Source organism: Hibiscus syriacus, unplaced genomic scaffold (genome assembly GCF_006381635.1).
Source record: "Hibiscus syriacus cultivar Baekdansim isolate YM2019G1 unplaced genomic scaffold, ASM638163v2 tig00110936_pilon, whole genome shotgun sequence".
Taxonomy (NCBI): domain Eukaryota; kingdom Viridiplantae; phylum Streptophyta; class Magnoliopsida; order Malvales; family Malvaceae; genus Hibiscus; species Hibiscus syriacus.
The window spans coordinates 4,923-76,893 of NW_024062921.1; the positions used below are offsets into that span (position 1 = coordinate 4,923).

A 71,971-nucleotide genomic window follows, 5' to 3' on the forward strand; every position below is an offset into this window, starting at 1 on the left:
AGACGGGATCATGAACTTTGGTTTTGCAAAGAGTTCGGGTGTTTGAAAACGTGGTTGTGCTCGCCTGAGGGCCAAAAGTTCAACATTGTTTGGCCTTGGATTCTGGTTTGGTTGATCCAGTTGTAGTTCTTGTCGTTCTCTCAAGGCATTGTTAAGTTGATCAAATTGAGTTGTGAGTCGTTCAAGTGCGTCTAAGATAGCCGTAAGTGTCTCATTGTTATTGTCGCCCATCCTGCAATTATAACACTCAAAAGAAGATTTTAAAGTAGAATAAAATAAAATAAATTCAACAAAGCAAGAAACCTCACAAGTCACTCCAAGAAAGTAACACAACGAGAGGCAAGTAAGCCGATCTTGTACTCTTTAAAACTCACTTTACCAAGTAGTCTTTCACAGTTCGTATCGGAGTTTGATTACTAGCAAAGGCGATAAGAAAAACCTAAAAGCTCTAAGAGGCCAAACAAAGGTTAGACTCCAAGAGAACGAGAATGCAAAGAAGGAAGAAGTATGAAAACTCTTTAGTCCTACTAACACAAAGAAGATAATGTGTTAGATAATGCAAAAGAACAATAACAAGGAAAAACAAAAGAACCTAAAGCACTAAGAGTCAAAGAAAAAGGGACCAAACCAGAAAACCTAGAAAATGCTGGATCAACTTGAGCAACGTTTTTGAGGGGGTTACCGGTGTCCAAAAATTCTGAAAAATTTCTTGAATGTCTTTCGATGCGTCAAGAAACCACCTGTAAAATTTCAGAACCAAATACCTTCAATAGTATCCAGTAGACTCTGTTGAACGGTGAGTCCTCAAACAATCTGTTTTTCTTGATCACTTTCTTCGAAGTTGTTCTTGATCTCCAAAAATTCTGATATTTTGTGTGAATGATCTCAATATATGAAGTTTCAATATGGAAATTTTCACCACGAAATTTCTCCTGTAAAATTTTCAAGAAATTCGACAAGATTCTAAACTGAATCTGCCAATGAAACTTGAATGATGTATTTGAAGGCTCCAATGAACTCCGATTAGGGTGAAATTTGGAATGGGGATTACTCTTAGAATGAAATATAATATATGAATAAAATCAGCCCTAAATACCTTCATTTGCAATTTTTTGAAATTTTGGCTTTTTTGGCTTTTTTTTGTTTTTTGTTTTTGTTTTTTTGGCTTTTTTTTTGTTTTTTTTTGTTTTGTTTGAAAAAAATAGCAAACTAACAAGAAGGATTTGAATCTAAATTAAAATTAAATAAAAATAACCTGAAACGATGAATCTTCTCTGAACTAGCTCCGTTGGGGTACCTTGACGGTGTTGTGTGCAAGAATCGGCCCAAATCTGATACCAATTGATAGGGAAGCGGTGGTGGATTGATGAACGTTTCTCTTGTTGAAGAATCAAACCTATAAAAGCTCTAGACTCGATGAAGAACAATAAGGAATGAATGAGGAAGGTGGCGGTAATAGTTAGGGTTCTTTAGGGTTTCTTTTAGTGCTAAAAACAAGAAAAGAAACAAGATTAAAATAAGATAAACAAAAGATAAAGGAATTAATAATAGAGAAAATAACCAAGAAATCAAAGATCTCCCTTATGAAAGTGAACGGTAAAGATGATTGATGACGTGGATGGATGTGGAAAATCGATGGATAATGTCCTATCGAGCCCTCCTAGTCGCAATGAAAAGGCAAACACGATAATATGGCTCTAACCAACCCTCCTAGTCGCGATGAAAAGGCAAATTGGAGTGTGAAGATTAATCTCCCTCACAAGAACTTGAAAGAACTCCAGGAGAAGAAGCTTCGAAGGCACAAGGCAATCAGCACTTGCAAAAACAAACTCTTGTTGTATTATTGATTAAAGAAATATGATTTACAAAGTTGAATGAAGCCTCCTTTATATAGGGGCTAAATTCTAAATGTCCTAAATAACTAAAGAATAAAAATATTAATAAACTAAACATGTTTTAACTCTAATTCCTAATAAAATAATAATAACTAAAAAATATTGTTTTAACCCAACCTTAATTCCTAATAAAATAATAAATCTGATCCTAAAAGATAATTAATCATCCTATATTAAATTATATTACAAATAATCAATATAAATATTGAAAATTCGTAATATTTACAAAATAACGTATTAATCCCGTATAGGATTTTCTGCATACACCATCTTCAGTAAAATGACCATATCTTGAGTTCCCGATATCGGATTGATGCGATTCAAGAACCGTTGGAAAGATAAGAGACAGAAGGTTGTATCTCCAGAAGACATGTCGACCGGATAACAACTGGATCCCCTTCAAAAAGTTGTTGCAAATCTGCTGCTATTAGACCCTTCCGGATGAATGCTTGAACTGCGATTTGAAGCTTGTCTTTAAGAAGTTTGATCCGGCCTCGTGTGATAGGGCCAAGTGGTATAGTAAATTCATCATCCTTAGCTTTAGGGCATGTGGTGCATGTATCAGTTACAGTCTAAATTCAGAGCTAGATGTTATTGCATCAGATATAGAGTTGATCTTTTAATTGAGGAAAAATTATATTGAACCATTAAATTATTACCGGAAGAGGTGGTTAACTAGTAGTATAATATAAAATAAGAATAAAGCATTATATTATTTTATTACTTATCAATGCTAAAAACGGATAATACTAATAAATAAATAAATTATTCACTTAGATTCAATTATCAGGGTTAAAATTGAGTCGAAGTTCAGTTCGAATCGGGAATGAGTAAACTAAATTCATGTTACTTTCGGTTCAAATTACTTTCGATACATGTTTTTCGGCTCGGGTTGATTCAGTTCAGGTTGCTTTTGTTTCAACTAAAATTCATATCAGTTTCGATTCAATTCAAGTTATTTCGTGTTTCGGATCCATTTTAAATCATTTTGTTCATATTTGTATCATGTTTTGAGTTAGATAAATTAGTTCAGACAATCAGATTAAAATAAAACTTGCCAAAGTCTATTCGAGGATGCATCAATGATAAATATATGATAGGATAGTTTTGTCTCCCATGCGATCTTATGCAATTTGAAGGGACTAGTTTCTCTTGAACGGTTAAACGAATAAGCGAGGACACCCGTAACTTTAATAAAATAATAATAATAATTTAAAAAGTTTCTTTGAAAAATATTTTTAAAATATGATAAAATATTAAAATGGGAAAATGAACCAAAATATAATTTTACAAAATAGATGTTTTGTTAACAACAATTCAAAATTAATAAGAAAATAAAATTATTGTTTTAAGGATTCTTTTCAATTCTTATTATTGTTTTTTTTATTAATTTCAACTAATTTTTAAAATTTCAATTTAAACTATAAAACTCAATTATCAAACTAACTCAATTTTAATTTAACTAATCTGACTCGAGTTTTTTTCTCCTTACGAAAACAACAATATTAGACACAGAAATCCAAAGATTCCATAGGTCAAAAATGTTTCTACTTTTGTTGAATCCGAAAGCAATGGAGTTGAAAGCAACGAACCACATTCGCCTGACGAATTGCAAGATTGAGCCTAGGCCCGAAAATGAAATCGTCGTTAATCGAACTATGCGTGAATCGTTCGATAGAAAGTTAGTTTATCTTCGTTTATTTATTAAATGAACGAATACAAAAAATATTTTATGTTCATTTATTTATTAAACGAACAAATATGAATAAGATTTTATGTTCGTTTAATTAAATAAATGAACATGAACAAATGTCTCGTTCATTCATTTATATTCGTGAACGTTCGATAATATGTTCGTCCGTTTATATTTGTTTATGTTTGTTCGTTTATATTCAACTCAATCTCCAACCCCATTTAAAATATTTAAGGCATAATAAATTTTAAACTTAAACCCATTAATATTTTAGAACTTAATTAATTTTAAACCCAAATAAAAAAATATCCAAATCAATTAAATAAAATATAAAACCTAAACTTGTTTAGAATCAAATTCAAACCCCATTAATTTTATGTTCATTCATTTGTGTTTGTTTATGTGCATTGGTTTGTGTTCGTTTACGTTCGTTTGTTTGTGTTTATTTATCATTTTAACAAACGAACACGAACAAGTTATATTCTTTAACAAACGAACACGAACAATAAATTTTGTTTGTTTAGTTGTTTTTGTTAATTTGTTTGTTCAATTAAAATTAAATAAACGAACATAAACATATCATCGTCTACCTTCGTCTATAGGTCTAATTGAACCAAGCCTAGCTACCATTGTTACAGCTAGGCAGGAGGGAAGATACAAAAACCAAATGTTGGTTACCTAATACTGCTAGGGTAGTTCTGCCGTGTGGTATGTTAATTTAATACTTTTTTAATTTAAAATATTGACTTGTTCAATTTAAAAATTTATAATATTTTCTGTTATAATAATGACTACAATTACAATTAAATCATTTTTTTATTAAAAATCATGATTAATCTACCGCAATGTTTCAGCAATCTACCTCAAGCTTCTCCCACTAAAACTTTAATCGTTTTTAGTTTAATTTTAAAGTCCTATATTGATCATAATTTTAATTAAAAAAAATAAATAAATTCCACTACTTTGTAAGAGTTTTTTTTTTTTAAGGGATAGTTTTCAGTTGTTCCGTTTAAAAGAATAAATTAGTTCTCATATATCACATTGAATTGGGCGATAAAAAAGAATAAAAATTTAAATTTAGTGACGATATTATTAATTTCATTCATAATTATAGAAAATAACCCTAAATATTTTCATATCTAATCTTTAATGCATTGAAGGCTATTTTTTCTTATAATCGAGACCAAACTGAAAAACTATAAAAATATTATAAATTTGATAAATATAGATAAAAATAATAAAATTTATAGGCATTAATGATTAACTATATTATTAACCTATTCACATCATTCTCTTGTTAAAGTGTATAAGGATTAATCAAGTGACAAAAACGTATTATTAATAGTTTAATAAACGTCAGTGAGTTTAAGTGACAAACTTATTATTAATAATTTAGTAAATGTTAGAGAGTTCAAGTGACAAGCGTGTTATTAATAGTTCCAGTGATTAAAGAAGACTTGGGCTGAAGTTTTAAGCTTGTTCATTAATTATATAAATTTGGCAAAAACATACACAAAGGCAACTGAAAACTTCATTATACCTTTAACTTTCATGTACACTTCTGCATCAAAACGATGCAATAATTATGCTACAAAGAATAACACTGCATATCAAAACATAATATTGTGGGGTAGGGGTAAATTCAAACTAATGTATCAATGGACGATAATCGAGGTTTGAAACTCCGATCATTGTCAGCACCAACACTCTGCTAATCTAAAACGGGAGACGAGGCTGTACAAAATATTTCATTACTTCTCATGGTATCCTACACGATTCGATCACTTCACTCACTGCTTTATGAGTCTCTGGAGAGATCATCTTTAATGTAAAATGGAACGCCTGCGATAGGAAAAAATGGAAGTTTTAAAGTTAATGGAATTGCATAAATATGTTTCCAAAGTGCAGTAAATTGCTTAGCAGTCAACATACCACAAATCTATCCAACACAGGTACCAGAACCGACAGGCTGCGCTTCGGAAGACAGTCGGCAATTGCATTTCGTGTGCTCCTACTGTCGATGACAAAGTGTATAACAGTTTAGTAAGAAAACAAGGAACAGGGCACTGGGAGATATATCGACAATACTAGCCTCTCAGTAGAAAGGAAAGCAAGCAGTAGGGCTGCGTAGGCTTCTAAAATCATTTTCTCCGCTTCTTTCTCTTCTTGTAACATAGAGGAGTCATCATTCTGTATAATCGAATGTACAAGGCAAGTAAATGATGATAAATTCTTGCTAACGCTAAAAAAATGCTGAGTCATGAAAATTAAGAGGAAGATAAGACATTCAGTGAAAAAGGGGGTTCCTCACCCAAGAAAGAACTTCTCCAGTAGCATCATCTTCTCCTTGGTTTGCAAGGAAGATAGCACATAACAGGGGAATGACAGCCATGTGACTCCCCTCTCTTAAAACCTCTGAATTTGGTAAAGAAACAGAAGCTGCTGCAAGCTGTGATCTGCATAGAAGTATGACATGTAATTGTTAAAGTGCCTGTGATTATGAATATAAAAAAGGCACATAATGAACGCAGCTCTACTTTGAAAGCCACACCACTGAGTGCAAAGAAGATAAATCAACCTGTTATGTTCATCCTTCTCTACTAGGTTCACAAGCAAACCCAGAATTGCTACAAGGAAATCCAACTCTGGATCGGTAAGAGGTCTGTCCTTCTGGTTGTGAAGTTCTACACAAAGAGAATTCTCTTCCATTTCACTGCTGCAAGGCAAATATGAGCAGAATGTAGGATAGTGGCAGGCAATTAATGTAGACAATGTCTCTAGAGCCCCTGAAGCCGCAATTTGCCGACAGCCAACTGGGTTGTCATTTGTTAAATTCATCAAAACCTGCCAAAGATAACACCATCATTGATCAAATCAACCACTAGTCTAAGAGAGAACGTACAGAATATCAAAATGTTATACACAGCAAAGCCAATTTTATGCAGTCCATTACCAGCCACTATTGAAGGATTCATGAACAGACGAAGGAAAATAGGTAACCTTCTGCCTCATTGTAATAATACGTATTATAACACTTGAAGCCAAAAAAAAGCACTGCAAAGGTTGGGTGAAATATGAACAACATATTTAGGAATACCTTGACAGCGGCAAGAAGACAGTCAGAAAGAAGGCTGGAATATTCTTCTTCAGCATATTGAGGACTAGATGTTACATTTGAATGATTATATTCTTCATTGATGGATTTTCTCTGGAAATTTTCCACACTTGCCGATTCCTTTTGGCTCATTGTAAATTGGCATTGATGCTCAACTTGGATTTCTCTATTTTTAGGTCCTCGTTTCTGATGTTTCTTAGCCTGGGATGTTTTCTCTCTCCCAGATAGTAAGTCCCATTTTGACGGCACAAATTCTTCATCAAATGAAAAAGGATCCTGACTATCCTCTAAAGGTTGCCATTTTTCATCCTTTGAACCATTGCTTGTTACAGGCAATTCATCAAATGAACTTCCTAATTTCCCCCTTCGTATGCTGGCCAAGGAAGAATGGGTTCTCATCTTTAATAAACATCTATCATTCATGGAAGCACTTTCAGCTTGAAAACTGGGTTCAAGATGACCCAACCACTGAGTAGAGAGCCCTGGATCATTCTGAGATGTATTGAAGCTCTTTTCACAGAACCACTCCATGCTTGAGGATTTATTAGAAGAACTGATGTAGATAACATCATGTCTATCCACTGCAAAATTGAAAAGAATCAATCAAGTCCAAGATCAGTCACTAGAACGAAATATTTCATTTAATAATCTCAGACAGTCTAATACCTTTACAATTTGCAGTTAGAGCAAATTCAGCAACATCACCCATTGCTTTAGAATTACCACAAGCCTTTTCAGTACTTGACGATCCACAAGAACTCTTACAATAAAACACTGGAAAAGACGACATTGATTAATCAAATGAAATGAATCTTTCAAAAGATAAAAAAAGCATTGAGAAAGTGAGAGAGAAGACATTTTGAGGTAGTAATTGCAACACCAGTAACCTGAGAGAATCTTGATTACACTTATAACAAGCTTCGTAAAAGATAGTTGAGATCCACAAGACTTCAACTTCCCTTTCATTTCTAGCAGATGACTCTACAGTAAAAGTAAAGAAAAACAGTCTTAACAGCTTAATAAAAGTGGCAGTTTGTTATACAAATCAAGCTTAAAAGGAAAATGAAATCAAAATAACTGAAAATCACAACTTAAGTACCTGATTATCACTACTAAGGAATGCAGCATTTTCCATGATTTTCAAACATTTTGAAAGCAGCACCAGGCTCTCCAGATCCTTTTTATCTTCGGTAAGAGGAGAAGATAAACTCTGCTCCACCCAACCCTGCAGAGAAGATAATGCATTATATGTCGCCGATGAATGTCTTCTTGTAAAAGTAAGAGATGGAACCAGATGACATTCCCAAAATTTAAAGCAGTATTTTTTTTAATCTCCTTCAGTTGAAATGCAAAAGAACAGAAATCAGATACAACATACAAGCTCACACCTCCATAACGGAATGGCACTCCATGGCCACTTCAAAGACAGCATCAAGTCCTCCAAGCTCTCTTAGTTTCTCCTTGAAATTGCCCCCAGTTTTTCTTACAGTACCAGTTGCATCTGAATAAATGATAACAAGGAGAAAAACATGAAAGCAATCAGCAAAGAGTGAAAAATCACCTGACTGTAGGGTATGAGTGTGTATTTTATATGTAGATATGTAGTTGAGTTTAGATCTAGATTGAGCTCGCATTATAGTTCCAGGAAAACAATCTATAAATGAACACTTATTAGATATTTCCGTTAGATACCTTCAAGAGAAATTTTAGACAAACAGGCTTTCTCCAAAGACAACAAAGCTATCCATTTTTGGCTTAACTCTGGCCTTTGTAAACCAGTATAATCCCCGCATTTTGGCTTCATTTCCTTGCAACTAACAAGAATTTCCTCAACTTTGGAAGCAATGGCTGCAGAGCTCGAATCCAACAATTGAGTTGTATCCCGTGAGATGTCAGCATCCTTGAGTAATGCCAAAATCTTAAAGCCCACTTTCTCTGTTTTGTTTTCTTTAGAAGTAGGGGTAATTGGCTTTAAAATTTTAATTAGAAATTGGATGCAACAAGGTGACTCCAGGAGATGGTCATCTTGACCCTGACACAATAAATTCATACAAATATTGAAGAGTATTGTAATTGACATATTCAAAACATTTGTTTCGACTATATCCAAATATTGGTCCAAGGGACAGAAAGAATAAAAGCTAGGCATATAAGCATGGATCTCTTGACATTCAAAATTTTAAAATAATGAATAAAAATCAACTGAAGATAAAAGGAGAAAACCAAATGTGTTGCACGGCAGATTAACATGTAAGACTCCAATACAAGACACAATTAGACATTTACAGAGTTTTTTTGTGCAGAAAGTAATAGTACTAATAAGTATTGAATCTGCACCTTCTCACATGAACCTTATGTGTGCATAAAATCCTCAACTATTAAACAGAAAATACTTCTAGATTCATAAATAGTAATTGAATTGCAACTTCAAGTTCTGTAAAACTTACATCATACGTTAAGACATAGAAAATGGCCACAGCAGCCAGGTTGCTAGGGATGTCATCAAAGTTGAGGCCCAAAATAGCATCAATTATTGTCTTAGCCATCCTGAAAAGAACATATTTGCAAAGCCAGTGTAAGGACAACAAAGTGAATACAGTAATTCTTAAGGTAAAACCTCTCCATCTTTTACAAACTCATTCTTTTAGAGTGAAACAAGCATTGACCCAATAAATTTAGAAGATCAAATAAGCTGAAAATTTCGATAGGCAATTTCAAAAAGGAGACCATAGAAAATTGACAAACTACAAGAGTACAATCAATGACATTATATTTTTATACTGACAGTGTACCAGATTCCAGTATGGAAAAAAATAACAGAGTGTAACAGACCTTCTAAATGCTACCGGAAACACAAACTAACCACCGAAGGAGATTTTTAAAATTAACAAATTCAAATGCCATCCGAAAATTACAGGTTCTCAGAAGGGAATTCAAATTTTAAAACTCTTCCTGTAATTACTAATCCAATTAGGCCAAGAGCCTAAAACAAAATATCAAAAGAAGCAAAATGCACTTTTAACCTAATTTGAATTCATATTTCAAAAATCTATCCAAAATTAACACTACCCATATGCCCATATCAAGATATTTCAACGGAAAGAACCTTAAAACTAAAAACCCAACAAGAATTCAACATACCCATGAGTTCTCAGCAGTCTCCTCTGTTGGACGGTGGCGCAAATCGAAAGCAAAGACAAGAGACTAGCTCTCCTGATCCTCACTGGCTGGCCTTTCTTTAAGCCATCGAGCGCGAAATTAACCTCGTCCACGTGCTCCATCATTTCCCCGAATTCTTGAGCCTCCATCAGACTCGAAGTCGACGAAATCCATGGCATAGACGAATACCCTTCCTCTTTCTTGCTCTGGCTTTGCTTCTGTTTCTTGGATCTTCTAACGATGTCGTTTCTCGAATCGTCGAATTCAAAAATAATTCGGGTTGCCGTTGTTTTAACGGACGTTTTCGTTTGGTTTTTGCAGCCGTTGTCGTTGAAATCTTGAGAGGATGGCCATAAAGAAGAGGATTCTTGAGTGGCCGTTAGGGGGAAATCGTAGATGTCTTGAGACGGCACCGTTTCTTGGGACAAGGGGAGGGAGTCGGAAACGTCGTCGCCCAGGGAGCCGGAGAATGTCCGGGTCAAACCACGGCTGCGGCGACCGTAGGTTCGGACGATCATGGTTCGGAATCTGGGTTTCTTTGTTGTGACGGTGGCGTTTTAACCTGGATTTGGCATTGAAAAGAAAGATGGGGGTATTTTGGGCAAAACGAGAACAAAATTCGATATTTTGAGATTTTGAAATGAAATGGAAGCTTTCTCTCACTTTCTTAGATGGTGAGCTGAAAGAAAAAAAGAAAGGTTTTAGGACAAAGAAATTAGAAGATGAAAATCTGGGTCGGGTTTGGGATTTTGATTTGGGTCCGGTTTGGTCTTAAAATTGGACCAACAACGCAAAAGTAGGGGTGTTCAATTCATCGATTTGTTTAATCGATCTAATTGAATTATCCAAAGTTTATCCATCGAAATTATTTTTAATCGTTAATCAAATTTCAAATTTTTTAATTAAACAAATAAAATTCAGTCAGTTAATTACCTCAAAATACCATAAATGTGTACGGGTAGTTTGGTGATAAACGTGCTTCGGCTGGCCCTGCTATTAACTTTGGGCCTTGAATTAACGGAACTCTTTAGGCTTATTTAGGAAAATAATAATAAAAATAAGATACTACTAACTAAGAAAAAGGCTTATATCACAAATAAGTACTTAAGAGTATATCATTTTTTTCCTTTTAAGTACTTAAAGTATTTGTTGGTCAAAGTAAGTATGTAAACTTATTTTTTTAGTCAAAATAGGTACTTAGAGTATTTTTTTGATCAAAATATGTATTTAAAGTATTTAATTATTTTATATAAGTACCTAAAGTATTATTTAATTAATATCACATGTGAACTATTTAGAATCTCGATAAAAAAAATTGAATACTTTAGGTGTCTATTTTGATCAAAAATGAGTTTAAATACTAATTTTAATCAAAAATATTTTAGATACTTGGATAAAATAATAGTAATATCCTTTAGGTACTTATTTATAATATAAATCTTAAGACAACATATAATTTTGAAACACTTTTATTAACTTCATTTCATCTATCGATGACTTTGATCAAATCATTTTCTATTAAGTAAAAAGTTTTGTTTGTTTACGGCATTGTAAAGGTCATGAATATTTTTGATCGTATAGTAATGAAATAATATGTAGTATGTGTATGTGTACGATATAAATATATAAGACATTTGTAATGACGATGTATATGAAATTAAAAATATATTGCCTTTGTTAATTGAACTATCTGAATATAATTAATTTATCTTCGTTTTTATATGCTGCATGTATATATCATGTATAATGTATGTTTTTAAATATTTTTATTTTTATGATAACTTATCATTTTATAATCCGAGATATAATATTAGTTTTTAATTCTTTAATTGTATTCTTAGTTTCTTTTAATTATTAATTTTTAATAATTTATTTTTATTTTTAGTATTTTATATTTTAATTTGAATATTTTAAACTTTAAATAATTTTATATTAAAAAATAAATAAGCATTTCAACTTTCAAAAAATATAATTTGACCCTCAAACTTGACATAAAATGAATTTAACCCATTTGTCACATTATCATCCACCATGAACCGTCACATCAATATTGTAAATTGTCACGTCAACATCATCACAATCAATATTTGTTTGGTCAAATAATCAAATTATTTTTCTCAATTTTGTGACTAGTAAAAAGAAAATTATAGTCACATTAATTTTTCGAAAAGATTTGAAGGCCATATCCAAATTATTTTTACTTTTAATGTAGTTAGGATATCCGTAGTCTCGTTAGCCAATAGCATTTGTAACAATTGATGTTGAAGATCTTTATTAATATTGTATATCTTTTAACGGTATGAGGTGATTACATGATAATACATATTCTTAATTTTTTTAATCATTGACAATATATGTATACCATGCAGACACAACTACTCGAATATAAATCCCAAGAAATAATAACATTCCTTTTAAACCGTTGAGTCCACTCAATTATCCACATTGCATTTCCATTATTGAACACCATTTACTCTATAATATGGGAATATGTCTATCATTGTGGTTGGTGCAAATGTTAAAAGTAGCTTTTCACCACAAACACAAAGTTAAATTAGCGTACGTGTATTTTAGGATGGAACATTGAAATTTGAATTTTTTATATGTTAGTTGTTTATTTAATTGAAAATACTCCACTTGAATTTTTATTTATGCCTATCACCTATGAAAAGTTTCTATTATTAATATTGTGTACCCACTATAAAAAATATTTTTGGATCCTCAACTAAGTTAAATGAATAACAAGCACTTAATTTAAGTCATCATTTTATATAGTTGGAAAGAGCTATGCTTCCACATGATTTATTGGTAGGGGTTGAAGAGCTTGTTTTCTTCCATTCTTTTGATAGATGGAGGACATAGGTATAAGTTTCATAAATTACATGTAATTATCTCGTTTAGATCTTCCACATGCTTCCACTTTTTATATTTCTTCAAGTGCATACATTCAATACATATATAGAAATAAAATATATCGTAATTGATTAAGATGACATTTATTAGTTATCTTGTTGATTTTCTATATTTTGGATTATCAAATTATATTGATATACACAACATGCGTTTGTAGATGATTTTCTCACGATGCTTAGCTCTAATTTGTTTTTTTTGATGGTCTTTCAATAGTTTAATCCCATGTTATGGTTCGTTTGCTGTAACAGTCAGATCTGTTTGTATCTATCTATTGTTCGGGATTTTTTGGATGGGTTTTTCACCTTCTCATTGTATGGTCCATATATGATCTTAATTGTCCAATTTATTTGTCTTAATGGTTATAGAAAATATTCTAATTATGTGTTTAATTTACGATTGTAGTTTTTTTCTTCTGAGAAAGCTACTGCCGAACCAAATGCGACGTCAACAGCCTAATTGCTGACAATACAAATTACCATCCTCGTCTCTTGCCCTGCTCCTTTTCTTTTCCTCAAGTTTACAATTTTTTTTATTGCATTTGCATCCATATTCCCATGGGACTCCACTCACAAGGATATTCGTTGTAGCATTAGTTTTACCAAACGTTAGATGTTTATATTTATATAAATTTCTGATATATTTATATTTTATATACCTTCAAAATAAAATCTAATATTCTTCGATCAATTATTATCCTTTGATAAGATTTTTGATAGACTTAAGAGATCTGATAAGATTCGATTATATTTATTCATTTTGTTGGTCTATAGGCATCAATCATGACCTCAGGTCAACAGTTGAACCATAATTATCTACTTGAATTTTATAAACTCGACTCAATTTAAAAAAAAAACTTGATTTCATAAAATACGATTAATTAAATCAAATCTTTTTAACCCTAGTTTATTAAATATTGACCTCTACATCAAACAACAATATTCATAAATATTGACCTCTACATCAAACTCGAATTCGGAGCTTCAAGGGTTAACAGCAAATCTATTAATCACTAATATCGTTTAATTCGTGTAGAGAATTTTAAAGTCATTTATTACATATTCATAATCTTTGAAAATATGATCATTATAAAAATAACACTTAAATAGATCACATAAAAAAATGTGTTAAATTAGAGATTCATTTAAAATGTATTTTTTAGAAAAGTATTTTTTTAGTCAACAATCTTGAAGTATGCGTTAAAATCTCTCGATTCACATCTTGTTTAAGGTAGTTGAAATAAAGAGCAAGACAAGTAAGAAAGAGACTTCTTATTTACAATATTTTATTTTTAGGAAATTATAATTTATTTAGCCTTAATTTGATCAAAAAAAATATTACTACTTATTTGCACTTTTAGCAAATTACAATAATAAACAAACATTTGGAGATTTTGAATTTCAATAATTAATAAAATAAAACAAGAAATATTGCAAAACTAATACCTAAAACTAAGGGAATACATTGCGCCAACATCAGGCTTTCAACTTCATTTTCCTATTAAAAGGAAGGTCCAAAATGCCATGCCTTCATGCATGCACAGCGAGAACAAGAAAAAAGAAAAACGAAGGAACACTTGATTGTTAACCGGGGGGTAACCTCAGTGACAGTGACAGTGACAGGAACAGAACTCATCTGATAGGTAGCCGATTGGCCGATGATTCAATCAACTTTTTACTCGAAGATGCCTCCCCGTCTTGGAAGAATCCCGGTGCCGTTGGTTCTCTTTCGTTCAGACGAACATTTTGTCCCAACATTTTAATAACATGGCTAATTAAAGGTCTTCGATTGACTGCTCCTTGTGTGCAGAAAAAGGCTACTTTCATGTACCTAACGACTTCTACCTCCGGGAATTCTCCGAGCTCAGGATCCACGAGCTCGAGGAGCCCGCCTTCCTCATGAAGCTGCCATGCCTATCAAAGCAAACAATAATAATATGATTTTTAATATTTGAATAAAAGGATGCTGTGCTGATTTATGGTTAAGAATTATAATTAAGTTTTTTATAAATAAAAATTTCAAAATTTTATAAACGCTACACATGGTAGATAATGAAATTTCTTTAACGACTGTGATGAATGAGACACTTACTTAAATAATAACATTAATAATGTTAAAATCTAAATTGATAAAAAAATAAACATCTAAACGAGAAAAGAAATATAGTTTAAAGAATTTTTTATTAAACCATTCTAAAACAATGTATTTTATATGTATTTCATTTTTTTGATTTATTTTCCAAAATATATATTTAATGTGTTGGGTATAATTTGTTAATATTATTTGATCTGATTTTTATATATGAATTATAGATTTTATTTTTAAATTATGTAATTAAAATAATCTTTATGTAACCAAGGTTTCATTTTATTTTTATCATATCATTTTGTTTCTTTGTTTGGTAGACGACAACATAAGCTTTAATGTTGATCATTCATCGCCAATATTTCTTCTTCTTTTTTATATCATACATTTTTTTATATTCTAATAATTATGGCCTTTATGATATGATTTCTTTTGTCTATTGGTATGTTTTCGATCTTTTTTGTTGATCTTTTGATCATTTTTTTATTAGTTTTCTCAATATTGAATTTGACATCATTTCGACTGATCAAAATGATGTTTATTTGTTATCTTATTGATCTTTCTTGCTTTGGACCCTCGAATTAGATTTGAATATGCAGTTTGCGTTCAAATGTAGTTTACTCACGACCCTTGACTTTGATTTACGGTTGTAGGTGGTCTTTCAATAGTTTGATCTCATGTTGTGGTTCGTTTGTTGATGCAGTCAGTTCTGTTCGTATCTATCTTTTGTTCGAGGTTTTTAGATAATTTTTTTACATTTCTTTGTATGGTCCTTTTATGATCTAAAATGACTAGTTTTTTGTGTCAGTGATTATAGGAATATGTCATAATTATATGCTTAGTTTACATTTATTGTAATTTTCGATGTTTATTTTTTATAACCATTGATATACAATTTATTGGCCAATTAATCTAGATCGGATATTGCAGAAGCAAGGACGACCCTCCCAACCTAGTTGATTTTATTTTCAAGTTGATTTTATGATATGTTTGTTAGTTAAAATATAAAATTTAAAAGTATTTTTATTTTAAATATTGTATCTTTAGAGTAATTTTCTGGTTAGAATTAAAATCCGTGGGTCCATTATTTCCAAAAGAGCTTCGCACAATTGATGGCATGTTGAAATGTTGGGATCTAATTTTTTCAGGTAAACTACACGTTTAGTACTTCAATCATTATTTTTGTTTCATATTGATCACTTAACTATTTTTTATTAAATCATACATAACATTATGTTTTGGTTTCGTTTTGGTCACCTACCGTTAAAAAATTAATAGAATTGTTGTCTTGATATTTTCTTTTATATTTTTCAATGATGACTTAACATTACCTTATAGTGGCATATCAACATCACCATTATTTTTTTACGACAAGTGATTAAAATGAAACCAAAACTAATCGTTAAGTGTGATTTAAAAATAATTAAATGATCAGACCGAAATAAAAGTAATAGTTGAGGTACTAAAAATATAATTTACCCTATTTTTGGTAAACTACTTTTTGACACTTTATCTATTCGTATATTTATGTCTTGATCATATAATCAATTTTCTTTATAAAATAGTACTCAACTTTCATTTTTTTTCTATTTCGATCTCTTGTCATTAATAACAAAGATAATGACTAATAAATTTGATCTTCAAAACTTATATATTTTTACCAATATGATATTCATTTAAAATATTTGATAAATTTATTTAATTTAATTTTAACCCCGGTACTCTTTTACGGCATACCTTCTTCTTCTTCTTCAATTTCTCTTCAAAATTTAAACTATTCTTCATTTCTTTTTTAGAAATTCAGAACTCTCTAAACATTTTTATCTTCTAAAATATGAAAGTAGGAAAGTTGTAACAATTTATGTTATTTTGTATATTTTAATATGACCGATAATACTTAATTTATTATTTCATTAATTCAGATTAAATATTATAAAAGTTGATTTTAAGAATAACCTTTTCAATTCAATTTTATCATCAATAACGTTAAAATTTAAACCCCTAGTCTTATTTAAAAAATCTAGTACTTCATCTTGTTAGATAACTGATAATTAATTTTATTATTTGATAGAGTAATATCTTGTGTAACCAAGTATTACACGAAAATATTATGAAGTTATAGCAATTTATATAATTTAATAATATTTTCTATAATTTGTCGTTAAATTTGTATTATTTTTTAACTCTTGTACTATAATAAAGTTCTCACTTTAATGATTTTATTATTATTTTTTGTTAATTTATCGCATAAACTTTCATTTTATTATTATATTAGTCCAATGGCCACTTTAGTTAATAATATTAAGCTTCATCTTATTTTATGATACATAGAATTTTCCCCAGTTTTGGCTAGCGAAAAATACAAAGTTTTCGGATCGCGGTCCGATCTGACTCAGCCCATAAACACAGTATTCAGTCCCGAGTCCTGACTCCGCATCACGCCGTCACCCGATAATTCCCACGAGAAAGGAACATAGAGTAACAAAGCGTCGGATTTTGAAATCGTTTAAGCCATGAGCACGGCTCCACAAGGAACCCACTCCCTCGCCTTCAGGGTGATGCGGCTTTGCAAGCCATCTTTCCACGTCGATCCTCCGTTCCGCATCGACCCCGCCGATCTCTTCGTCGGAGAAGACATCTTCGACGATCCACTGGCCGCTGCCAACCTTCCCCCGATCTTATCCACCCAACTCAGTAAGTCCATGGACTCCTCCGATCTGACTTACGGCAACCGATTCCTCCTCCAACATCCATCTGATGCTATGGGCTTCTCTGGCCTCCTCCTCCTCCCTCAATCCTTCGGGTCATTCTCCTTTCTTTTGTTAAATTTCTTTAATTTCGGTTTGTTTAATTACTATATTATTTACCTATTTATTAAATTAATGTAGGGCGATTTACTTGGGGGAGACATTCTGCAGCTATATTAGCATCAATAACAACTCTAATTTTGAAGTTAGGGACATTATTATTAAGGTCAGTATGTTTAATTTGTTGATGAATTTGCCGAAACTTTTAGCTGATTGCAACTGTTTATCTGTTGCATTGATAATTACCATTTTCTTCCCCTTTTCAATTGAGTTTGATTAAGCTTTTTTTATTACTAGTATGGAATTTGAAAAAGGATTATATCATGTGCTTCTTCTTAAGCTTGTTTGAGGATCAAAAATCTTATTTCCCCCCCCCCTTGGTTTTACTTAATTTCATGTATGCTACGATAAAGGCCGAACTGAGATTTAGATTTGCTGTTCGTAGTTCATACACGCATTTGCACTAAAAAACCACGTGGTTTTGTTTGATAAAAAATTTCAAGAAGTCTTTGTTTTATTGTAGGCTGAAATTCAGACCGAGAGACAGAGGATCCTCCTCTTGGATACCACTAAATCACCTGTTGAATCCATACGAGCAGGCGGGCGTTATGATTTCATTGTGGAACATGATGTCAAGGAACTTGGAGCTCATACGTATGTAGTAGTTTGATTTTTCTGTATCCTTTTTATTAATTAATTTCCTCTAACTTCATCTTTATTTGTTGCGCGAAAAAATTTAGGCTGGTATGCACTGCATTGTACAATGATAGTGATGGTGAAAGAAAATATCTTCCACAGTTTTTCAAGTTCGTTGTTGCGAACCCTTTATCAGTAAGGACAAAGGTACTGTCCCATGCCATTCTAAAGAAATGAGTTAATATTTAGTGTATGCTGCCCTTGGCTAGCTTCAGAGCCATTTTTTGCGTCAACTTTGTTATTTGAGACTCTCTCTTCACTTTAACTTTGGATTTTCCATTCAAAATTATAATGCTTTTATCTCTGTTGTGCAGGTCCGCACTGTCAAGGTAGGTTGAGATTGACTTGAATTATCTAATGTAAGTTTGGTTGAGATTGACTTGAATTATCTAATGTAAGTTTATAAAGCCTATATAGTCATGCTGCTGCTATAGCTTCTTTTTATGTCATGCAAACTATAGAAATAAAAAGGCTCAAAATGGCTTGAAATATATAAATTGCAATGTGATTTGTAAATGAAATTGATATCAAATAAATTCCTACAGCCTCAGTATTTTATCCCTCCTTCACTGATCATTGTGCGAGGGGAGGGCAAGGCAAGGGACACCCTTCACTATGCACCCGAGCCTCTGAGTCTTCTGTTTCTTTTTGTTGTTTCTAATTCGTAGTATTAGAAGCAAAGTCAGATGTGTGTTTTTCTTTTGCAACTCAGTTTCTGCAATATGTAATCTACCATCTGATGATTGGAGTATCTCGTTTGGTTTTGTAGTTGTTGATCTATGAGAAATGCAGTCTATACTAGCACCGCTGTCTCAACATCTGTTTAAGTCCACCTTATTAATTGTAAAAGTTGCAAGTCAACTTGGGTTTTTGTCCTTCTGTAATAGCTGCATTTTTCTATCTCAGGAAATTACCTATTTAGAAGCTTGCATAGAGAATCATACAAAAACAAATCTTTACATGGACCAAGTTGAGTTTGAACCAGCTCCTCATTGGAGTGCTACAGTACTAAAAGCTGATGAACTCCATCCTGCATATAATTCTTCAACCGGGTAAGTAGGGGATATATCACATGGATGCATAATTTTTATTTTTTTTACTATTATTAGCAGCTCGCACGAGCAACCCTTATAGTTCTGAGTTCTGGTTTTTTTTTTAATTATTACTAATTAACTAAAACTGATAACCATTTTGTTGCAGAGAGGTATTTAAGCCACCTATTCTTATCAGATCTGGTGGGGGAATTCAAAATTACCTTTATCAATTGAAATTGGCTTCACCTGACTCTGCACAAATGAAGGTAGAGGGGACTAATATTCTTGGTAAACTTCAGATAACCTGGCGTACAAATTTAGGTGAACTTGGCCGGTTGCAAACCCAGCAAATTCTTGGCACAGTAAGTTAAACCTTCTCACAGCTTTAGAAGACCAAGTTTTGTGTTGTCTTTCCTGAAGTCTGTACTGTGCTGAAACAAATAATTCAATTTTATTCCTTTTTCTTAAATGGAAAAGAAAACACTGTTGAATCCCCCGTCTTCTGTCTATTCTGCAAGTTTGAGATATGCATAACATTCAATAGACAATATTGAAAAGAAGTAATCAAACTCATTCTGATATGCATTCCTCGTTTTCAGCCAATCAGTCACAAAGAGGTTGAGTTGCAAATTCTGGAGATTCCATCTCTAATCAATTTGGATAAGTCCTTTTCGGTATGTTTGACTATATTCATTTTATTTTGCATTATGGAAAAATCTTTTAAGAAACTCTTTTCATCCTAATGACAAAACTTAAGATCTCTGCTGTTATGGGTTTATTTTTCAGCCTAGAGTTTCTCTCTTTGCTTCTAAGTCTTTGACTTCATTTTCTAAGTCTTTGAATATGTTAATTGACTTAATAGCCACTTGCAGGTACATCTGAATCTCACTAACCATACAGACAGAGAGTTGGGCCCATTTGAGGTCCGGTTATCACAAGATAGTGTACATGGGGAGAAGAATGTTATGATTAATGGGCTTCAGACTATGGTAATTGACTTGTTGGCTGCCAACATTATTTTAACTTTTTTTTCTCAAACTATTATAATGTACTTTTGGCGGCTTATATACCTAAAGCCTTCCTCTATAGAGAGAGGTAGAATTAGAAAGTGATAAGTTAGAATTGGTCTGGAACTTGTATTCTTACAAGTTCTTCATAAAAGAGATTTATGGTAGGTGGTTGCTAAAGTGACGTGTCACACCATTAAATGCAATCATGAATGGTTGGTAGGTATTTTTTTTGAACCATGCATTCTTAGAGCTTCTTGATGAAGAGGAACTTATGGTTGGCGGCACCTAAAACTATCTGGTCAGTTTGGTGAGATTTGTGGCATAATGGAAATTAATTGTGTAATCATGTCATGTAGATGAGGATCACTTCATCCTAACCCATCAACACAAAAAATAAAGATACTGGTTTGTGTCTTAGATACTGCTGTTTGAATTTTCTGTTTTCATTCCCTTTCCCTATGATGTAATTTGTACGGTTCACAATGTGGTCGCATGACTTGTGCAATGTTGAACCTCAAGCATGAATCCGATTATTTTCTTTGGTTTGTCTTCTTCTAAGATTATTATCACTTCAGTGACATAAATAAACATTTGTAGTAGTGCTTTTACTTTTTTTTTGTATAGCATATAAAAATTATGATTTAAAGCAATAGTTAATAAAGATTTTACACTTGTGTAGGTATTGCCACAGGTGGGAGCTTTTGCTTCCAGTGACTTCCATTTGGTATGAAGAAAATTTCTGGACCATACATTTTCAATCTGGTTGTTTTAGTTATGGCTCAGGCCTGAACTTTAACATGCAATTATTTACTATCAAATGGGGTTATTTATTCTATTTGGTTCCCTTGTATATGTTGTCATGGACAGTTAGATATCTGCTCATAGATTCTGCTTCCATTCCTTCTGCAACTACACATCGACCTTTTTGATTCATTTGTAATTATCTCGTTTTACATTTGCAGAACTTGATTGCAACTAAACTCGGAGTCCAGAAAATTAGTGGAATTACAGTGTCCGACACAAGAGAGAAAACTTTTGACCTATTGCCAGATGTGGAGGTTGGTATCATGTTTAATTGCCATCTCAAATTGGTAAATATCGGTTATGAATAGGGGTGTAAACGAGCCGAGTCGAGCTCGAGTATTGCTGAGCTCGACTCGACTCGAAAACTCGCGAGCTTAAAATTTTTAAGCTCGACTCGAACTCGAAATCCTGAACTGAAGCTCGTGAGCAGCTCGAAAAGGCTCGAAATGAAAAAAAATTCTTAAACTTAATAAGATTGAATCCTCAAACTAAAACTCAAACCTAAATCTTAAATACATGAAATCCTTATTGTATTTTTTTTAAAAAAATCAACACATAAATATTAATATTATTAATAATTTATTTAAAATAAATAAATTTTTAATATATTATATTTTCGAGCTGCTCACGAGCTCTTCGAGTCGAGTATCAAGTAGCTCGTTTTGGCTTGTTAAGAATTCGAGTCGAGCTTGAGTTCGAGTCGAGTCCATTCGATCCGAGTATTTATCGAGCCTTGACCGAATCGATCTCGAGTAGCTCGTGATCTGTCTCGTCTCATTTACAGCCCTAGTTATGAATAATTCTTTTCATTGCGTTGCAGATCTTTGTGGAGTCTGACTGATTTATCAAATAGTTACCAATTGTTAAGGCTTGCTGAAGGAGTCATCTCTCAACTGACTGAGCAAAAGATGTTTCAATGTGTGTCATGGGCATTGATTAGATCGAGCAGCGAGCTTAATTCGTTGCAACTGTTACTGACGATCGAACTGGTGTTGCAAAGGACGGGTGGGTGGGTGGCCTCCCTGACATGTGTCTGTTTCGGTTCCTTAAACTCCGATCTGCTCCATGTTTTCCATTGTCACATATACTTTGGATACAAGCAAGCTTTATGATGTTGTACTTGTTTAACTTGAAGTCGAAATTTGTGTTTCAAATGATTTTTGCAACATATTTCTAACATTACGAAATTGAAATCTGGACTTGTCATGAAGAATTCCCTAATCATTGTATTTTATTTATCATAAAACCTGCCTTTTCATTCCTACAATTTTCAGTGTCCTGAAGCCAGTTTGACTTAGAACCTCGAATAAATGAAAATAAGACAAAAATATATGAAAAATATACATTATATAATTAAAAGTTTAATAAATTACCCAAACTCAAAGCTCAATTTGTTTTGTTTAACTGACTAAATCAATTGAACCGACCCAAGTTACAAAATGATAATCATTTCGGGAAAATGATGAGTTTAAAACATATAAATAGTTGAGTGTTTATTTTTTAACTTTTAATAATCAGATGACTCCACAAAGCAATACCTTATAATTGGGGATCATTTTATAAACGTTTAACAGTCAAATGACTTAATAAAACAATGTCCTATAGTTGGTGGATTGTTTGTGTACTTTACCCTAATAATTTTTAAGTTTAAGTTTAACTCGAATTTGATTAGACCTATTTGCTGATTTTTATATTAAATTTTAAACTCAAGCTCGATTAAGTTCGTTTTTATTCAATAATATAGATAGTAAGGGTAAAAGTGTACTTTTTGTCATCAACAAGTTTATTTTGTCCGTCGTTGGTGGTTTAATCCTTCTGATTTGGATAAAAAATCATGGTCGATGAGAGAACGACTATTGACTGAAGTTTCTCGAAATGTGAAAGGTGATTATAAGAAATAAGATAAAGATTGTAATATGGATTATGGAAGGTTCTTTTTCGGTCTTAGTTGGGAGTATTTATAGTAACCTTTAGTGTTTGTCAGACACGCGATAATTATAACTATATATAGGCCAATGAACTAGATAAATCTGATAGTTAGAAATTAAATTTTGTTCAACCAATAACTAGTTGATCTAGTGAGAAGAAACTAAATTCCTTAAACAAAGTCAAAGTTTTGAATCTTGATAATTGCGTATAGAACAAACTGAGTGGGGATGATTGCCCTCATAATAATAGACATGCAAAATCCTAGATTTTGATTAAGCCTAAGTTTGACCAATGATCCAAATTCTGATCACTGTCTTAACTCTGAGCTCCCTGTATAAATCAAAAAGGCTAAATTATAACCAACACCAACCACCACTTTTCCCCAATGTTGTAACCTCAACACATACGACAAGTATGAGAGATCACCAAATTATGGCTTACCCACCTAGGGACCAAGTAGGGGCTAACTTTCCTTAGGGTCTTAATTACTCAGATGTTGAGAGCAACATTTGGTAATCTCTTGATCCACCTTCTCAAGATTAAAAAATGGGTAAAAGGAAAAGAGCAACACTCGGTAACCTCTAACACCAGCATGTACCGCACGGTAGAAATCAAATTGGGAGCACACGTTTTACTATCCAATCTTTCATATAAAATATTAAAAATATAATGTCTCATCAATAGCTTGAGTTTTATCATGGTCAAAGGTAAATTTGGCCAGATAATGCACTGGGTAAAAATTTCCCCAGTCAATGGCTCTACTAATTATTTTTTTCAAATGGAACACTTGTTACAGTATCATTGGAAAAACATGCAGATTAGATGACGTCTTCAAGAAGAAAAGACGACTATACGGCGTCTTATGCATGAACCATTGATGATGTCGCTAATGAAGATTAGGAAGATGAAGAACACAACTATATTCTTAACGGGTAAGACGACGTGTCTTCCAAGCGTCTTTCAGAAGACACCAGATGATTTCAATGACATTATGGCGTTCACTCTATTTGAAGAAATAATTCATCAAACACTTTATATTAAAAAATCCACTATATTATCCCAAAAATTTTACCCATGATAAAAGTTCTTAGATAATGTTGGGGAAAAAGATTGTCTCATTTAAGATGTTGAAGGAATTATTTGTTGAGATAGGATGCTAGTTACGGTGACGGTAGGAAGACATGTGAATTACCTAATATATTTGGGAAGACGTGTGAATTACCTAATGTCTTTGGGAAGACGTCTAGACCACTCGGCGTAGTCTGGATTGCTACTCTGTGAGACCTAACGTTCCGACTGAATGCAGACACGGGTCGGGTCGAACCGGTCAACCTGGTTCAGACTGGTCAAAAACCAGTCAAATCGGTTGTAAGCAGTAGCCGAACCTTCCCCACGTGCAGTGGGGGCGCGTGGGACCGTTTCCGGCAACGTATAATTCACAGAAAAATTCTTAAAAATTATTTTGAGCGATTTCGAAATACTTACAAAGCTCGGTTCAAATTTTTGAATGGCGGAGATATCGATTTCAACAAATCGGAAAACTTTGACCGTCTGACCTCCTCACGTGCCGCCATCGACGGAGACCAAGGATGGCACCGACAGACTCGGAACGGCACAAGGAACACGATGGTGCAGGAGGTGTCGTAAACAGAGCAACGATCGGAAAAAAACGTCGAGACTTTAACTTGAAATTCACGGCGTTTGGCAGCGTTTTACTTCAATTAATTTAAGGGATTTGTTCCTCGCTCGATGATGAACACGATGGTATTTTCAAAACAACAATTGGAGATCAGACGGCGTCGGGATCATGGTTGGAAGTTGGGGCTTTGAGGGAGAAATTTTGGTAAAATTCATTTTGATTTCAGAATGAATTTCACGCTTATAATGCGTGAATGCCGACACTCCAGGGGTAAATTCAGGGTTTGGTCCCTAATTTTTTCATCTCTAAAATAAACTATAAATTTTAAAAACTTTCAATTTAGTCCCTAATTTCATCAAATTACTTAATTAAATCCTCAAATTTCAATTAAATATTTTTTCCCAATTTCTGGGTTGTTACAGGATCTACCAATATTATAACAAACACCTTATCTCAACAAATAATTTTTTGAACAATATGAGTCAATTTTTTTCTCACCAAGGAATTTTGCTGTTTTATCATAGTTTTCTTACCAATCTCTTGAATTGTACATTATTTATCTTAATTTTCTTGCATGTCTATTAAATGATTCGTCCACGTTAGTAATCTTCGCCTAACATTCTATATTTATTTTATTATTATATAAATATACTATATGATATAAGAATAACCATAATCCCAATAATAGCTATAACTTGAGCACGGATTAATTAATTCAAGCAGCGGTTGAGTTAGGTACATTCTGTGGTGTTGAGAGAAGCCAAATAAGACCATTAAAATGTCTTGGATCGGATCTCCACATTAACAGGGCCTATCTAAGTTCTTTAACACCATTTATTATTTACCTCATTAAATTAGTAAGAATATTTAACTTGCTTTTTGAAGCTTGAAAATGTTGTTAAAGATGATTTAATTATGTAGATTGTTTGAATAAATTTTGACAACATCAACTCAAGTGACACTAATTTAGTTAAGAGAGTTTTGAAATAAAATGATAAGTAAAATATATAGGGTTATCTTCTTTCTCTGAAATAATGTTTAGCAGTACATGTTTTTGAAATTATTACTCATCTACTAAATTTAGTTTGTTTGACGTCATAAATGGTGAAACATACTATAGAATGTGGGATCAAGAAAGTTTGAACGTTTAATAAATATCGCACACACACCCTACAAATATATTGTTTAAATATCTGATCTCTAGGGAGAACAACACTCCCCTTTATCATACAAAGAAATATTAAAACCTACCCAAGGAAACTCAAACAAAGACAGATACAAATATGTCTGATTGTATCATAAAACGAACCACAAAATAAGATCAAATTACTAAAAGATCACCGACAAACCGCAAATCAGACTCGAGCGACGTGAAAAGCTATCCACAAACGAATAACAAGTATCCAAATCCAATCCGACGGTCCAAAGCAGGGAAGATTAACAATATAATATAAGAGCCATATTGATCAGTCGTGGCGATGTTAAATCAACCCTTAGAAAAAAAATAAGTGAAAACAACAGCCAAATGATCGAAAAACGAATCAAAAGACAAAAGAAAACATGCCATAAAGACAGACTTATTGAAAATAAAAAAGACATAAAAATAAAGATGTAATATAAGGAAATAAAAGGACAATAAAGAATACTAGAAGTCGACAACCAACATTAAAATTGATGTCATTGCCGATCAATAAAGATAAAAGAAAAAGGATAAACGACTTATCAATTAGAGAAAACTAGAAGAGAAAAACTATTCAGATTTAAAATTAGTAATCAATTTAAATATATTTTTATACGGAAATTAATCTAATGTAAAAATAATTAAAGTTGATTATTAAGAAAAAAAATCTTACCGTTTGTATATTAAATAATAATTCACATATATTTAAAACTTATTTTCTTTCCATCCTACTCACTTGCCAAATTTTAGTTTATGGTCAGAATAATTTAAGGTGGAATAGGAATTTATATAATAAGTTAATATATTTTACATATTAAACGTGAAGAAGAAGAAGAAGATATAAACTGAGTTTACACGTTGTTTTAACCCTCCAAGAAAATTGCTTAACTTAATTGGTAAACAAGAGGTTGTTAAAATTTAAAAAAGTTCCCAATGTTAATCAAAATTCAAAATCAAGTTGGCCAAATATTATTAATTACTTTTATTTCTTAATTAATTTTAGGATAAATTATATTAGAGGTCTTCTGTTTTTTATCTATCCTATTTTGATTATTGATTTTAAAAAAGATGTTTCGTTCATTTATATTATCAATATGTTACATTTTGATCATTGAATCTTTAGTTCATATGACTATGATGACGCGACATATTAAAAAAGAGATTAATTTTTAATTTGGCTCGTAAATTTTTAAAATTTATTTTTTACCCTATTACAAAATGAAAACTCTCACAATCTTTTTCTTCGCTACTCTAATTTGACTTATTGTGCCACCAACTTTTCGTATTATCTCCGACTTCACCCTCTGATCAAAGACTTAGAATTCAATAAAAAAAAACAACATAACATACAATAATTAATAAAATAGAAAATAACTTCATTGACCGAAAATGTCTTATAATATACGATTTTAATCATTTTTTTTGATTTGTCAAAATGACCAAAAAAATCGCAAGGCGATCTCGAATTCGCAACGCAAACTCCAATTTCGCAACCCAATTTCCAAAATCGTAGCGTGAATAATAAAAATCGCAACGCGAATAATAAAATCGCAACGCGAATTTAAAAAATCGCGTTGCGAATTTCAAATGGTAACTCTCTGCTTCTAGACTGGGATTTTAAGTGGAAAATAAAACTTATCTATATGTGTACAGGAATCAATTTTTTCTTAATATAATTCAAAATTTAATTTTTTAAATGTATTTCATTAGTATGAGTTTTTCAAATTTTAATTAATTGAATTTAGAATAATTTATAATGAAAATTGACAAATGAAATAGATTTGTTGTTCATTTACATATAAATTTTTTCACGTGTACGAATATTTTTTATAAAAATTATTTATGTATTTTTCCAACAAATTATTATAGATAGATGATAAGAGATAATTTACATATATATTCGTTGCGATTTTACTATTCACGTTGCGATTTCACTATTCACGTTGCGATTTTTACTATTCACATTGCGAAATTGAAGTTCGCGTTGCGATTTTACTATTCACGTTGCGAAATTGGAGTTCACGTTGCGAATTTGACTTTCGCGTTTGCGTTGTGAATTTAATTTTTGTATTGCAAATTTGACTATCGCGTTACGAATTTGACTTCTGTGTTGCGAATTTGACTATCACGTTGCGAATTTGTTGGTCATTTTGGCAAATCTAAAAAAATTTAGTTAAAATCGTATATTCTAAAACATTTTCGGTCAGTGAGATTATTTTCTCTTAATAAAAATAATTTTTCTTTTTATTTTTTCCGGGAAAACATCTCGAAATCAGTTCTTACTCTTGGGTTTCTGTTTACATGGCAGCTCACATTGCCGTTTCAATGAAGCCTAAGAGCAATAACTGTAACAAATGTTGCAGTAATAGCTACATTGGCGATGTTAGTAACACGAGGGATTTAAACTTAACATTTTCGGTTACGTTATGTTTATTGTAATTACAGATATAACAAGTAATATTGTGATGATTACGGATATTACCGTTATACAATAATAATTACGGATGACACCACTACCGTTATATAACAAAGACTGCTATTTAAATCTCAATAGAAATCTCCTAGCCCGCCTCATTTGCCGCCCAAGCCTGGTCTTATTCCCACTCTTAGGTGGTGTTTGTTTTTGTAGAGGTAAAAGGTTTGCAGTCTGCGGATCACATCTGCAGCTGAAGAGGTGGACCAAAAGTCTGCAGTCTACAAGAAGAAGACTGTTTGTTTTTTAACGTCTGTAGATTGCTAAAATGAATTGAAATATAAATAAACTGATTTTTTAAACTTAAAAGAGTTTTGTAATACTGATATTTAAATAATTTTAGTTTTACAATACTGAAATTTAAATAATTCATACATCTACAATAATAAATTATTTAAAATAAATCAATTCATACTAATAAATTATTTAAAATAAATCAATCCATACAACTACAATAATAAATCAATCCATATTTTAAAATAAATCAATTTATACTAATAAATTATTTAAAATAAATTAATCTATATTTTAAAATAAATCAATCTATACTAATAAATTATTTAAAATAAATCAATCCATACAACTACAATAATAAATCAATCCATACTAATAAATTATTTAAAATAAATCAATCAATATTTTAAAATAAATCAATCCATACTAATAAATTATTTAAAATAAATTATTTTAAAATAAATCAATCCATATTTTATAATAAATTATTTTAAAATAAATTATTTTATAATAAATTATTTTAAAATAAATTATTTTAAAATAAATAACTTTATTAAATTATTTAAAATTATTTTAATAAATAATTATATTTTATAATTGTTCTTGAAGAGGTTTGAAGACCTTTGAAGACATAAAACTAAGTCTGCACCAAGAAGAGCTCGCGCAGACGTTTGAAGAGCTTTTGTCTTCTAAAAAACAAACAGTCTGCGAAGCCTAATATTTGTACGTGGTCTGCGCGACGCAGACATAAGTAGTTTGAAGAGCTTGCACGGTGAAAACAAACGCCACCTTAGTGTCAGCGTCGACTGCGTTCCGGGACCAAATCATTCGTACGCCGTGAAACCTTGGGTCCGGCCTCAACTTCCAGCGTAATCTCTCATACTTGTTGCTGCTGCCACTGTTGTACGTTTTCCAGCTTGTTAGCGTGCGTCGGTCTGTTTTCTGGGCTTTTAGGATGTGCTACTGTTCCTGGATCAGTTTACCGTTGCTATGAGAATTTTCAAAGGCTTTGGGATGATTTTCACTTTGATACTGCTTCTGCTCTTTTAGTCTTCTTCTTCTTCTCCATCTTGCTAATTTTTTCCGTCGTAGTGAGTAGGTAATGATTTTTGATTAACTCTATATAAACTTAGATTAAGATAAACTACATATTTATTCAACTAACTATTATTGCTCTGTTTTTTTACATAATTATTTTTTAAATCATATTTAATGTTACATTTTGATCACCCACTATTAAAGAATTAACAACAATTCTTTTTAAAATTATCACAATAATATAATGTCATGTTACAATTGAACTTCTTTTTAAAAAATTATCACATTAACAATCCTGTTTATTTTTTAATGACTGATAATCAAAACATATCATTAAATATGCTTTAAAACAAGTTGGATGATCAAAATGGAAGTAAAGTAATAATTGGATGACAAAATATGTAGTTTCCCCTCTAAATTAATGTCTCGAGCGTTCTTTGATTAAAAACGATCGATGACACAATTTTGTTCTGAATGAAAACTTGGCCTGTCGTAGTTAGGGACGAGAAAAACTCGATTCGACTTGAAAATTTAATTTTTTAATTCGATTCGAGTTGAAAAATTTGACTCGAATTGATTTTTAATTATAATTTCATAAACTCGACTCGACTTGAAAAGATTTTAAATTCAAGTCAAGTTGTAAAATACAACTTGAATAGTAATTCGAATAACTCAAAATTTTAGTAATTAGTAGATTGACTTTAAAGTTTGAATTGAGTTTTTCAATTCTTATGATATATGTATATAATATTTACGTATGCTTGAATTTTTATCTTGGTGACAATCAAATTAGAAACTCAATTGATATTATTATTATTATTATTATTATTATTATTATTAATAGGAAACAAATCCAATCCAGCATCTATATACGAGTTTCTTAACAAAAAAAGGAAAAATCTCCAACTTGGTTCACAATTTTATTTATCAAGTTGTAAACCGCTCATAAATTGGGGCCACCCGTTTTTGATTAAAAAAACCCGGGCTGACAGGTTAAACCCGGTTAACAACTTCTCTAAATACCACACCATCTTCCCATCATTCTTGCTGCTCCTTTCATGACATTTTCATTTCCTCTAGAAGCATCCATTTTCCCATTTTTTTACAATTCCCTATCTAATTTGGTTCAGCTCTTCGATCCCTTCACTGCTGCATGGCAGCGACCTTACCGGCGCGTCAGGTATCTGACCTATGTCTCGGCAAGCTGCCGCTGCGCTCCCTCTCTATCTCCGCCACCGTTGCAGAAGCCTTGGCGGCGTTTAAGAGATCGGGGAATAACTGTGTCAGTGTTTGGAGCTGTAAACATGGTCAGTTATCGGAAGACTCCACGGCCGCCGAAAAAGTCGACGCCGCCGGTCTTGATGAATGCCGTTGCGTAGGCAAAGTATGCATGGTTGATATTATCTGTTTCCTATGCAAGGAAGAAAACCTTTCGAATCCTGGAACTGTTCTTCAAGCTCCGGTTTCCGTTTTCATTCGTAAAACAGGAGACGTTGTCCGTCATTTAAATCCTAACGCAAGGTCGGTTTCTTTTCCGATTTGTTTTCTTGTTTAAATAACGCGTTTTGATTTTTCAGTATCTATCATACTACTAAATTACGGTCGCGGCTGCAATATAGCGCTTGTGGAGATTACGGAGAAGTAATTAGAACGTGATTTACTTATTAAAAATAATTACGTTTCATACAATTTGCTGTGTTTTTCTCAGTTTGGTGGAAGCTATAGATTTGATTCTGGGAGGAGCACAAAATCTGGTGATACCATTGGAAAACAATGGCAGGAATTCAAGGAAAAAGCTTCTTCAAAATGCTTTGTCGAATTCAACCTTCCATGATAATCGACAATATTGTTGGCTAACTCAGGAAGATATAGTTCGTTTCCTTGTGAATGCCATTGGTGTTTTTACTCAAATTGCTGTTAATCCAATCAACTCCCTAGGCGTCATCGATGCTCAGAACATCGCAACCGTTCATTACGATGAACCGGCTTCATCGGCCTTGCCATTGATTTCTCAGTCCCTTGAGATGCAAACTTCTGTCGCTGTTGTCGACGGTGATGGCAGGTTGGTTGGGGAAATTTCGCCCTTCACTTTGAATTCTTGTGGTTGGGATGTTGCGGCGGCCATCGCTACGCTTTCGGCTGGTGACTTGATGGCTTATATCGATTGCGGTGGACCACCGGAGGATTTGATTCAATTGATGAAAGAGAGGTTGCAAGAGAGGAATCTAGTGAAAGCCCTGGAATTGGTGGAAGAAGATTCGGGGATTTCTTCAGGATTCTCATCAGTTTCATCGTCGTGTTCGTCGTCTGAGGACGAGGAGTTCAGGGTTGGGATGAGAAATGGGAGGTCAGGAGGGTATTCAGCGAAGGTGGCGAGGAGATCAGAGGCCATTGTATGCCATCCGTGGAGCTCGTTGGTGGCGGTGATGATTCAGGCACTGTCGCACCGTGCAAGTTATGTGTGGGTTGTGGAAGAATATCAAACTTTAGTCGGGATTGTTACCTTTACCGGAATGCTAAAAGTTTTCCGGTAACGAATGAGGACCATGGCTTAGGGTAGCATTGAAGGAATCCGTAATAGAAAGAAAAAAGAAAACTATATTTGGTGACTATAATTCAGAAATGAAAATCAACCTGAAAGTAATGAATTAAATAAGGGAATGTTTTTCTCACTGCTTTGTTCCTTATTTTCCCAACAACCAAACAGATTCTAGACCATACTACACATCTAATTAACAGCCAGTAAAAACTGAATATTTTGGTAACTTAATGAATGAATGTTTGAAGCAGTGGATCCTTTAAAGCATTACTACTAAACAGGATTTAACGGGGAATCGCATGTGTAATATAAAGTTAGATCAATTCTGATGATATTATAAGCTTATTGTTCCATGAACGACAATTAGTAGGTACAATTATCATTAAAATAATATTTTAAAATTAATTTTATTTCTTATTTTTTTAGAAAATGATTCTCTTTATTAGTTGGAAATGTCACGCATGATAAATGTGCATTGAGTAAAAAACGACTTTATCTTACATAACATGCTCAATTAACGAAAGACGATATCTTATTAGTCGAAGGAAATGTATAATTGATGAAACATGTGTAGGGATGTCAATTTGGTGGAATAGCTGCAGAGTGTTTCGCATATGACTCGTTAGATTAAAATTATTCTCGTTCTATCATCTTTGTGAATCTCGAGACTCATCTAATCTTCATTGTATGTGTCCCACAATCTGCTTTATGTAATATATATTATCAGTTAAATAAATATAAATTATTTTTATAAAAAAATATAAAATACATGTTCTATGAATTCTCACGGTCTCACCACATATGTATTGTTTCATTTGTTAACATTTTGTCGTGATCCTTTAATTAGTAAATTAAAATATAACTTCAACACGGTTTAGAATTTTTTTTTACATAATATCCGAATACAATATCTCAAATATACCATAAAAATATACGAAATACAAGTACAAAAATCAATCGATACAATTTACACTATGTAAACTCATTTTTTTTTCTCTGAAATCTAAAACATATGTTTTTCTTATATAGACGAAAATTTTATGAATAAACAATTATCTTAGTTTATATAAATTCAATTTCCAGACTATTTTTCCAATTTTGCTCCAAATTTGTCATTTTCACTGCATCAATTTCAAGCATTTTTCAGCACTGCTTCAAATAGATAATTCTTCAATTTCAGGCAGTTTTCAGAAAACTTTAACTCCGATCAGATAATTGCTGAGAGGAATCAAAGCAAAGGTGTGTTTTGTTGACTATGCTTTATTTTTTATTCAAACCTGTGGAAGACATGCTTCACCAGCCTCATTTTTTTATGCTCGAACCCAGAACTTCAAGAGATAACAATAATACTTTAACAATTGAGGTCGATTCGTTTGTGCAATCGCGTCTTTCCCTTCAACCAATATAATTCTACCTCTTAATGACATGACATTGTTGAAAATCAACTATCCACAGAAAGGTGGGAAAAACAAATCCACCGAAAATTTTAGTCAAAAAGGAGGAAGATTTTGTTGATTTATTGTATGGTATAATTACAATTTAATCATTGTACTTTAAGATATTTACAAGTTTAGTCCTTAAACTTTAACCATAAATTCCTTAACCTATTTAGCTTCAAAATCATCCCAAATCATTCTAGTTTTTTCCCAATACTAGAGAATTTAGAGAGTTTTCTTGAGAGTTTTTTTTCCTTTTTATTAAGAGAAAATTGTTATTGTTTTCTCCTTGTTAGATCGAGAGAAGTTATAATTCATATTTTCTTATAGTGAAATTCTTTTACCGTTGCCCGTGGTTTTTACCTAATATTATTTATGGGTTTTCCACGTAAAATTTGTGTCTTCTTTACTTTCATTTTTATTTTCTCAAATTATCAGTTGCGATTTTACTCTATCTAATAGTTGTATTCCGCAACAGACAAGCCATGTAGGGCAAAGGTGCACCCAATCAACAAAAAAAAATATCATTTTGAGAATTAATAAAAAATGAGAATCAATTTGAAAATGATTATTTTAATGGTAATGTTTGGATAAAAAAAACCCAAAATTATATTTAAAAAATGTATTTCCATTTTGTATAATATATATAAGCAATATCACTGTTTTATCATGCACATTGTATTTTGCACGTAGTAGGTAAGAAAAATGCACCAAAATAATTACGTGAAAGGAGAAAGTTCACTTACGTGAGAGGAGAAAGTTCAGTGTTCGATTTGTTGAAGTTTTCGTTACTGCTACTGTAAATCGTAATGACTAAAATTATCTATACTTCAGCTCGGATGTACATGATGATAAGGCATCTCTTACTTGCAGATTTGTGGAGTCCATATGGAGTGCATCTTCATATAACCTCTTTGCCTGCAGTAGTAACTTCATCTTCTCTTTACTGTTACTAGGCCTTAAGTGAGATCGTTGATGCAACATGGCTCCCCATCTAAACAGGGCTGTAAATCGAACATATGCAGTAGTAAGGTGAATTCCATATTCGCTATTCATTCAACTCATAATCCTAAAGATATACAGAAAGCATGATCATAATAAATTTTATGGACTTCTATATTTGGAGCTTCATGCAAGACAAAAATGGTTTTCTTATCTCTATCAAAAACTTCATCGATTAACTAGCACCATTGTGGAACACTCAATTACATGGTTATGATTCGGTAAAACTGTCGGAACAGCTATAAATGAGCTGTCAATTGTCATTCAAGTTTCATTCAGTTAACATATCAACATTGTGACATCAATTCCACTGCACAAAAGAAGTTAGACGTACCATCGGGTGCATGAACATTGCCTCGAGTCATCATAGCATCAAATTTATCAATTGCAGCCAAGAATAGTTTGTCGGCATCATAAGCTGCTTCCTGGAATCAAAGATGTAATTCAAAATTTAAAAGTTCTGCAAATAACAATTGAAATACCCCACCACAAACGACCCCATCCTCCCTAACACCTTATGAAGGTAACCCGTATAAAGTTGATCAAACTGTTTCCCTTTGACCAAGAAAATTTATACAACAGTCAAGAAATTAAATTTCAGTACCAGAAATGCTTACCGGGCCAATATCTGCAATCAACTGTGGACGAAAAGACAAAGCAAGACCCCAATTATACAGGGATCTCACATCATCTCCATCGATTGATAGTGCTAACCGATATTTTTGCCCATCCCTCACAAGGAGCTCTTCACACTCTTCACAAGAACTAACTAAGAGGGATATAATTTCATCTCTACTTGAAAATTGATCTAGTCTGTTAGTGTTAACTACTCTTCCTTGTGGCTTCCCACCGGCTATGGGATCATTTTTAGTAAGAAGAGTTCTAAGCTCACAACTGACTTGCAGTTTAAATTCTCCGTGAAGAAGATAAGTGTTGCCTAACTGGCCCACAGCCAAAAGGCTCATAGGCTTCATTGAAATGGCCTGCGAGAGTAATGTGGCGGACCTATTCGAGATGACTTCTACACGCTCTCCGTCATGCCTTCCCCCCATACATTCTTTGGCTTCGTTAAGAAGACCGCTAGCTTCTGTAAGATACTTATCAAAGACCAAGTCATCGACAAACTTTGACGACAACGACAATGATGAAATGACCTCATTCTCAGCTGCAGTTACATGATCAGCTAGGTCGTAATCATTTTCATAGTACTGTCTCTTTCCATATGCCTCATTTTCTCTCTTCTCTTGGTTGTGAGAAGACCTGTAAGATCTGCTAGATTCATGATGCAGATGCTCGTGTATAAAGGAAGCTTCAGTTTCCAATCTGACACTGAAATCCATGGAATCAAGCAGATTATCATTGAATTTCCATGTTTTCCTCTCATTCGCACAACTTGAGATGAAAGAGAAGTCATAAGTATTCGTGAAATGCAATCTTTTGCTCTCGTAATTATACTCTTCACTGTCAACAAATCTCTTAGCATTTCTACCCAGAAAACCAGACCTTATTTTCTCATTCTCCAAATCAAAATCTATTTTCCTATCACTTTCTCGATTCAAATCAGACTTATTCAAAGAATCTTGAGTGAAGCCTCGATTTGAAACTCGCTTGCCATTATTATATGAACTAAAAGCCTTATCATCAACAGCAGGCAACGAAACATCTCCTCGAGTTTTGTTATTTAAATCAGTATTCACACTCTCTCGCTTAACATCATCTTTTACTTTATTAGGCTTTGATGGCACCGATTTTTCGCCAAACATATCCCCAATAAACTTTAACAACTCAAACCTAACTTCACCAGCCTCTTTTTTTTCTACCTGATGGTTTCAGATTATCTTTATAAGAGTCCCCAACGTTATCCATAGAATCTTCAACAACAATTATAGCATTTGAAGCTGATAACCTCCTCGATTCCAATAAATTAGCATAATTCTCCAAATCAGCTACAGTAATTCTGTTAGAATCGAAAGCTCTTTGTATAGTATTCTTAAAATTATTAACTTTAACATCAAAGCCATAGAAAAGATCAACTAAATTCCTCAACTTTTCACTATAAACTCTTGAAATTTCATTCGTTGACCTCCTTTTATTCGAACTTAGCTCATTGAAACTCCCGCCTTTAACAAACCCAAACGAAAATCCAATACCGAAAACCAAAATAGAAGCCAGAAATAATATAACCGTAGAAACCCTAACCCTAGTAATCACCAAGGCACAAACGAGCCCCAATAAAAAAATAAATACATGTTTCTTATCATAAATTCCGATAGAAACAAGGAAATCACGCAACCGAATTGACTCACCCGAGTTAGAAGACCATGAACCGGGTTCAAAATCGTCCAACCCGCCGTATCTCGAGGGTTCAGCCTACAAAGAAGCCTTGGCGGGAGTGACATTGAGGCGTCCATCGATTCGGAAGCAGCTTCTACGGGAGAAATGACGGAGTTTGATCCTTTGCCGTGAGGGGAAATGGAAAGGGAAAATCGAAGGAGAAATTTGAGAGTTGAAGAATTTAAATTTGGTTGGAGTTTTGAAAATTAAGGTTTCCATTAGAAACAGATTGTCCCAAACAGTTTTAGTAGTAATCACTGTTGAAGTAATAACTTCAGGCTTAACTGGAGTTTGAACAACTGAAAGGCTATTTCCTGAAAACGGTATGAGTTTTTGGGATAATTTGGTAATTTACGTACTTGAAACGAAATGGGATTGACTCAATTTGGTTTCATCCTGAATAATATTTTTTAAATTAGAAATTACATCAATTTAGGATATGGTCATGAATCAAACTAGCACAATTCTCCTGGAGAAACGAAGTAATTTGCTTTGAGAGAAAGTACAACATCATACTGCCAAGAGGGGCACTATTTTGGCCCATTTTAGTCTCTCTCTCTCGATTGTCTTCTTGAACCACATGCACAAAATTCACCATCTATTCTTAAGTAATCAGTCGTCAAATGTATTGCGACAAAGTAAAGATCTAATAGCATTCCCGTGTCTACGCAACAGCTCTACGGCAATAAAGTTGTCCAGCTCCACCACTAGATGTTGGTGTCTAAGGTTCCACGCATATTATAGTCTCTCAAACACTCCCCAAGGTTCTGCATCATTCGTATTTAGTTTAAGTCATCCCGTGTCCGGAGGACACCGATGTACTTTAGAGCGATTCACAACAGCATTCCTTGAATTTAGGAATCACGGACGAAGATAATGCAGCCTTTGCTTCCTCCACTAGTCATCGACTCTTTGTCAAGATAGGTTCCCTTCCAACATTACCGGGTAAAAAATAAAACAATTCATGTGTAACCATAGAGACTATATAACTGATCCAAACATCAAAGGCCATTCATCCTTATCATCTGAGAATCTCCCCCTTACCACATTAATATGAAGGAGTATCTACTCATGAATTTCCATCGAGAAAAAATCTATCCAATTATTTGACGTAATCAGACACATCCAAATATTCTTAGCTGTTGAACAAGAACGAAATAAATGTCCTTCAGTTTCTGGTTTCTTTCGACACGTCCCACAAGTAGCATCCGATGCAATATGCAGTCGGACTCTCTTTGTGTTAGTTAAAAGACGTCCACACGCTGATAGTCATAAAAGAATTTTAATCCACTGGAGACCATTATACTTCGCAATTATTGTCCGTACATTCTCGCTCGTCGATGCTCCTTGACATTCACGGAATGCATACGTAGATTTAACTGAAAAAGCTCTATTATCATTCCAACTCCAGCCAGGAACATTTTCAATTTGCGAGGGAAGAGGTGACTTGATTGCTACAATTTTAAGCACGATATTAATAGGCAAAAGGTGTGTAAATTCATCTATCATATCACGAATAACAGTTGACCTCCTGTCGTGGAGATTGTCGTTCACAATGAACTCAGACGAAGGATCAATATCATTGATCCAAGGGTCCTTCCAAAAGTCCACATTCATTCCATTGCCAAGGTTCTATATAATGCTTGAGCGTATATCGTCCCACGCCATATTTAACCCCTTTAATAAGTGCGAGCAGTTTCACTGATCTATAGAGGTCGGGATACCATCACTCCATCTATATTTAGTCCGCAAAACACGAATCAACAATTGATCCCTATTAGTAATCAAGCCAAAGGCGATCTTCATCAAGAAAGCAACATTTTGGCTCATCAAATGCTTGAAACCAAAATCCTCCCATTTAACTAAGTGGATGTCACTTTTTTCTAAGTAGTCTACATATTGTATGACCGAATTGCTGATAAAACAACTTTAGTTAAAGTTAGCCAACCAGCCAACATAAGTACCTTCGCCTTCCCAAAGGTCTGAGCATTTCACGTTTTCTTAATTTTCTTCCAACATGATGACGATATGTGTTGTCATTTTATTGGAGAATGTTACTTTATAATAAAAAATAATTCATGGTCATATCACATCGTCACACTAATGAGATTGTTATCCCCATCACCATGTCATTAAATTTTAACAATCTAGTAATACAATTGAAGCCTAAACTAAAATTCAATGTTAAAATAATATTAATTTTTAGTTTAATGGTAAAACCGATACAAACGTTAAAATTAGTGGTGTATGATGTAATTTCCTTTCAGTTAATTTGATACAATGTGTAACATTTGAGCTATTTAAAAAAAATAAGATCAAATTGAACAATACATAAATGTTAAAGACTAAACTTTTTATTATATTAAATTTAAAAATTATCACATCATTATTTTGTTAGTCATTTGATGGGGATGACTAAAATATAAATTTAATATTTATTTTATAATTTTATAAAATTTGGTGTAAAAAATCTTATTTAAAATTGAGTGTCCACGTGGTAGTTTACCCAATAGATTGCGATATGGCTCAACCCCATACGTTGACAAGTTAGAATTTAGTTCAACTAGATAAAATGACCCACTAGAAATTTACTATTTGATTAGGTTCAATGGTGGGCCATAGCAAATCTTAAGTAATGGAATATAAAAGTCATAGTTGTTGATTAAGTTTGGATTTTGTTTTCACTTATTTATGGCTAATAATGCAACTTACCAACTCCTCTTGTTAAACTAAGTTTTTATTCTCTTAAACCAATGATTAGATATAATAGTGTTCAAGGATCTTTTATATATATATATATATATATAATTTGTACTCCCAGTTTTCAAGTTTTGTCGTAATTAATTTGGATCGACCCGTACCACATACTTGGTTTTGGTAGATAAACCTCATAACTAGAATTCTCTGCATACATAAAAACTTAAACTCAATACCTTAAACTACTTGTCACTTGAACCAACCATCATTAGTATATTTTTTATTTTTTTATTAAATAGAAATGTATTATATTTTTAGGTTGAAAATTAAGATTTGAACCCACATAAAATGAGACAACATAAATATATATGATCACTCGGTTAATTAATTAATCTTAAGAATTTTTATATTTTAAAACATGTGTTTTTATTAACTGAATCTTAATTTTATTATCATTTTCTAAAATGTTTTTAATTTTAACGTGTTCAATTATAATTATTTTACATTTAAAAAATATAAAAGGATTATAGATAATTTAAGTATGTTTTAAAGATATATATATTTTAAAAATATTATAACAAATTATATCCCAACTACTACAATTAGTTAAATAATTCTATCTAAAATAATATAATAATCATGATATTATTATTTAATCATATAAGCTTATGCTTCAAGTTAATGACTACACACAACCAACAGAAAATATAATTTTATTTTCGGAACAAATTCCTTTTTTTATCCTTCGTAGTTATATATATTAGTGTAAAACTTTTTAGTTTTACATCTTTTTAGGAGTGGTGGATGAAGGGAAATCAAAGACTGAGATTAACAGTAGGAAATATGAATATATTCACTCATAAAAAAACGAGGAGTTAATCTCAGCCTTTAATTTCCCCTTATCCAACGATCCTAAAAAGGAAAGTTTTACACTATATATATGTATATATAATTTAAAAAGTTTAAATTATTTTTTTAATTAAAGTAAATATTTAAAGCATTTGAAATTGACATATTCTAATCTGATCTGACCTGATAAGATCATATTAATTAAAAAAATTCGAGTTCGGATCAAATTTTATATAGTGTGAGGTAGGGTCGGATGGAGAATGAAAAATCTCTTATCCAACTTGACTTGAAGGTAATAGTGTAATTTTTACCTATAAATTTTATGGATAACTGCTATAACACCCCCTCTATAAAAATTTTAATTAAGTCCTTATTTTATGTTGGGTTAGGTTGGATGGATTTTTTACTCTAAAATTTTGGGTTAGATCAAGTTCGGGTAGAAGAAATATGATCTTCGATTCAAATCAGGCTAGGTAAAGGATATGTATTTTTGGGTTGAGTCAGATTCGAGTGGAGGGTATATATTTTCGGGTCGAGTTGACTAAAAATTCGACCATTTGCCATCCCTAATCTATATACTTAAAGTATTCTTTTTAAAGTTTTGGTTTATTTCAAAAATAGGTACCTAAAGTATAATATTATTTTTATATAAGTATCTAAAGTACTTCTAATCAAAATAAATACTTAAAAAGTTTATCTTTTCATCTAGGAACTTGTAGTATTTTTTGCCAATGTATCTAAAATATACCATTTTTTTCATCTAAATACCTAAAAGTTGACACGTGACATGATTAAAACAATAATAATGAAAAAAATTCAGGTATGGACTTTGACTAAAAAATACCTTAGACTTAGACACAGAGATGAAACAGTTGAATACTTTAACATAAGTTAAAGATACAATTGATCATAGTAAAACAACCTATCACATGGACGACAACCCTACTGCGGAAAACATGAAGGGCGTTATCCTGGACGACAAACCCTTTTATCGATACCCTAGCATGGGTCTTGTTCCCCGAAAACCCTAGCGATGATGGGCAACAAAACCGTAGCCTTGTTGCTGTTGCGAGCTTGCCAAAAATCCCTTCCTACAAAGATACCTTTATGCATGATTCCAAGTCGATTACCTCAACAGACGATGACTTTATCGACAAGGAGGAAATAGAACTCATTAAAGGAGATGTGACACGTACCATTGTGGGTGGAATAATTTCAATTAATTTCTCCGATGGGGTGCAAAACTTGGCTACTGAAAGCCTTGATCAAACACTCGTAGTCAAGTTCCTCGGTAAAAGGATTGGTTATATAACTTTACGTAACCGAATCTATGACCTTTGGAAGCCATCTCAACCTATTCGCTTTATGGATATTGAGAATGAATATTTCTTAATTGCCTTTCATACTCATGCAGACTATCTCAAAGTTCTTATTGACGATCCATGGACGATCTCTGGACATTATTTAACCGTGGAACCATTGATGCCTGATTTCTCCACTTCCCAACCACACCCCAGCAGAAAGGTTGTCGTTTGAATTCAATTACCAAGTTTGTGGATTACCCGTTACCAGAGAAGCTTCATTACAAAAATTGGAGAGAGTATTGATCAAGTTATTAAGATTGATTATCAAACCGAATGTAGCCGACGGGTCGCTTTGTTAGAATAGCAAAATTCTGAAGGTGCTCCAGTGAACCCGATAGCCCCTTGCTGTGCAGACTCGTGCCCCTTTACCCTCGAAAATCTCCATGCTCACCCTCTTAAACTGAAGCCCTAAGTCATCCTTCACAAGCCTTCAACCATGCAATTTGATCTGACCTTTTGTGCCATGTACGATAAAGACATAATTGATTTTACGCACTTTTATTTTACAAGACACAAAAACATGTCATTTGGATATATCACTATTTTTCGTAACATAAAAAAATATTATTTAGGTGTGTCTTTATTTCACTATACATAAAATAATATTATTTTAGAATTAATCATAAAATGATGTTAGATTAAAAATAAATTTTTAAAGGGATAAAATGAAAAATATATATAATGATAAACTACGCTAGCTATCGGTATATAAACTATTAATTTTGGTTCGTTTTAGTATCTAAACATTTATTTTTTCAAAACCATATTTAACGTTTATTTTTTGTTTCATTTAGTACACCAACGTTAAAAACTTAATGAACGGGCTGACGTGGTATAGCTCTGGTGGACGGACGACTATTCTAAGCAGTGGACCACGAGAGTATGATGAATCGACCAACATAGTCCAGTTTCAAGCCCATCAGCCGATGAACTATGGAGATCGAAGGATGAAGAAATCGAAGAGTTCATCGTCGATTTGGGGAGATTGAAGTGTTTCCCTGTAAAACATAGCTCGAAAATTTGGGCTTCATCGATCGACAACTGTGAAGGCTAATGAGTCCTTCTATTAAGTTTTTTTACAGTGGGTACTAAAATAAAATAAAAATAAAATGTTAGATATCATTTAAAAAAAATAAAAATTTAATTATTAATATAAATCAAAACTAATAATTTAAATAATAAATAATTTGTTTACCCGATATATAATTTCATTTTCAAAATGGGAAATGGTGGAGAAGTTGCTTATGAAAACTCAATTCCAAAAAAGAAAAACAAAAAGGTCCATAAATAATCCAACAATGGAGCAGCCATACCTTCCAACTTTAGACCATTCTACTTTAATCCATATTAAATAAGTTTTTTCCTTTATCAAAGTATTAAATTAGTTTTAGATAAGTTCTTTGAATATAATAACATGCATGATAAAAAAAATTGAACATAATAATACAATATAATGTCATTTCATAATTTTAAAAAGGAAAATAATTTATTCTCATCTCCTTTTCCTTAATTTAATGGGTAAACTACAAGCTTAATTCCCCAACTATCACCTTTGTTCTGTTTTTGTTGCCTAACTATTTTTTTATTTCAATACCATACATAATATTTAGTTTAGTCTTAGTTTTATTTTGGTCTACCATTTGACATTGATTGTTCATACCACTGACTTTCATGATACTCAAATATGTGATCTCACGGAATAATAACAATTTTTTTACTACCAAGATCGCTTTGTGCAATTAAAATTAAATGTTAATTATGAATTTGTAACAAAAAAATAGTTAACTAACTAAAATAAAATAAAAAATAGAGTGCTAAACGTGTAGTTTACCCGAATTTAAATTATTATTTTTATCTCTCTCTCTCTCTCTCTCTCTCTCTCGCCTTCACATTCAAGATGAGAGTAGAAAGTAAAGTGTCACCGCCATCCACCAAAAGAGAGAGAAAACTGAAACTTGTTCTTCTCCGACCGAGGGACTGACCCCAAAGACTTATCGCAAAAAGAAGAAAAAAGGTTGTTTGGAGAAGGAAATTAGGGGGTTTTGGCTGATTTTTTGGGGGGAGGATTTATTGTAATTTGGGATTTTTTGGGGGTTGCTGGGAGATATGTACATAGGTTCCATGAGAAAGTCTTTCAAGGACTCTCTTAAAGTGATTGAAGCTGATATCCAACATGCCAATACTTTGTAAGTTTCCTTAATCATAATAAAAATCTGGGTTTTGGGTTCTTGTTTTCGATGATGCTTTTGTTTGAAATGAATGTTACTGTTCACAAAGCTTGAAGCTTTTTTCCCCTGTTTTTTTAAAACTGGTTCTCTGATTATGATTGTGAATCATATTTTACTTGTCCAGCAAAATGTTATCATCATTTCCATATAAAAAAATTTCTTTCCATTTTGACTTTCTAATATTTTCTTTTTAAAAAAACTTAAGCCCAAAGTTCTTCCGCTTCAGTTTCACCCTCCCATGTTTGATTCTTTGCCTTTTTTTCAGAAAAAAATGGGTGTTGGACATTTTCCATAGTAGGTTTAATTTATTTCCTTCAGCCTATTTTGGTCAGCAATGCATTTAATATTTTTTCTGTTTATATTAGGTTGAGTCGGTTTTTTGCACTGACAGTTTTCCCCTCCTAGATATGGGGTATCTTAATTATGACTGCCATTTTTGTTTATAAACATTTTTCTTCTTTGGAAATGTTAGAGCAAAGCTAGAGCTTTGAGGATTCTTTTCAAAGATTGCAAGTTTGCATGTGTCTTGTGGGGCATTTTTTCGTTATCTTGATAGATCTATTCCATCAGATTTCACGTGACCAATGGGTTCCACTTGATTGTACTGCTGTCACTAATGTTTTTTCATCTTTTTCATCCCTCTGCTCAGAGAGTGACAAATTTATGTTAGGGGCGAATTTTTAAAATTTTAGAAGAGGTAAATTTATAAAATTCGAAAACAGATTACCAATTGAAAGGACAAAGAAAATATTTAAAATATATGTTAATTTGGAATTTTCAGGGGCAATCGCCCCACCCGTCCCCTTCAGTATAAGTGTCACTCATCACTCATCAATGGTTGGTCCTTGCTCAATAAGGCATTTGTAATTGTTTTGATTCTTTAATATCTATATATATATATACACCATCATTTATGCCTTTTGGGTTGTTAAACTGATCCATTGAGAGATGATTTCTTTGTGATTTGCTGAAGCAAAGCCCCCAAAAGTTGTTAAAGTTGTTTTGCAATTAGTTCTTTTCAATAAGTCTGTATGATTCCCTTTGCAGCTGTGGGTGTTAGTGTGACGATATGTTTTTGACCCTATTGGTTAGTATTATCTCTATGTTCTCATTCTGTGTAAATGCTCTTTTTGTAATGGAAACTACAGGGCTTCGGATTTTCCTAGGGAGTACGATGGTGCATGCCTTCAAATGAGATTGTCTTACAGTCCAGCCGCACACCTCTTCCTGTTTTTGGTGCAGTGGACTGACTGTCACCTTGCCGGAGCATTGGGGCTGTTAAGGATACTAATTTACAAGGTTATATTTCGTTACTTTGGGTTTAACTTGTATCACAATAAGGGACGTTAGCTGATTTTGCTGTTGTATCACATTTTTCAGGTTTATGTGGATGGAACTACCACCATGTCTACGCATGAAAGGAAAGCTAGCATAAGAGAATTCTATGGTATCTTCCTCGATCTGTGTGTTCTGGTTCACTTATAGAATGTAGTTCTTATTTCGGGTTATCCTAATGCTTCTGATTTTGTACCGTGTCCAGCTGTTATCTATCCCTCTTTACTGCAACTTCAGAGTGGTGTCAATGATACCGAAGATAAAAAACAGAAAGCAGTGTGTATGGAAAGGTACCGAAGACGAGACGATGAAGAGTACAAGCAGCTTAATAATGTTGATATTGAAAGAGAAGAAGAATGTGGAATATGCATGGAGATTAACAGTAAAATTGTGTTGCCAAATTGCAACCATGCTATGTGCTTGAAGTGTTACCACGAGTGGTATTCTTTCTCTCCTGCCCTGCGTCCCCTTTCCCATCTATCTTTCGCTTTGTATACTTTATATGATTTTTGTTAAATTATCAGCTATGCATATATCCTTTAAAGTTCTGTTTTTATATGCCAAGAGTCTTTAGTACTACAGTATCGGCTCCCCATTAATATATACAGCATAGAAATTAGCCTCTCTATGATATTGATAGGTTTGTTGTTTTGCATTAATAACCTAGCTTGATATGTGTTTTACAAATGGAACCCATGAAGTGATGGAGGATAAACTAATAGAATTTGCAAAGTGACCGGTAGATGTGTTGCTTCAAATGCAATTTAAAGCATGATGATGGAATTGAATCCTTCGGACTTATCGTTTAAAAAGCTTATGATGATGCAGCATTTAGAATGGTGATTATCATGTTCTCTTTACATCTTTGTAAGATGGAACCATGCATGTTGTCCGGTTGGCCCCAGATGCTTTTGAGTGTTCTCAGGTGATCGGGTCTTCTATCTAGTTTCTCGACTTCAACATCATACTTGATTTCAAACTTCAGATATAAACTTTATCTGTATCCTCCATCTAGGAATCATTGGGTTTGGAAACCGGTGATGTCATCTCTTCAGTAAGGCGTCTCGGGTTAGGCAAATTGCTTTAACACATAAGTAAAACACTGAGACTGGTACCTCGCTGTTTGTGGTTCAGCTATAAAGGGATGCTGACTGGTCTGAGGTTTCTAAAGATGATTTTTCACTCCACTTTAAATATGAGGGAGCACCATTGAATTTAACATGATTAGTGTTCTGGAGTAAGAATCCAGTAAACTTTCTTGCTTAATTCTCAATTTGCTATATATGCTTCCCAGATTGTTCAATGGTTGCCGATCGTCACCTTTTCTGGAAGGTTCAAAGTTCTGAACAACTGAAATGTATTATTGTCCGTAATAAGATATTGGTTAACTTATTTGTAATGATTTTGCAATGGCGGGTGCTTTAAAATCATGATGGTTTATAAGCTTTGTTCCTCCAACCTTTCATTTTTCTTAAAGTATCTGTGTCTGACGCATAAGTCTAAATAACAGTGGATAAGTGCTAGTTTCCTGCTTCACTATTTCCCCTGGACGATAATATATTGTTTTTTACGATAGTATATGTTACAATGAATTGCAGGCGAGCTAGGTCACAGTCATGCCCCTTCTGCCGAGATAGCCTTAAGAGAGTTAATTCCGGGGATCTCTGGGTTTATACAGACAACAGGGATATAATCGACATGGCCACGGTGATAAGGGAGAATCTTAGAAGGCTTTTCATGTATATTGATAAGTTGCCACTGATTGTCCCTGATACCATTTTTGATACTTATGATTCCCATCTAAGGTGATATAAGTATATTCTGAATTATCTTCTCGGTGATCTAATTATAGACTTTTTGTTTCCTCGTCGATTACATAAAAGACCGAATCACTCTGATTCGGTGAATTTAGATAAGCTAGTGCTGCAGTGGTTTCTTCCCACTTCTCACCCGAAGAAAAACCATGCCCCGAGTAATTATGGATCCGTGGTGAAGTCGAGGTTAGTTTATTTGGTATATTTGTACATGATTGTATAGTCTAATGTTGGATGATTAAAGAAAAAAAAAACAATTTCAAGTCCTTTCCTGTGGCATTGAATCCCTTGAAAATGGAGGCTGAACAACATGTTGCATGTTTTATGACTGTGTCAAAGACACGATCAGTTGTTCTGTTACTGTTGTTTAAGCACGAACCTTGTCCCATCACCCACGTTTGTTTTCACTTCCCTTTCTTTTACAGTTTTCTTGTTTGAAGGATAAACAGTTCTCGTATTCGTATTGCGTCATATTCGTGTCGTTTTTGCGTACGGAGTAAAGGTTCCCTTTTTTTCTTTTCCCTTGATGGCACCTAAATCTTCATGATTACTAACGTTGAGTCGAATGGTATGGAGTCCGATTTTCGTTTTCATGTGATGTTAGAGTTGAGTAGTAGGGAGATCGATTGTCGTTTTTAAGTGATTTTGGGTTTAGATATCGTGGATAACCAAAAAAAAACAAATAATATCGGAAAAGGTTTGTTCTCTGTTTTGGATGTAATTTGAAGTTTTGAAATTAAAATTTTTATTTGTAAATTATATGAAATCTTGTTTACATTTATATCTCGTGCAATATAAGTTGTTGAGGCAAAATATAAGTTTTTATTATTATTATTTTAGATATGTTTTGTAATAGCATTGGCCTATTTATCCAGAGTCGAATAAGGTTTAATTTGTTTTGTAAAATATGACTCGGATTTTATTTTGGCCCTTTTAGTGCTTAAGCGAGTAACGATGTATAAAATCAATGGCATTTCGGACCAATAAAAATTTGGGTAAAGCATATTTAACTTTTTAGGCGCTTGTATTTAGGTTTTTCAACTTTTAAATTTTGCAACAAAGTCATCAAACATTTAGTTCGTTTAGAATGTGTGATGTAACCGTCCGTTTTATTGCCGTCAGTAGAAGATGATGGTCATCAAACATTTAGTTCGTTTAGAATGTGTGATGTAACCGTCCGTTTTATTGCCGTCAGTAGAAGATGATGTGGCATGTGAGGAAACCGTTTGTAGTTGAATAAAACCTCAATTAAATCATACTAATAATAGCAAACTTGATTTTGTTCCCCCAAATTGAAACATTAAACCCTAAAAACAAAAATTCATCTTTTTCTCTTTGTTTGGTCAACAATTGCAAGCAATGGATAAATTACCAAATGCAATCCCAACTTGTTTTTTGGAATGTCAATTATTTTACGCACAACTTGGACGAATAAGAATGTTGGAAGGAGATTTTTTGGATGCGTTAATTATGGGAGATCTAGGGGAAATTATAATTTCTTTGTTTGGTATGATCCCTTTTGAATCCACATTCACATACTATTGTTGGTTTGCTAAGGAAGATGAGAACCATGGAGAGAGGAAAAAGGCTTGAGCGAGTGATTTGGGTGGTTTGTTTGAGGATTTTTTTGTTGTTGGTTATGTTGGGTTAATTGGTGGGGAAATTTAACATTTAGGGTTGATGTTTCAAGTTCAGTTTGATATGGTAGATTTTGAGAATAGATTATGAATTTGGGGTTGAGCATGTAATTGATGTATTTTTGGAATTTTAGGTTTAGAATGTAATTTAAGTATTTTGGAATTTAGGGTTTAGAATGTAATTGATGACTATGTTACAAGTTTTAAAAGTCGGGGACCTAAATGCAAGCACCTGAAAAGTTTAGTGACCGTTTATATACTTTACCTTAAAAAATTATCAACCAATTGAAATAATTTTTTTTATGAAATTTTTATTTTTTGAACAAATTATTGATCAGTTAGAAAGATGAAAGGGTATGATCACATTGATCGATTAAATGTATTGTTATTCTCCTTTTGAGTTCAAGTAGTTGTATTTGTATAATTATTATATTATAATTATCTTAGACTATTTTTTTGAGGTCTTAGGTTGTAGTAGTTGTAGTTGTATAGATACTATATGATAAACACTTTATACTGTTAAAAAAAAGGGTAAAGCCAAAACGCTTAATCTCCAGATTGTGATCTTTACTTCAGGGGATACTTCAATATGAGAGTGCATTTTATACGGGGTTCCAGTAAATGCTCTTTTCTTTTGTCGTTGGTATTTCTTGGGATTAGATTATATGCTAACCCCCAATAAAGTTCCAATAGCTTATTTTGTGATTCTTTCAACATTGCTACTAAATTAAATTAGAGGTTTGTCAAAATTAATTTTTTGACTAGAAATGCTATCATATGTTGATACAACTTCCTTGATATTAGAGGCCACATATATTGAAGCTTCACCAAATAGAATGCCGTAGATAGACCTTCAACGCAAAAGTAGTATGGGCTGAATGGGTCTGCCTGTCTTAGGCCGCGCGCTGGGGGTGAAAGAGTTGCTCCCGTTGCCATTGAACGCAACCGTGTAGGAAATTGTTTTAGCATTCTAAGACTCATAATCTACTAAAAGATTATACTCTTATGTATAACATTATTAAGAGAGGAAGCGAACTACATTGAGAATAAGTTGTATCGTGAATTATGTAAAAAGATGGGTGTCTATTTAATGTATAAATGTTCTGACTATGTAATCAAGCTACATTCATTCGTCTTAAAGAGCGATAGATAATAGGTATGATTTATGAGCACCTATCTATATGTGGATGATCATGTATGATAATAGACTATTTGAATATCTATGATTTCGTATCATGATGCTTAGTGATACTAGGTAAGTATAGTTTATATCTATGAATGGTAGAATATTATTTGATTATTTAGTGATATTGGGTTATCACCTCTATTATTGATACTTATTATTTAGTGATATCTAGTGTAAATGCTATATATAATACATGATACTTAGTGATATCATATATAGATATTATATATATACTTGATGTTAGATGATACCAATTATAGATATTATTTATGAAATTTGACATTATGTGATACCAAATATTGTTATTGATTATTATATGATGCTAGTTGATACTGAATAATTTATTGCTAATAAAATGATTGTATGGATAAGTTATAGAGCCATGAATTAGTTGATGTTTGATGACATTCTTGAGTAATACACAGATGAATGTTCGTTAACGTGATATCCATAGATTGATATGAAAATTCCCAGATAATCAAATCTCAAAACGCTTTCCATGTGGCATGATTAACGAAATCGGGAGCGTACATCGTCTTACCGTATTCGTTAGCAGAAATGTTTTGAAGGATTAAACATGGTGGCACCTGACGAGGGGCAAACTACAGAAGAAAATAAAAATGTTTCTTCACCGAAACGGCCCCAGACTACATCGATCAGTAGTAGCATGTCAGAAACATGATGAATTTCTCCTAGCATGCTACCCAGCGAATAAAGATTATATCGGATTTTATTTTTCACCTGATTTTATGCTGAAGTACTTGGTACATCTTCGGCACGTTCATCAGGTGTAGTGGATGGGGGCGGTTTCACCACTGGATGAGGACTGGGTGGCAATGGTCTTGGTCTGACTTGCGCGACTATCTCTTTACATATTTCAAACTGCAATACGTAAAGAAACATGAAATTGGGGATGAATCGTAGGTGAAGAAAGCAAATGATAAGCCCTTTAAATTTCACGGCCTCAGACCAACCTTATAACCACATCCAGCTACACAAGCATTGAAGCATTCCTGTATGATAAAAAAATCAACGATGAATTTAATAGTATAATATTTGACCAAAAGTATAGCTTATTTCACTGATTCGAATTACGAATTCCTATAATTTACCCAGTTGCACTGCACATACATCCTTATGCTTTTTTTTTTGATAAGAATGGAAGGCCTCGCTAAAAACCCCCTTCTTGATTAAAGGAACTTAGTGATAAGCTCCTTAATCAGCGGAAGGAGGAAAAGAGTGCCTTAAGAACTTTATTGATAATATAATCTTACATAAGATTTAAACACTACATCACAATACATCCCATAAAACTTAACAACAATTTTATAATAGCCCATATCGCTGGACCAGAAAATCCAGTAACAGGTCCTTACAGTCAACCTATCCCTTTCTTAGCTAAGCTATCAGCCTCCCATTGCTCGCTCTTGGAATCCACCTCACTGAATGAACCTTGCCATTTGAAAGAGTCAAAATCTGATTAACCAAAGACAAGTAAAAAACAGGAGCCAAAGCCGGTGATTTAATCCATTCCACTACCGACTTGCAATCACTCTCAACAATCAATCTTCCAACCGAAACCCAAACTGAAGCCAGAAAAATTTCAATACCCTTTTAATAGCCTTTAATTCAGCTAGCGGAGGAGTAACTTGGTCCACCTTCTCTGAAAAAGTCAAAAGCGTGCAACACTCCGAATCTCTCAATATACCTCCTATGCCTCCACCCGAGCCTCCAAGCCTAACAGCACCATCAACGTTCATCTTAAGAAAATCAACAGGGGGGGGAAACCAACGCAGGTTATGACCAACTCTGTCTAAAGTTAACGAAAACCCATCTGCTAGAGATGGATTACCAATCAGCAAATCCTCCTGAATATTAACCATAGGAAACTTTGCTAAAAACCATTTTGATAACCTGAATCTAACTGTAAAGAACAAAGACATGCTGTCCAGGTTAGAACCTTCGAACACTATAGCATTCCTGGCTTTCCAGATTGACCAGAAGATAACACCTGGAATAAACTTCCATATCGTCGAGTTTCCCCTCAAATCACACCAGGAACTAAGCAAAGCAGGAGGGTCTTGAGGAAGAACAAACAAAATATCCCAGAAGCTAGCTATTTTATTCCACAACTTCCAAGCAACAAAACAGGAAATAAATAAGTGTTGAACTGTTTCCTCGTGAATCTTGCAGAAAGGACACTGTATATCCTCCCCTAAAGAAACTCCTCTCTTAACCAACTCAGCCTTAACTGCCAATTTCTGATGTGCCAGTTGCCACAGAAAAGCTTCCACTCTCGGTGGAGCCAAACCCTTCCAAACTCCTTGTAGCCACACATCATTACTCCCTACCTCCGAGCCAATGTTTTCCCTGCATGATTTAACCGAAAACAGTCCATCTCCACTAGCAGACCAAGAAAGAGAGTCCTCCACCAGCTCTGACAGTTTGACATCCTTAATTTTTATCATCAAAGCTAACCACTGGTCCAATTCCCAATCACTCAGATTCCTTCTAGTTTGGACATTCCACTCCCAACCACTCGGTCCATAGCTGCCAAACTCAACAATCTCCCCCCCTTTATTAATGGAAAGCACGTAGATTCTAGGAAAAAGTATTTTTAGAGGGACCTCATCCGCCCAAACATCATTCCAAAAAGAAATTGATTTCCCATTACCCACTTGCAGCTTCGAATTCAATCTAAGAAAGTTCCCTACCGAATCATTCTTAGAAAAATTATTAGCAATGCCTCTCAAGATCCATGAAGATTTCGGAGAAGTAACCTTTCCAATAGACATAGTGTTCCAACTCATCTTTTGCTTACTACACAACACCGATTTCCAGAGAGAGTTTTTGTCATTGGCAAATTTCCACACCCACTTGCCTAGTAAAGCCCGGTTAGTAAGATTCAAATCAAGGACACCTAGTCCACCACAGTTCAAAGGCCTGCAAACCGTGTTCCAATTTACCCAGTGAATCCTCCGCTTATCCCCCTTCTCACCCCAAAGAAAGTTAGCCATTAAAGAATTAAGCTTCTTTCCGATATTGCACGGCATTTTGAAAAGAGATAGAAAGAAAATCGGCAAAGAGGTTAGCACCGACTTCAACAGGACTGTCCTCCCAGCCAAAGACAGACAAGACGCTTTCCACCCCGCAAGTTTGGAACTAAAATTCTTAAAGACCGGATCCCATAGAGCCTCTGTGTTTTTCCTTGCTCCCAAGGGAAGTCCCAAGTATTCTGTAGGTAGAAAACCAACCGAACAGCCCACTTGTTCTGCCCAATCCGATAACACTCCCTCTTCCAAATTGATACCGAACAGCTTACTCTTTGCTAAATTGAGGTGTAAACCTGTCATAATGCTAAAGATCCTCAGCACCCTTTTTACATTCTTGATCTGATTAATGGAGGCTTGACAAAAAATTATTAAATCATCGGCGAATTGTAGATGGGACAGCCTGGTAGAATTTTCAGAATTCCCCATAATAATACCCTGGAATAAACCCCTCTCGATTGCTTTAGAAAGCATCAAATGTAACATCTCGCCTATAATGTTGAACAAAAGTGGAGAAAGACTGCAGCCTTGTCTAAGACCTTTTTCCATTGCAAACTCCTCAGAAGGAGACCCGTTAACAAGAATCGAAATAGAGGCTGTAGACAGACATTGAGTAATCCACGATGACCATCTGTTTCCAAATCCCATTTCTTTCATTGCTCTAAACAAAATAGGCCATTCCACAGTGTCGTATGCTCTTCGGAAGTCAACTTTAAAAACTACCCCTTGCAGTCCTTGTTTTCTCCAGAAATCAATACCTTCGTTCGCAATGAAGGCGCAATCCAATAACTGTCTCCCCGGAATAAATGCAAATTGGGATTGACTTATTATGTCGCCAACACAGCCACTCAACCTTTTAGATAATACTTTTGAGAGAATCTTGTATAAACTACCTACAAGGCTGATTGGTCTAAAATCCTCCACACTTTCCGGATTAGTCTTCTTCGGAATGAGTGTAATAAACGCGTGATTAACTCCGTGTTCCCATTTTCTACCTCTGAAAAAATCCTGGAAAAACTTCAATACATGTTCCTTTAAACCCGACCAACATTTCTTGAAGAAGCCCATGGTAAAGCCATCCGGTCCTGGTGCTTTAGAACTGTCCGAAGAAGCTATCGCTTGCCATATTCTTGTTCCGTGAACTGCTCCTCAAGTTTTAAAGATTGGAACTCTGATAGCATAGCAAACTCCAGGGATAAATCCTCTACACCCAGCGTTGACATAGAACTATAGGATTCCTTAAAAAAGGCCGCAATATGCAACTTAATAGATTGCGGATCTACAACTTCAGAACCATTGATCTTCAAACTAGTAATTTCATTTCTCCTACTCCTGTTTAGAGCAGTTAAATGAAAAAATCTAGTGTTTCTATCTCCATCTTTAATCCATTTCGCCCTTGATTTCTGAAACCAGATGCTTTCTTCAATCCTATACAACCTCCATAGATCCGATCTGAACTGCAGCAGATGCCCCCAGTCCTGTTGGCAGAGGTCCCCAGCTTGAGCTTTAAACTCAAGATTATTTATCTTCAATTCCAGATCTGCTATGGACTCAGAAATTCCATTGAACTTTCTGCCCGACCAACTTCTGATCGCTATTTTAGTTTCTTGAAGAATGCTGAAAATGCCCCTACTCCTTCTACTCCCCTCTCGAAACATCCATGGATGATTTAACTATATCCTCAAACCCTTTTTCCTCTAGAAGATAGTTAAAAAATCTGAATGGTTTGGGGCCCCAATCAACAGTTTTTTCCTCCAAACAAACGGGATTATGATCAGATAAAGATCTCGGTAACAGGCTTTGCAGAACATTAGGAAAACTTATCAGAAAATCCCCAGAAATTAGGAACCTATCCAATCTGACCCAAGTAGAGGCTTCTCTATTATTACACCAAGTGAACCTTCCCCCAACCATAGGTAGATCGATTAAATTAGTATGATTCAGGAAATTTCTTAGAATAGCTATAGAAAACCAATTTTGTGACATTCCTATCTTCTCTGTCGGATCAAAATACACATTAAAATCACCCCCAATGCAAACTGATACTGTTTGAGCAGTGACAAAATTCAGCAATTCCCTGAAAAAATCCTCCTTTTCAGCATCAATACTTGGACCATATACATTAATAATCACACATTTATCACATGAATTCTTAAAACTTCCAAAGACAGCTATGAACCTGCTGCTTAAATGACTATTTGTAACTTCAAAATCCTTATCATTCCACAACACCATTAAACCTCCTGCAGACCCCACAGCTGGAACAACAGTCCAACTATTAAGAATACTTCCACCTATCCTTCTCCTAATAGCCTGAGAACATTTTTCCAGCTTTGTTTCTTGAATGAGAAGAATGCCTGGTTTATAATTCCTGACCATAGTAGCTACTGCTCTAGATTTTTCCTTTTTTCGGATACCCCTTATGTTCCAAGAAATAATCTTCATCTTTACCATGTATATATCTATGGAAACAAAACCTCAAAGCAAAGTAGCCGAGAGATCCCTACTCCCCCGAAACCACCCCTTCCCCACAATCAGCCAAACCTTTCTCCATATTAATTATTTTATCCAAAAAGGCTTTCTTCCCCTCTTTGAATGAGATCCCAAGCAATTTACTGACTTCCCATGTAGCCAGCGCTTCTTCTAAAAATAAGGAAAAATTTGGAGAATACACAGTAGGGATACTAGCCACGTCCAGTGCTTCCCTAATCAGAATCCTTTTCTTTCTTCTAATACCAGTCCTTGCTTCTGATCCATGCTTATTCCCTTTAACACCCTCACCATCTCCCCGAGGAAGCTGTGACCGAACTGCATCTGCTTTCTGACTAGAACCATCATCATCCTGGGTCTCAATCGGGCTTCTCCCCGATATATTGGTAATAGGTAAAATACTCGAGGTAGGAATATTTCTAGACCTATTGTGATCAGACACCTCCAGTGGAAACATTGAACCATTTTCTCTGCGTGGATTAAACCACACCTTTCTACCTCTGGATCTTCTATACACTCTGGAGACAGGCCCTCTCTTCCACCCTCCCAAATGCAGACTCCTAGGCAGGTGATTGAAAGGACTCCAGCTACTAAGGCCAATAGTATGAGACTCCTTATAACAACCACTCTCTTGATTCATGTGCATCGACTTTTCTTCCCTAACCTCTTCTATACCTTCCTCACTACTAGCTTCTTTGTTCAGGAATGTTCCTTCATTAATCAAAACCTCATTGGATTTGTTAGAATCTTCTCTATGTACTGGCTGTAACCTAACGACTACCCCACCAGGAATTGCCTTTGGGAATAGATAAGAAGGATCATTAGCCTTTTTTTGCACATTTGATTTATCCGAACCAGATTGTTGCGGCTCCACCAAAGTTTCCAACCGGGATTCATTCCCCTTACCAAACCCCAAATTGGTTTGATTAACCCCAGGCCCAATAAAAGAAATTGGGTGGTCCTCACTCGAATCCACAGATTGGGCTGCCACACTTTCAACTATAAAATCATCTCTTAAACCCAGCCCTCGATAATCCCCTTTTAAATTCAAAATCCCATCTGGTAATTCTGACATCATAGCACCACTATTTTGACTTTGTAGTTCCTGTGACAATAAATGCTCTTCACCTTTGCCGCCTACCATAGATGTATAGTTTTCCCCTACCAACCCTCTGACATATGTATCCCTAGAATCCTTAGCTATCAAGTCCAGCTTACCAACTCCAACTGAATGGTTATCATCTTCCTTCTCAGGTTGAGCGTCGTTACTGTACACACCATCTCCGGCCACCATAGATTTTTTAACTGCAAAGCTTTCCTGTTTAATACTAACCGATCCCAAGTTAATTTTAACCTTGAAAGAACGCCCATACGAACCCATATTAACAAATTCTTGTATGTCGAACGGACTGGCCACCTTCAGTAGAGCTCTTGCCACCGCCATATCCTCCCTTTTGATTGTCGACTCGTGAATACAGACCAACTTCCCCCACTTTGAAAGTAACTTTTCCAAGAAAGATTCGTTCCAACATAATAAAGGGATTCCAACCAGTTCAACTGAGCAAAAAGCCAACGGAACACCTTCTTCGCTCATAAGCGGATCAAGCCAATCAAACCAGAACAACAGTTCCTCCCCTCTGCTCGTCCTTGCTTTTTCTAATTCTTCTACTGAGTCGAAAGTTAAGATACAAGAGTTCCATGTATAACCCCATTTAGCTCCCCTGACTATGATTCCATCACTAGCCAGCCCCTTCTCCACTAATTCCAGATCAAACTGGGATTTTATAATTCCAGTCAATGATCTTTTAACCCAATCATACTCATCTAATGGGATATGCATCTCCCATACATTTCTCAGTCCTTCTTTCTCTCCTGGACGACCCTCCTTAAACTCTTTGTTCCCCTGAACTTCCCTTTGCTCGTCATAAGAGACCAGCACATCCTTATATGTTCTTTCATCCCTCAATTTGCTGATCGACACTGACCTTGATCTTCTTCTCAAAGTCGTTCCTATTTTCCATTTACCTTCTACCCTTCTGACATCTCTATTATCCTCTTGCCTGGACCTCTGCTTCTGGTACTTAGCTACACCAACTGAGACTTTCTTACCATCTATCCAAATACCATTCAAATTTGCTATCGCTTTCATCAACCCATCTTCCTTCTCAAACTGAACGAAAGCAAACGTGTAGTTCCTATAATTCTGCTTGGTGGAGCTACTCGGAATGTAGACCCTAATAACACCATGTTGTTGAAAGATTTCCTTTAGTGTTCGCCAAGTTACCCTCTTACTCAGAAAGTTGACAAACGCCGTCCATTCCTCACCGGAGGACTGGCCGCCTATGGCACTCTCTCTCACTCTCCCTTTCTCTCTCTCACTCATATCTTTTTTTATGAATTTCATACATCCTTATGCTTTGAATTACGAGATGTTTGAAGAACACATTCCGAGTCATATGAATCTTCGCAAAATAAGAGTATTACAGTTCTTCAAACAGCACTTTCACCTTTAATTTCTTTGGAAGTGCCATATTAAGCAAGCTATAATCAGGATAACAGAACAAGCCAACTCTCAAGAAAGCTTCCATGTGACAAAGGTGCTCATCTTTTCTGACATGAACTTGCAAAAGGCAAAAGCATATCCCCTTTTATGAGTCTAGAAGCACGACAACAAGGGGATCTAGCTTTACTAGCACAGAGACAATACCTTGGGGCGCTATAGGGAAAGTTATGTCGTTTGTAATGGATTTTACCTTTTTTGCGATAATTTCAAGTATGTGTATGTATCAGGTTTCGTTTGATTCATAGCAATCCCAAGAACATTCTGAATATAACCAAGTATCATCACAGGTTATTGACTCCCGAGCACCGTAAAAGCACTTACGGGAGCATATTATACCTTTGATACACAAAAAGACTAAGTTCTTCATTGCCTCAATCTAACACTAAAAAGCAATTGCAAACCAGTGTAAATAATCTATTATGAATAACTGAAATGAACCCCAAACTCAAAAGGTACTAAAAACTTTTCCTAAAGGACAGCACTAGATTTCTAAAGAGAAAATAAGTTGACTAAATTTGCGTAACAACAGACTTTTAGAGGTTTGTTCTTTCAAACATGAAAAACATAAAGCAGCTCATACCAAGTAAGCAGCAAATTCACCATATCAGACATGAAAAAGTACGAAACAAATGAAAAAAAAATTAGGGTCATTACAGGTGAGAAAATAGGATAAAAAATGGCTATAAGATTAAGTACTGAGAGTAATTGGTAGCTCCAGGGGAGCGATCCATGTAAGCACTCCATTTCTGGTCCTTTAATACAGGATCCTTATAGCATATCTCATCACACTCTGATAAACCTGAAACGCTCGTAATCGTAAAACAAGAGATATAATCAGCTTTAAAAGATATACTGTTTCCCCGGTGTATTATAACACTATAAACATCAAAAGACTGATTAAATCAGATTCGAAGAACATACAACGGTTTTTAAATCAAAAGCAACGATCAATACAAAACTGCTTACATTCTTCCCATGTCTCTCCATCCGCACTACACCCTTTTTTGCAGAACACTCTCCCTACAAGAATTTGGGATTGTTAGTAGGGTTCATAGATTGCTGACATACAAATAGATTGCTGACATAATTAAAAAATAGGCAGAAATTAAAATGAAGAAAATCCCAAATTTATCATGTAAGCAAGTAAACAAAATAATTTGAACACCTCGTTACACAAATGCACAAATTGTGGGAAATTGATTGCCAATTTATAGCTTACATTATTATAAATCAACATCCAAAACTTGCAACAGAGGTAGAGTATCCATTAAAAAACATTTGGAGAAAAGCACTCTCAATCCGTACAAATAAAGCAATGTAATACCAAGATCCACAAAAAAAAACGATGGAACCTTGATCTTGAAGGAAGAAGCTTGAAATGCAATCAATTATAACGAATACACAGAATGCTAAGATCTATTAAATCGGTGCCAGCCCCAAATTAATAAAGAATTGAAGGGAATAAAGAAGTAATACAGGGAATTTGCATGAGAGCAGCGTATTTGTGAGTGCATTGATTTCCACAAGGAGAAGCCCATTGCTCAGGTATCATTTTCTTCTTGCTTTCTCCAAACGCGGCGTCTCCGGCGGACGAAATTTGGTTTCTTTAAACCTTGGGGTTTGGAGGCACTCAAGACTACTTTGGTAAATTTATGTCAACGGTCACTAAACTATTATTCTACTTTTATTTTGGACACCGAATAATTTTTTTCTATTCAGTTACTAATACTATTCCGGTCACTAATTCTTAAATCATTTTAAACCATTAACGGTTTATATTTAATTGATATAATAGTAATTTTAATTTTTAATATTTAATAAAATTATCAATTTTATTTTTCTTATAAATGGTTGCATCTATTTTCATCTTTCCTATTTTATATTTTGTTATGCATTATAGGATTAATTATTTCTTATTAATAACAATCAACTATACAATTTCTTTCAAAAATAAACACTTACAGTATAGTCATTAATCCTACGAGAGTTATTATTTGATAAAATAATAAAATAATTTTTTAATATGTATATTTTTTATGCATACAAAGAAAGAAAATCAAAGACTGATCTAAGATACACATAAATTATTATCGGTAAAAATTGACAGAATTACAGTCGGTAATGATAGAAACAAAAATTTATTTGTATCATCCGAAGGTTGCCATGCATGCTTAACTATCAGGCACGACTGATTTAAGAGACACATTATGTGTTATAAACATGTGAATTAGAGATTTAAATAACGATTTATTATTGAAATAATGGTCGTTATATAACAGTAAAAATACCTTTCAAAACTAATGTTATATAACTGTGATATTCACAATGACTGTAATAAATTAATAGTATACACTATTATCGTATAAATGATAAATATATCATAACTTAAAATGTAACTGCAATCACAGTTTAAATCTTATTGTAAACTACCTTCTCCATGTTAAAATATCATACAACATCCATGTTGCCTCCAAGCTATCTGATTCCATTATTATACGATGTTCACCCATCGTCTAAGCACGTCGCAAGTCCTCGTAAACTCCTCATATTTCCGCCTCAATCACCGTACAAAGTCCTATCCTCTTGACTTAGATCAACCACCCAACACCGACACTGTTTCGGATCACATCTCGACACGCTACAATCATCATCGTCGGACAACATGTTTCATCCGTATCGATCATATACTTCAGTAAAATAATATTTTTTTATCATTAGGTTCATTTAATAAAAATTAATATTATTTATATTTTTATAAGCAAATAAATATGATTGAATTACATAATATTTTTAATAGAAAAAATAAGGTGAGGTAGATGATAGAGGAAATGAAAATACATAATATGAATGGAGAATGAAATTTATAGAGGGTGAAACTGAGAATTTATTTATAGCACATGCATGGGACAAAACATGTATTAAACCTAAATAAAATAGTGAATATAATGTAGTATTTGTTCAAAGATTTTTCATCATTTGATAATGAGCGTTCATACCTTTAGTATATGTAGTACTCAAACTTAAAACCTTAAGTGATAACAACAAATCAATTAATAAATTAAATAAGTAATAGTGAAAGGTAAATTGCTCTTTTTAAAAATTCAATTAATATAAATGTTGGTATGTCTAGTACATTTTCCTTTTAGTAAGTATTATTGATGATAAGATTAAATAACTATTTTTCAAATGATAAGAATAAATAAAAAAATTTATTAAAACTCAATGAAAATTTAATTATTCTCTCCATTTTGTCAATAATTTCTAAAGTATATAAACTAAAATTTTCAATTGACGCCTCTTCTCTCTCTCTGAATTACGACTTCAATACATATTAAGAGCAAAAATTCTTTCCCCTATGTAAGAATTGTTCGGAAAAGAGAAATATCCTCCCCGTTTTTATTTCAATCAACATAATTTAGATTTATTTTTTCATATAATAAAAAGAGCTAATACATTGTAATCCAATCATATGTTAAGCTGTGTGGTTATTACTTTATTTTTTATTAAACCCATAATATATATAATCCTATATATATATCTATGAAGACTCTGGTGCCATAGCTTGCATATTCATCGCCTTCTTTTGGCCTAATAAACCATTAGCCTCAAGTTTCATGGTAAGGTCCCTAATAGTTTGTTTGAGTCCATTGAGACCAACTCCATGCCCTCTACCATTGCACAAGTTGCAAGGGTGACGGCAACCACAACTGCAGCTGCCGCCAGAAAAGCTGATGCCGTCACCGCCATTATCGATATTGGGACCCTCGGAACCTATATGGGGTTCGTACATGAAACCGCTGCTTGACCGGAACACATCTTTTCCGGCTCTGTCGTTCATGGAGGAGACACCGGTCCTTGCTAAACATAGTGAGGATAGTAAGGTTAAGAGAACCCAATTTGCTGCCATCTTTGCGAGGAATGTAAGCTTGTGTGATTTTTATTTTGATTGATAAAAAAGTGTTTATATAGTGAAGTTTTTGCGTTAAAAAAGAAGGCATAAAATTTGTGATGAAACAATGGAAAATCAAGCTAATCCATCTCTTTTCATGTTTTTTGCATGAAACATATTCTATGTACAATTTTTATAGAATACAAAATCAAAACATTATCAAATTTATTTTAATTGCTAATTTAGGGGTGATTACAAGGTAATATATGTTCAAAGACTCTCACTCATTTGACATTGAATTCATATACATTTGGCATATATGGTGCTCGAACTCGGGACCTCAAGAAATAATAATAATTCCTTAATCACTTAGATTGCTTGGTTCATACTACATATTAAATATTTGAAACTTATTTTAAATTTAATCATATAAGTAAATGTATTAATTTATTATTATTTAAAATAAATATAGGTACTTGTATTCTAATTTAAATACATAAATGTTCAAAACTTATTTTAAATTTAATTATATAGGTAAACGTATTAATTTTTTATTATTTAAAATAAATATATATAATTAAATTACATGTTTACATGATAAATTGAATTTTATAAATAATAAATAACATTAACAAAGTTAATAAAGTTTGTATCTTATTTGATTAGAGCATTTTTTAAAAATTACTATCGCATCCATAAAATGTTTAGTCAATCAAACATATCAATTTAATTTTGTTAAGAATTTAATTAACAAATAATGAAGTATGAGTTTTGAATGAACCGAAGAACTTGTATAAAGAATATTTATAAGAAGTTTTAGGTTTTGATTTCAAGAAGATTGAGAAGGACGATTAATTGAAAAAGGAATATAATTTTTAGTATTTTTAGAATTAGGGTTAAATTATTATAAATAATATAGATCATGGGTTAAATCTTTTAGAATCAAGATTATATCCTATTCGAAGAAGAATCAACATCAAATCAAAATTTTAGCCGTAGTTTATGATTTAAGTTAAATATTATATCTTTTAATAACGTGTTATGTTATTAAAATAACAGTAAATAACATTAAAATAATTATTTATAATAAACCAACAGTATTAATGATCATATCATATCTTATTAATAATGAATAAAATAAAACTTATAATACTTTAATGTTATCTGCGTAGTTTACTTTAAAATAAATGAGGGAATTCATTAAATAAATTTAGTGATAAAATGAAATATTATTCTTTCTAGATTATCCGTGTTCAAAAAATTACATTTATAAAATATGTATACCTAATTAATATGTTAAAAAAATTATAAACATATATTAATTTATAATCACTTCATACTACTAAAAAATTAAAAATAAATAAAATAAACTAATCGTTTCATAAAAACCCCATGCATTACATTTGAAGCCCGTTAAAAAATTAATTAATTATTAAATCAACTTGATACCATTGAATTGGGAATCGAAGGTTGATCGGATCAACTTTCTATCTGATTGTACAATACTATTGTTTACAGTAAATATTATTTAGGGTCATTATTTGATAGATAGTGTGAAGTGTTTTTAACCAATGAAAAATTATCATATCTTCAATCAATATTTAAATAAACAATTAGAAATAAATAATTTTTTATCAAACCCTAATGAGACTATGAATACTTCCGTGATAATATTTATAATCCATAAACGTTATTTGTTGAATTAATTATTAGTATTCGATCTATTAATTGTTTAATTCAAATCGAATTTTGTAAAAGATCATTGTAAGAATGAAAATTTCGATTCAATTATTCATATAATAAATGTCATTTATTTATATAATAAAAACAGCTACCGCATTGGAATACAATCATTGCTATGTGGTTATTGCTTTATTTTCACTTTATATAGAAACCATAGTTTATATAATCTATATATAAATCTATGAAGATCCCGGTGTCATCGTTTGCATATTCTTCCCCTTCTTTTGCCCTAATAAACCGTTGGCTTCAAGTTTCATAGTAAAGTCCCTAATCGTTTGCTTGAGTCCATTGAGATCAGCCGAACCAATCCCTACCCCGAAACCATTGCACCCATAATTGCAGCTGCCACCGCAACAGCCGCCGATGATATCAACGTTGTCGCAGCTGGAACAATAAGGGCTTCTTTCATAGACGGGAGGAGGGAGATCGACGATAGGTTCAGGATCGACGACAGGTTCAGGATCGATGGGAGTTGAAGAACCATGATGTCGTTCGTACATGGAACCGCTGCTCGGCTGAAACACATCTTTTTCGACTCTGTCATCCATGGCGGAGACACCGGTCCTCTTACCGTAGGAAGTTGCTATACATAGTGACAAGAGTAAGGTCGAGAGAACCCAATTTGCTGCCATCATTGGGGACCAATTTAAGCTTATGTAGTTTTAGTTTGATTGATAAAAAAAGGTTTATATAGTACAGTTTTTGCGTGAAAACAGAAGGCATAAAGTTTGTGATGAAATTGAAAAAAAATCAATTTAATCTATTTCTGTTCATGCTGTTCGCATGAGGTGCATATTACGTGCAATTCATGTATCAGTTGGCATAATCGATACGTATCGAAGTAATGTATTCTGTTATTGGTGAAGAAAAATGAGTTATTAGTGATTGAGATATGATTTCAAGTTGAAGGCGACTTTATAAAATATTAGGAATGAAAAATATTATTAATAAAAATATATAAAAAATTATTTTAATTATATAAAATTTAAAATTTTAAGATTGATTCCACATACTCTTTCCATTCATCTCGATTAACCATTTAATATGGGGATAATTAAAAAATAAGATACATATATTTAGTCACCAAACTATTCTTGTAGTTATGTTTTGTTCACCTAGCTATTTTTTAAATCACACATAACATTATATTTTAGTTTATTTTAGTCACTTGACATTAAAAATTAATTATGATCATGACGTGTCACCATAAGATATAATGTCATACCATTATTGAAAAAATAATTAAAAAAATACCACATCAACATCACCATTAAATTTTTTAACGTCATATTAATAAAACGAAACTAAAACATAATATTAAATATAATTTTGAAAAAAATAGTTGAATCAACAAAATATAAATTTACGAATAGTTGGGCGACAGTTTATTCAAGAAAAAAGTAAGGATATTTTTTTAAAATTTAATAGTATTAAAAATAAGTAAATTTACTGTTTTCCAATTTATTTACTTAAAAATATTTTTAAGAGTAAATGAGCGCCATTTGATATAGAGTCATACAGTACTATGATAACTACTACATCTAGAGCTCGATCGATTTCATTTTTGTCCGTCGAAGATCATAATTTCATGTAAGTTAAATCAAAATTCCAAGATTATATGTGAACCTTTAATTTCACCGATCTCTAGGTATACGAATATACGACTTGTGTGAATTTCTAAGTATGTGACCATATGATTTATGCGATTTAAGTGAACTTTCAGGTACGCAAAAATGATTTGTGTAAACCTTTAAGTATGCGAACATAGGACTACTACGAACCTCCAAAGTACGAAGTGTATCCCGCAAACAATTAAAAGTGACCACGAGTTGATCACATGTTACTCTCAAAACACATTCAACGTACGATCATATGTTGATATCACATTCTCTTTTAATAACAAATTAGTCTAAATCATCACTTTCTAGGATGTTCAATCAGTATTAATATCACGACAACTTATGAATGACACTTATCCAAGATATTATAAATAGTCATGCAACAGAGAATAAGGGTACGTACAAATTTCTTCTTCGAAAAACCAAATCATTACGATCAGAATCACCATTCAAATTGACATTTACGTTTGTTGTCTATTTCACCGGTCAACAATGCTGCAACAGCTTTGGGTTACTTTTTAATAGGTCGAAATATATGCAGAACTGTAAGATCTTTGTGTTACAAGACTAAGGTTTGCAATTCATAGAACCATTACAATATAAATAGGAAAAATAGATTTGTATGCACGTTGAAGGTGTTTACTAAAGGAAAATATGAATACATTGTGATGAATTGTAACTTAAAAGGTTACATGTTTAATCTAAAAAGTTATACAATTAGTAATAATTATAGTTACAATCGAGAATATATTGACAATAACTTTTCGGTTACAATTAGTTATCTGATTTACATAAATTATTGTAGAAAATATAATATTTTCAGTTTTAACCTAAAATGTTATTCGGTTACTTTAAAAAATTATGCTTTGATAAATTTTACGATTACAATCATTTTTACCTTTTTTTTAGCCTTATATCAATCAATTGTTCTAAAAAATATATATTAAGATAAAATCAATAGTGTAAATAAACCGAGTTTAAACAAATAAATGTTTATATTCGTTTAAATTTTTAATATTATATTCGTATTCATTTATTTATTTTTACATGTATTTATATTCATTTATTTAATATTTGAAAATATTTTTATTTATCATTCGTGGACATATTATAAAACCGATTTACTAACATTCGTTGAACACTCTTTTAATTACATTTTACACCCGTAGCTAAAGGTTCCCTTTTCATTTTGTTTCCCTCTAAAATTTCTGCATTTTTCTCTCCTCCGCCGCAAAGCTTCTTCCTTCCTTCTCTTTGTTTGTTTGTTCTTTTTTTTCTTTTCCTCATTTTTAGCGAGTCACTGGCAAAACGATACATTTCGGCTGCTTTCAATCAAAATCATTTAACTGTAGATTTGATTCAAAGCTCAAAATTTTCCCTCTCCCTCATGCCAAGTTTCCATGGAAGCCAAACATCGTCTTCAAATGCCACCTCACGCATTCACCAATCTACCACGCAATCATCCAAGCAGGCCCACGTCTCAAACCTCTTCAACAAGTCCACGCTCGAATCATCGTCACGGGCTCCGGTCATAGCCGATCTCTCATCACCAAACTCCTCTCTTTTGCTTATGCCGCTACTTCACCCTTAGCTACACGCGTCACCTCTTCTTTTCCATCTCCAAACCAGACACCTTTCTCTTCCATTCTCTAATCACCTTGACCTCTAAATTCAATTTCCTCGAGAATCCCTTCTCTACTATCGCCGGATGTTATTAGCCAATATTTCATCCTCAAATTACACATTCTCCGCCGTGATTAAATCTTCTGCCGATTTAATGACTTTCAGTATCGGTAAAACCATTCATTGTCATGTTTTGATTTGTGGATACGGTTTGGATACATATGTTCAAGCTGCTCTTGTGAGTTTTTATGCTAAAACTGGTCATGTAAGGACTGCCCGTAAAATTTTCGATAAAATGCCTCAAAGAACAATAGTGGCTTGGAATTCGATGATTTCGGGATACGAGCAGAATGGGTTTGGGAAAGAAGCAATTGAATTGTTTCATTTGATGCGAGATTCGGGAGTTAAGCCGGATTCTACAACGTTTGTTAGTTTGTTATCTGCTTGTGCTCAGGTGGGTGCAACTGGTTTAGGCTGTTGGGTGCATGAGTATATTGCTAGGAACTGTTTCGATATGAATGTGGTGCTTGGTACTGCGTTGATTAATATGTATTCGAGGTGTGGAAATGTGATCAAAGCACGAGAAGTTTTTGATTCGATGGAGGAAAAGAATATTGTTGCTTGGACTGCTATAATTTCAGGGTATGGAATGCATGGTCATGGTAGCCGAGCACTTGAGCTCTTTAATGAAATGAGGCTCCATGGTCTACAACCCAATAATGTAACGTTTGTCGCGATCTTATCGGCTTGTGCTCATGCAGGGCTAGTTAATGAAGGGCGCCGGATATTTGCCAGCATGAAGCAGGAATATGGATTGGAGCCATCGGTGGAGCATCAGGTTTGTATGGTGGATATGCTTGGGCGTGCTGGACACTTGAACGAAGCGTATCAGTTTATCAAAGACATACCTAAAGAGCCAGCTGCTGCAGTTTGGACTGCAATGCTGGGGTCTTGCAAGATGCATAAGAATTTCGATCTTGGAGTAGAAGTAGCGGAGCATCTTTTGAGTCTGGAGCCCGAAAACCCAGGACATTATGTAATGCTCTCGAATATATATGCATTGGCAGGTAGGATGGATCGAGTGGAAAAGGTCCGAAACATAATGATAAGAAATCGCTTGAAGAAGGAAGTAGGCTATAGCACAATAGATGTTGATCAGAAGGTTTATTTGTTTAGCATGGGCGACAAATCTCATCCTGAGACGAATCAAATTTATTTTTATTTGGATGAGTTGATGAGTAGGTGCAGAGAAGCCGGCTATACCAGCATCCGAGTCTGTAATGCATGAAGTGGAAGAAGAGGAGAGGGAACATGCCCTTAGGTACCATAGTGAGAAACTCGCAATAGCATTTGGCTTACTAAAAACTGGCCCTGGTGTGCCTATCAAGATTGTCAAGAACCTTCGAATGTGTGAGGATTGTCATACGGCCGTCAAACATATTTCGGTTATTGCTAATAGGGAGATTAACGTTCGTGATAGACTTCGGTTTCATCATTTTAAAGATGGCTCATGTACTTGTGGAGACTATTGGTGATGAATTTAGCTGCTGTTTATGTAAGCATATTGAAGGTCTCATTTTTTTCTCCGAGTAGCCAAGATGAACAGCACAGGATACAAAGCTTCCCCTTTACAGGGATCTTTATTCCATTTTCGTTCTCGAATTCAAGAGACTGACTATCACACAGCTATTCACATTATAGCAACTTTTGGTAATGTAATGTGCATTTGTGCTTACCTACTACCACGACAGTTGTACATACACGTTATCCTGGAATTGGCTGCAATCGATTCCCTGTTTTGAAAACGCATCCAGGAGCTTTTGGAAAAGCGTGACGAGCATGATTTTGAACCCGATAGATATTCCTTTAATGTTTACATTAAGCCTATTTCTGCTGTATTCAAGAGCAAATCCTACTGGCATTTATTCCATGTATGCGTTACAAGCCAAGATAATAATTTCAGCATATCTGCTAAAGTGCTCCTTGACAAGGGCCTCAATGCTGATCCAGCAGCATTCAATCAACAGATGGCATCAATATTAACTCCATTAATGCAACAAATGCAAATGGAGGTGGAAACAGTGTTATAAAATGTGAAAATTTACCTTGGGCAGCTTCCGGAGTATATAAAGCGTAGACTGGCAGGTTACAAGGAAAGCATTCTCGTTGTAGCTCGCGGAATTTGTCTTCACCTTGACTCTTCCTAACTGCTTATCATATACGGCTTCATTGAAATAAGGTTTTTCTCTAGAATACTCCATTCTTGCTAAACCATCTTCAGCCAACTTCTTTTGACCTAAAAGTGGGAAAACTAAAATGGTTGTCAGGACTGTTTTGAGCAACTCAAATGGTATGTTTAACATTCATTAAGTCATGTTTCGAACCGGAGACACAGCCAACACCTTACTGTCATCAAGAAAGTGGTGATCCCAGCAATCATTGGCCATATCGAACTGCCTACATCTGCCGGAAATCTCCCCTGGTTTAAGCAACATTCTACCTTTGTTTTCCTCGACCTCATTGGCTTCATTTTGTGTTTGCTGTTTCAAGTATATGCAACTCAGTCCTATCTTGTTCAGTACAGTGGTGGCAAGTTTCCACCACCTATTCCTCAAGGAGAATGTCATATTCTTCCAATTTTGTTATTTTACCACACAATATCAACCTTGGTCCTTGTCTTAATGATTGGAAAGATCTCTTCCAATTTTGAATCTGGGTTTCCTCTTTCAAAACCTTTATCTAGTTTCCAGTAATCTCTAGTTATACCATGAGCTGATGCATGGAGCAACTCTTCAGTAGTGTCCTTTCCGTCGGCCAAAGAAAGCACACACCAGTCACCATGTTACCAATTTGCATGGGAAAAACATGGCAACAAAGTCAAGTATTTTTGCCTTTTGCAAATGAGACGGAGGAGAGGCACTTATATCACGATCAATGTGAGCGGAGGAAATCCAAGGGTGTAAATGAGCCGAGTTTGAACAAACATAGTTATGTTTGTATTCGTTTGCTTATTTTTTAAGGTGTTCATGTTCGATTCGTATTCGATTACTAAATTTTAAAAGTGTTTGTATTTGTTCATTTATTGTTTGCGAACATGTTTTTTAACATTCATAAACATATTCATTTAATGTTTGACAACCAACACTATTTTCTACCCTTTTATTTGCAAGTCAAGAAACTGGTTAAATTACACCACTAGTCTTAATTCTTTAGGTTTCACATTTTGAACTCTAAAGTTTATCTTGTGTTCATTTTATTCCCCATCTTCATTGATGTTTAAAATATAAAAAATAAAAGAAAAATGAGAATCAAATAAACAAACTTATAAATGAGTTGATAAATTAGTTCATAATAAATCAATAAAGCTATACGAATTCCCATAAAAGTTGGATCTTTCCAGGGATACCTGAAACAAGGATTGAACTATATAAAATGTAGAACATGAACTCATAAATTTATAAGTTTAATTAAACGATAAATCTCGATTTTAATCTATTTCAATTTTTTTATAACGAGTCAGCTTCAACAGTTTCCCCTTCCCCATTTGCCTAATCAAGAGAATCTCTATTGAGAGCTTATCCAAGCTTTACACAGAGAACTGTAGATTCAGATAATGTTTATAGCAAACTTTATATATCTAAAGATGTCTCAAGAGCAAGCAACAAGTGACGGCCAATAAGAAGTTGAGACATGATTAACGAAATAAAAGACTTTATGGGCCCACAATAATAGTTCAGAGTTCAGACCACTTCTATATGGTGCAGAAGTGGTATCCATGTACTTTATGTGATATGTCTGTCGCAGCATGTGTTGAACATCGAATCGGTCTGTTTTATGCTCGGGCTTGACAACATAGGCCTTTTCAGCAGCTTGTGCCTTTAGATAGAACTAATTAGGCCAAAGGCCCTACTTAGTTGAAACAGTAAAGACTTGTGCTACTAAATGCTACTGCAAAAAACGTTAACATTCCATCCCCACTGGCCTAGACAATCTCTGCAACCACTAATTCAACAACCGCAGTTCCAAGCTATGTTACTTAGGTTCTTCAGTGTCTTGAAGTACCTATGCCCGGCAACCGTGACTGGTTCATATCCGGACATAGGTCCAAGTGCATGGAAATATTGGACAAAATGAACATACTGAGTCTGATACTCGTACTAGAGTCTCCAAGTAGCTTAGGTTTAAAGCAAATCCAAGAGATTCAAAAGAATTTAAAAAAAAAGTTGGAAATAATTAATCATAGTCAGGAAACAAAAATTGTGTCAACTAAAAGTTGGACTACTTTACTAGGTTACTTACTACAAAAATACAATAGCACAAAAATTTGGCATGGGACATGTATTACTGTTCTCACTTGGTGCTTAAAAGCAAAGGCGAACAAATCCAATGCTTCACAGTACATCCAAAAATGTACATCGATCAAACTAAGAAGACATTCACCTGTTGTATAAAGATGGCATTATCTCGAGAATCAAAACATGAGCACCCATATTTTGCAAAATAAAGCCATGGGGAAAATATCTATCTTTAAGCAGTAGTAACAACCTTCTCTGTCTTCTTAACAGCTGCTTTAATGGCTTCCCATCAGTTATGATTTCTAGTTTTTCAATTCCTTGTATATCCGTTATTCTCAACTTAGTCATTCCTAAAATATGACAACGATCAACAAGTGTTACAAAGTCAGGTCAAACAAACTAAAATGTTTAGATACATGGTCCTTGACAAACCTGGCGATGTCCTTTGGTTCGGCGGTAATTCTTTCTTCTCTTTTTCTTAAAAATAATCACCTTAGCATCTAATGCCTAACAGAAAAAAACAAGGATATATAAATCCAGGTGCACGACCTAAGAGAATAATGAAAAACAACAAATG

General features: G+C 33.5%; 6 protein-coding genes and 1 pseudogene across 7 annotated transcripts; 4 read left to right on the forward strand and 3 right to left on the reverse strand.

Moving 5' to 3' along the window:
• Window positions 1–5,173: 5,173 nt before the first annotated feature.
• On the reverse strand, window positions 5,174–10,528 carry LOC120147281 (wings apart-like protein 1). 2 transcript variants are annotated; one of them, XM_039160697.1, is made up of 13 exons: window positions 9,845–10,528; window positions 9,151–9,250; window positions 8,396–8,735; window positions 8,092–8,204; window positions 7,803–7,928; window positions 7,591–7,684; window positions 7,370–7,477; window positions 6,686–7,284; window positions 6,167–6,432; window positions 5,900–6,044; window positions 5,681–5,778; window positions 5,521–5,602; window positions 5,174–5,430 (listed from the first exon to the last, which is right to left on the reverse strand). In XM_039160697.1, exons 1-13 carry the CDS (start codon window positions 10,378–10,380, stop codon window positions 5,347–5,349), a joined length of 2,691 nt encoding a protein of 896 aa, XP_039016628.1. In that variant the 5' UTR covers window positions 10,381–10,528; the 3' UTR covers window positions 5,174–5,346. The 2 variants fall into 2 exon arrangements, with proteins under 2 accessions (XP_039016628.1, XP_039016627.1); XM_039160696.1 differs by having other exon boundaries at window positions 5,176–5,430; window positions 6,686–7,287.
• A 6,714-nt stretch (window positions 10,529–17,242) lies between these two features.
• On the forward strand, window positions 17,243–22,342 carry LOC120147274 (trafficking protein particle complex subunit 13-like). The gene is made up of 12 exons (XM_039160690.1): window positions 17,243–17,660; window positions 17,746–17,830; window positions 18,188–18,318; window positions 18,405–18,507; window positions 18,675–18,689; window positions 19,267–19,412; window positions 19,561–19,756; window positions 19,994–20,068; window positions 20,267–20,383; window positions 21,084–21,128; window positions 21,367–21,462; window positions 22,029–22,342. Exons 1-12 carry the CDS (start codon window positions 17,371–17,373, stop codon window positions 22,047–22,049), a joined length of 1,320 nt encoding a protein of 439 aa, XP_039016621.1. The 5' UTR covers window positions 17,243–17,370; the 3' UTR covers window positions 22,050–22,342.
• An 8,465-nt stretch (window positions 22,343–30,807) lies between these two features.
• On the forward strand, window positions 30,808–32,274 carry LOC120147275 (CBS domain-containing protein CBSX5-like). The gene is made up of 2 exons (XM_039160691.1): window positions 30,808–31,222; window positions 31,410–32,274. The coding sequence occupies exons 1-2, from the start codon at window positions 30,855–30,857 to the stop codon at window positions 32,233–32,235; spliced, it is 1,194 nt and encodes a 397-aa protein (XP_039016622.1). The 5' UTR covers window positions 30,808–30,854; the 3' UTR covers window positions 32,236–32,274.
• Window positions 32,275–34,465: 2,191 nt separating this feature from the next.
• On the reverse strand, window positions 34,466–36,716 carry LOC120147278. The gene is made up of 3 exons (XM_039160692.1): window positions 35,296–36,716; window positions 35,013–35,103; window positions 34,466–34,680 (listed from the first exon to the last, which is right to left on the reverse strand). Exons 1-3 carry the CDS (start codon window positions 36,439–36,441, stop codon window positions 34,496–34,498), a joined length of 1,422 nt encoding a protein of 473 aa, XP_039016623.1. The 5' UTR covers window positions 36,442–36,716; the 3' UTR covers window positions 34,466–34,495.
• A 7,125-nt stretch (window positions 36,717–43,841) lies between these two features.
• LOC120147280 (E3 ubiquitin-protein ligase AIRP2-like) lies at window positions 43,842–47,564 on the forward strand. The gene is made up of 5 exons (XM_039160695.1): window positions 43,842–44,108; window positions 45,299–45,449; window positions 45,531–45,597; window positions 45,691–45,925; window positions 47,084–47,564. Exons 1-5 carry the CDS (start codon window positions 44,029–44,031, stop codon window positions 47,292–47,294), a joined length of 744 nt encoding a protein of 247 aa, XP_039016626.1. The 5' UTR covers window positions 43,842–44,028; the 3' UTR covers window positions 47,295–47,564.
• Window positions 47,565–54,284: 6,720 nt separating this feature from the next.
• On the reverse strand, window positions 54,285–55,626 carry LOC120147279. The gene is made up of 2 exons (XM_039160694.1): window positions 54,860–55,626; window positions 54,285–54,744 (listed from the first exon to the last, which is right to left on the reverse strand). The coding sequence occupies exons 1-2, from the start codon at window positions 55,624–55,626 to the stop codon at window positions 54,285–54,287; spliced, it is 1,227 nt and encodes a 408-aa protein (XP_039016625.1).
• Window positions 55,627–66,876: 11,250 nt separating this feature from the next.
• LOC120147277 lies at window positions 66,877–68,708 on the forward strand (annotated as a pseudogene).
• The last annotated feature ends 3,263 nt before the right edge of the window (window positions 68,709–71,971 follow it).

Excerpts from the sequence above, each read along its gene's own strand:
- LOC120147275 (XM_039160691.1), top strand. The coding sequence starts at position 30,855 with ATGGCAGCGACCTTACCGGCGCGTCAGGTATCTGACCTATGTCTCGGC. Across the intron at positions 31,223-31,409 it reads CATTTAAATCCTAACGCAAG|TTTGGTGGAAGCTATAGATT; the intron begins GTCGGTTTCTTT and ends TGTTTTTCTCAG.
- LOC120147278 (XM_039160692.1), bottom strand. The coding sequence starts at position 36,441 with ATGTTTGGCGAAAAATCGGTGCCATCAAAGCCTAATAAAGTAAAAGAT. Across the intron at positions 35,104-35,295 it reads TGATTGCAGATATTGGCCCG|GAAGCAGCTTATGATGCCGA; the intron begins GTAAGCATTTCT and ends CTTTGATTCCAG. Across the intron at positions 34,681-35,012 it reads CAATGTTCATGCACCCGATG|CCCTGTTTAGATGGGGAGCC; the intron begins GTACGTCTAACT and ends TTCGATTTACAG.
- LOC120147280 (XM_039160695.1), top strand. The coding sequence starts at position 44,029 with ATGTACATAGGTTCCATGAGAAAGTCTTTCAAGGACTCTCTTAAAGTG. Across the intron at positions 45,450-45,530 it reads TAAGGATACTAATTTACAAG|GTTTATGTGGATGGAACTAC; the intron begins GTTATATTTCGT and ends CACATTTTTCAG. Across the intron at positions 45,598-45,690 it reads TAGCATAAGAGAATTCTATG|CTGTTATCTATCCCTCTTTA; the intron begins GTATCTTCCTCG and ends TACCGTGTCCAG.
- LOC120147279 (XM_039160694.1), bottom strand. The coding sequence starts at position 55,626 with ATGGTAAAGATGAAGATTATTTCTTGGAACATAAGGGGTATCCGAAAA. Across the intron at positions 54,745-54,859 it reads TATCTTCTAGAGGAAAAAGG|AAAGTTCAATGGAATTTCTG; the intron begins GTTTGAGGATAT and ends TTGGTCGGGCAG.
- LOC120147274 (XM_039160690.1), top strand. The coding sequence starts at position 17,371 with ATGAGCACGGCTCCACAAGGAACCCACTCCCTCGCCTTCAGGGTGATG. Across the intron at positions 19,413-19,560 it reads GCATATAATTCTTCAACCGG|AGAGGTATTTAAGCCACCTA; the intron begins GTAAGTAGGGGA and ends ATTTTGTTGCAG. Across the intron at positions 21,463-22,028 it reads ACCTATTGCCAGATGTGGAG|ATCTTTGTGGAGTCTGACTG; the intron begins GTTGGTATCATG and ends ATTGCGTTGCAG.
- LOC120147281 (XM_039160696.1), bottom strand. The coding sequence starts at position 10,380 with ATGATCGTCCGAACCTACGGTCGCCGCAGCCGTGGTTTGACCCGGACA. Across the intron at positions 9,251-9,844 it reads AGACTGCTGAGAACTCATGG|GATGGCTAAGACAATAATTG; the intron begins GTATGTTGAATT and ends TGTTCTTTTCAG. Across the intron at positions 7,478-7,590 it reads TGTAATCAAGATTCTCTCAG|TGTTTTATTGTAAGAGTTCT; the intron begins GTTACTGGTGTT and ends CGTCTTTTCCAG.